The sequence below is a fragment of the Miniopterus natalensis genome, chromosome 4 (assembly GCF_054644295.1).
Source record: "Miniopterus natalensis isolate mMinNat1 chromosome 4, mMinNat1.hap1, whole genome shotgun sequence".
NCBI classification, from domain to species: Eukaryota; Metazoa; Chordata; class Mammalia; order Chiroptera; family Miniopteridae; genus Miniopterus; species Miniopterus natalensis.
Genome location: NC_142084.1, coordinates 56,387,428 through 56,459,006, shown reverse-complemented (window position 1 = coordinate 56,459,006; position 71,579 = coordinate 56,387,428). Strand labels below are relative to the sequence as shown.

The 71,579-nt window shown below is 43.8% G+C and overlaps 1 long non-coding RNA gene across 5 annotated transcripts; it reads left to right on the top strand.

Annotated features, from left to right (window-relative positions):
- The first annotated feature begins 19,840 nt into the window (after window positions 1-19,840).
- On the top strand, window positions 19,841-44,041 carry LOC107527512 (uncharacterized). 5 transcript variants are annotated; one of them, XR_015714403.1, is made up of 7 exons: window positions 19,841-22,329; window positions 27,530-29,102; window positions 29,979-30,092; window positions 36,086-36,164; window positions 37,996-38,099; window positions 43,604-43,744; window positions 43,865-44,041. It is a non-coding gene; the product is annotated as an uncharacterized LOC107527512 (long non-coding RNA). The 5 variants fall into 5 exon arrangements; XR_001602276.2 differs by having other exon boundaries at window positions 19,849-22,329; window positions 27,530-28,076; XR_015714402.1 differs by having other exon boundaries at window positions 19,843-22,329; window positions 27,530-30,092.
- Window positions 44,042-71,579: the final 27,538 nt, after the last annotated feature.

Genomic DNA, 71,579 nt, shown 5'->3' with positions numbered 1-71,579 from the left:
TATGGGGGCATGAGAGGAGCATTACCAGCTAATTAAATCCAATCCGATTTGTAATTCTCCCTCTGCTGCTGCCGACTTTAAAATGCGAAATTGCTTTTTAAACATGCCCACATATGAATTTTTAAAACACATGTGAAAACTAAAGGAGGAACAAGGGAACCAGGGGCGGGGGGAGAAAGAAGGAGGGAAGGAGAGAGACGCGGCCGCGGAGCCCGAGGCGGGGGCGTCGGGGTGAACCTCCCGCTGGGCCTCGGGCTCCAGGCGCGCGGGCCCCGCGCTCGGAGCTGGGCCGCCGATCAAGAAGCCACTTTCTCTCTTTCCGGAGGTTTCGGCTTCCCCTTTCCTCCCATCGGAATCGCTCTCAGCTCTGGGACGTCGTCCTAGGAAGAGTCCAGGGGCTACGGAAAAGGCCCAGGGCCACCCGTCCCGTGCGCTCCGCGTCCCTCGAAGGCGGAGGAGGGGGGTCCGGCGGGCTCGCGGGGGGCGCGGGGAGGAAGTGAGTTCAATGGGGAAGGCGGGCGAGGACGGCGGTGAGGCCCGGAGCCCGGGAGGAAGCGGGGCTGCGAGCGCGCGCTCCGGCTCGAGCTCTTCTCGCGTCCAGGCGGGAGGAGCGCCGGGAGCGCCTGGCGAGGCTCGGGCCTCGCGGCCAGAAGCTGGAGGCTCTCCAGGGTTTATTCAGGCGAAAGCACCCCCGCCTCCCTGGCCTTTCCCATCCCTTCCGCCGTGGTAGCCTTTGCTTCTGCCCCTCCTGCGCGCATACCCCCCCCACCACCACACACTCAGGCACCCCTCCCCCGCCCCCTTCCTCTTTAGTAAGCGCCAGTGGCAAAAGCAGGCCTTGGGGTTTTGATTTATGATTAGAACGTCGAGTTATTTGCATGAGAAAGCCAGAGAGACGGCGGCCACCCACCCTTAAATACTCCTGAGTACTTGTGAATTAGAATACAATCCTAGACGGCGGGCTGTTTCCAAACCGCTATCTGCAAACAGCTGCACCTCGCCCGGCTGCTCCGACCGAGTCTGGTGTAGGAAAATGTTCTAAAGAGCCAGGCCACTCTCTCGCCGCGCACGAGGCCCTGAAATCGGAGAAATGTGATGCGCGAGCGTTTCCAAACTGACAACGCGCCGCGCAAACGCGGTGGCTCCTATCCCAGGGCGAGGCGTTCGCGCCTCGGCCTCCTGGGTCGCGAGCGCGACTCCATCCCGACGCCCCGCGCGCGAAGTCAGCACTGGGCGGCCGCGAAGCTCCTGCGCATCTGGGGGGCTGGAGACCGTCCAGAACTCGGCTCCGCGCTGCGCGGGACGGGGCGGCAGAGTAGTCCTACCACGCACGAGGGGCGCCCGGCCCCAGGCCTTTCCTGGGGCCTCTCGGGAGGGCCCGGCCCCGGGCACGGGTCTCGCGCGGGGCGCCGCCTGGGGTCTGGCTCCCCCTGTCGTCAGCCCGTGGTTCGGCAACCGGGGATTGCGGAGAACCGGCGGCGGGCGAGTCCGAGTCCCGCGTGTCGGGCCTGTTGTTAGGCCGAGAGGAGGGCTCCTCGCCTCACAGCTCAACGTGGAAATGCCTGTCGGGCTTGCGCGCTCTCCCTCCAGCGTCGATGGAGACATTTCCGTCGCTGGGATAAACGTGTCCTCTCGCCTCCAGTTCTGTCTCCTGCGGAAAGCATCCGCGGACCCCGTCATCCTTACCCAGGGGACTGACAGTTCCACAAAATTGGTGAAATCTTGTTTTCAATCTAAATTACAATAGGATCACTACCTATTTTTGGACTCTAAGCCGTTCTCTTTTCCTTTTCGGGGTGGGCGGGTAGCCATGAAGTTCTACGAAGCCGGCCGGTGTCAACCTCGGCACAACCTCGGCCTCAGGAGGAGGGAGGCATCGGACGTCACCGAGGTTCCCCGTCGGCCGGCTGGGCTCCCCCCTCCGGACAGCTCTGCCGCGTCGCCCCCGCTCTCTGGCTCCTAACGACCCGCCCGCCGCCCCCGCGTGTTCGCTGAGGTTCCAGGCCGCGGGCAGCGCCCCCTGGCGCCGCAGGGAGGCCCGGGGGCCCTGGGCCTTCCCGGCCAGGCGGCGGAGGCCTCGCGGCCTGCTTTGGAAACTCTCCATTTTTCCCACAGTATTTCACATTCACATTACTTTTCACACCCTGTTAGGCAGTAATAGCACTGAACCTGCTAACTACTTCCATGCGCCAAGCCAGCCCTTTGCGACTGATCCAGATAGTCCGCCTTCTCCTGGTGATAGGGCCGGGCGGCTCCTCGCCGTGTGGGGGGTCGGCTTCCTTCCCTCCCCTCCTGGAACCCGCCTCGGGGCCCTGTAAGGCGGTGCTGGCCCTGGCTGCTGAGGGGGGCGCTCAGGTACGGAGGAGGTCTTACCCCTGGTCCTTCAAGAGGGTGGAGGGGTCCAGCCGGTGGGCTCAGCGGTTGAGTGTCCACCCATGGTCAAGGGACCTCGGTTCCATCCCGGTCAGGGCACATGCCTGGGTTGCCGGCTCCATCCCCACTCTCTGGCGTGCAGGAGGAGCCGATCAATGATCAATGACTCTCTGGTCATTGATGTTTCTCTCTCTCCCTCTCCCTCTCCCTTCCTCTCTCTGAAATCAATAGATACTTTGTGTGTGTGTGTGGAAGGGGCAGTTGTAGGGGAAAAAGGAACTTGGGGACAGTTTGACTTTTAGTAATTGTGAGGCTAGATTGGCAATTTTTAAATGAACAAGGCCTTGCTCCAGGCCTTGAGCAAGGAGTTAGGCATGACCTACACAATTAGCACCCCCTCCGGCCTTCTCTTCAGGAACACTAGACCCTCCAGGTAGCATTTGGGCACTAAGGGGTTCTGGGGCAGCAGGGCCGGATGCTCCCCACACCTCCTCTGACCCATATGCAGCAGCTCTGAGAGTCCCTGACTCTGTAAACCTGGAGGTGGTAGGAGTGAAAGCCATGCAACAAGGCAGGCATGATAGACCCTTCAGAGCAGAGAAAAAAGTGCCAAGGCTGGCCCAGGGAAGCCACCCTTCTCTGAACCAAACATCCTTTGTTCTTTGGCTGTGGAGTGGAGCCACTCACTCCCCAGCCTGTGGCAGGGAGGACCTAAGGCAGGGTGGGTTCTCAGAGTCCAGTCAGGGCTGGTGCACCAGGGTCCCTGCCCTAGCCTAGGCCTGTGCTGGTGCTCCTAGAGGGCGCTGCAGGGACGGAGAGTCCAGAGCTGCCTTGGCTGAACCGAGGCTGGTGGCCTGGGAACTTCAATCTGAGAAGCCAGGGGAAGTTAAGGGTGGTCCTTTGCAGCTCCCCCAGGACCCCACCTCAGTTCTTCATCAAGAAAAGAGGAGTAATAAAATCTGCCTGCCCCCTACCTCCAGGACATGGAGGAAGGAACTAACTTTTAATGAGAGCCTATTAAGTGTCAAGCATTTTACAGGCTGCATATTGTTTAATCTTCACAAACTGTAAGGAGGGTATTTCTAAGCCCCATGTGCCTGCAAGGAAACTGAGGTGCAGAGAGGAGGGCCCTGACAGGAGCATACAAACTCCAGGCCTCCTCACTGCCATCCTCTGCTTCTAGCAACCATCCTGGGAGGTGATGGCACACTGAGGGGTCCTTCAGCCTGGGCCAGGTCTCCTGGTGAACTTGAAGAGGGAGATGAGCTGCCTTCCTTGAGCTTCTAACATATACTCTTAGAGGGTGGTTTGGGTCATGGGAATTCGGATTCTAAAAACTTGTAGCTTTGGGTACCATATTAAGCTGTAAAGTCTTTATTCTTATTCCTCCAAAATATCCATGAGAGCCAAAGTTACCAGGATGCTCTTAACCAGAGGAGCCCAAAGTATAATACATGTGTCCCTCAGTGTCACTTTTCTTGCCCCAGCACACCAGGGTTGAGAAGATTTAAACTCAGATTCTATGGACTTGAGTTTCTGTTCATACCACTAACATATAAACTGAGCCCAAAGCTCCCCCTTAAGCCTGGGGCTTAGAAGCCTGAACACCTAGAAGGTGATTAACTTTATTCTAACTTCCAAGAGCCACCCGTCATGTCTCTGCTTGTCAGGCTAGAGTTCATCCCATTAATAAAACGCACCACCCACCCCTAAGCTGGGGAGCATGGAAATCCCCATGTCCACTTTTGGAATGAAACCCCAGGAACTCCACCTCCCAAACATTTTTACTTTCACATCCACCTCCCCCTGCCCTGCAGTAGTGGCTTCTTGGTGTCAGGGACTTTTCTCATCTGCAGAGAAACTGTCTGGTGACTGCTTGCTTATACTCTCGAGATTTTGGATTTGAGGCATTTGCAGAAGGTAGGAGAGGTGAGACAGAACAGGCAAAGCCAGAGATCAAGTAAAAAGAGTGTGCAGGCTGAGGAGGGATGCCATTGTAGTTTGGGAGTTGCTTGGGGAATTTTTTTTTCTATTTCCTCTCCTATAAATGCATACTCCCAGCCCAGAGCCTATCTATTGTCTATCTGCTCTCTCCTTTCCCCTTTTCTTCATTCTGACCCTAAGCCTGAGCAAGAAAAAGAATTAGGAAGAAAGACCCCACATGTTTCTCTTTGGGGGCAGTCAGCTGGCCAGGGCACCCACTCCAGGTGGGCATTAAGGACGGATTGTGTTAAAGAGTCCACAAGGCCATAGTCACCCCTGTTGAGCCCTCTCTTTCCCTTTGGTCATGGAGGGGATTTCTGGGGGTATCAGGTGCATTTCCTGAAGTTCTGGTTAATCAAAATCCTCTGGACCCTAATTGCCCCCAGAGCACTATTCCATACCTAGAGGTAGCTAAATGAGTGGTCATTTAATAGGATTTTAAACCTTACCAGGGTATATGAATTCATCTTACAGTCATTGCAGTGGGAGAGGAAGGGACTACGGTGATTTCCTAAAAGCCAACTAGCAAGTCCCTAAACCCCCACAAAGTATTTTCTTAGTTATTTATTATCTCAGTAGTGACAATGCTGACAGACAAGAAAGAACCAAGTTAAGAAAGCAGCACTGTATTTGTGTATTTCTCCTCTATTATGCTGTGCTATCGCTATCAGGTTTTGTTGTAATTGTTGTTTTTTGGTGGTTTTTTTTGCTGCTACTTGTAGCTGGTGGCACCACCAAGTGGAAGAGGCTGACCAGAGATGCCCAGGAGACCATGGCAGTGGGATTAGACTGTCCATTTCAATTGTACTTGGTCTTACTCTGGCCAGGATGGTGGTGACTTGGGAGTGAAACATCCTCTTTTATCAGGGACTCTGGCAGTCTGAAAACTCTAACAGTCAAGAAATTCAAAATGGAAATTAAAAAACACACACCAAGAAACTGTAGGAAGAGAAGGAAAGAAAAAGGGAAATGTGCACAAAATTAGAAGAGCACTTGGATTTCTGCCTGGGTTTTTCAAGAACTGAAGCTTAAAAAGCTAAAAGCATGTTTTTCTCCACTTCACTGGGTTTCTCCCCATGGTTTTTACAGCCCAGTTCCCTCCTTCAGTATCTCTGCGGTTCTTTGCTGGGGAAGGGCACATTCCCAGGGAACTAAGTGGGTCTGATCCCCTGAGGACTCTCCCCACTGGCGTGGGCAGGGAAAGCTGGAGACAGGCCCAGGTAGCAGGGATGGGAAAAGCCCTGGGAGTTTCGGGCAAGTCTAGTCCAGGCCTTTCCCCACCTGGCTACTGAAGGGGTGTGCCTTGCCCGCAGTCCCAGGGGAGCCTCTGGGCTCCTCGCCATCCGGGGCGACTTGGGCCAGAGTGAGCGTATTACAGTTATTAATGGCCAGAATGATTCCTTAAGCCAAGGCCAAAAGAAATGGATCCAAATGAGAAAACCAGTGCCGCTTGGGCTGCGTGATGGCTGCGATCAGGGAACTGCACCAGCTGACAATATCCCCAGCTGTTTCTCTGGCATCCACTCGGCAGGGCGAAGTGGGCTAGCAGGTGGAGTCAGCTCCAGAGCTGGGAGTTGTGTGGAGCTGGGAGGCAGTCTCATGAAACAATTAGACTATAGGGCCAGGGCTGAGGGTCGGGGTAAAATGGAAGATGCTCCTGGCTACTTAAGCAGACTTACAATCCCCTCCCCCACTTCCTCCCCAGCAGCAGGTTTAAGGTGAGTGCCTCTTCTGCTAAGGATGACACCACCTTCAAAAGCAGTCAGGATTTTGGACAGACCAGAGACTTGTAGAACTAGGTACCTCGAGGAGATCCCTCTTGAGCTGCTTGTCAGAGACTGAGTGACAAGCATTTACTGCCAACCCAACGTCCTGGCTTCTGGGCTTTGTGACCTCGAGCCAGCATCTCGGTTTCACTGAGTTTGCGATTGCAAAACAAGGATGTTTGCCCAAGGAGGGGTTTGAAAGTGCCGCTCCTCGCGCTGGCGATCCTCCTCTCTCTGTGCCTTCACTCCTCTTCGGGAAAACCACGTTCTTCCTAGAAATGCGGAAAGGGCGATGGGCCGGCCTCCTCCCTTTCGCACGCTGAGGTGTGGCCTCCCAGGCAGAGCGCCTCCCTGCCCCCAGGGGCCTCCGACTCCTCCGACTCCAAGACCTTCCCCCGGGTCTCGCCCGCGCGTCCTCCAGCCTGCCCGCGGCTACACTCTCCACTCCTGGCGCTCGAAGTCTGATCTTGGGTTTTTGCGTTTGCTCTTGAGCAGGTTCCGTTACCTTCCTGCTGCATGTCGTCGGAGAAGCCCAGGTTCAACCCCTCGGGAGGACGGCCACTCGAAGCCAGCGCGGGAACCATGCAAAAACCAGGGGCCCGCGACGCGAATGGCGCCCGGCCTCGTCCCGCGCATCTGCAGAGCGGGCCAGTCCGCACGGGCACCGCTAGGGGGCCGCGGCCGCGGGGACCGAGAGGCGGCGCCTGCACCGCTGCGGGACCCCTGGCCACGAGGAACCCGGGAATTTAAGCCTCGTAGGCCCGGGCTCCACCTCTTCTCCCCCAGTTGGATAAGGGTTCAAGTTTGTCCGATGCTGGGCCCCTTTTCAACGCACCTTGCTTCCCTGGGAGCCCCGCAGTACGAGCCAGGCTCCTTTTAATTTTTTCTCACAAAGAAAAGTAAACATCTTGCATGTATTTCCCTAGCGGTCAGACCCTAATGGTGGAAGATCCCGTTCCAGAATCGCTGCTCCAGCAGCCGGAAGGAGTCGGAGCGTGGAAGACGGCTGGAGATTTACATGGATACAAAAAAAAAAAAAAATTAGTTTGAACCTTTTGGGGAGGTCCAGAACGGACAGGTTGTTGGTTGGAAATGGAGGCCCCTGGATTCCCCATTCCGAAAACGGGGACCTCTCTGTCACCTTGTAGATGAGAGCTGGGGAGGCAGGGGGCCGCCCCTGTCCGACGGGAGCAGTCCCGGGCCCAGGGCCCCGAGGTGGCCAGCACCACCATTCAACTGGGACCCAGCACAATCTTAAACGTGCAGACTTGGAGAGAGAGAGGAAGGTAGCCAGGCAACGGAATTACCGAAACATCCTCTTGGTCACGTGAACTTTATTGCAGACCAGGAAGTCATCTAACAGCTGCCAAAAATCTTCCGACTCCAGTGTTCCCAAATGTGGGCCGTTTCTCACACCTCACCACCGGTACGGAGTCTGCTGCCTTGGGGCTGATAGGTTTCCTATCCCCTTTCAGCTGCGACCGACCCCCACCGGCCCGGCTGCATTTGGAGACGATTTCCTTTTTTCCACTCGTGAGACCATGTGGCTCCCATACTTACCTGGGCTGGCGGTTTTCCCCACCCACCCTCCCTAAGGGGAGCTCCAAATCTCCTGAGGGGGGAAAGCCGGGTTGAGGAAGGGTTAGGAAAAGGAAGCCGAGCCCCAAAGTCCAGGCGGACAATATTATATTCTTCTCTAGGTGCCTTTGATTCGTTCAAGGAAAAAATAAATAAAAGTTGTAGCACAATACCGGGCGCCCTCCCTTTCTTCCGCTAACGCGCTAATCTCCAGTCCGGAACCACGTTCCCTGGCAGGAACCTCGTTTTCTGGCCTCGGGTCCCCTAAAGGGCCTGCTAAAGTTCCGAGCACACAGGAGGCCTGAGACAATAGGTCCCGCCCCCGGAGCGGACGCTCCACAGCACAGGGGACTTGAGAGGCAGTTGTAAGGCAAGGCGCGCGGGCGTGTATCCATCGCGAGCCCACTCAGTTATTTCTGGCTCACATTCGAGATTCCTTCAGGGAAATCTGCTCCCTTTCGACCCAGTGCTGAGCCCTCGGGAAAGCCCGCTCCAGAGGACCCATTTATCACAGTCAGGGCGACACGGTGACCTCCCCCGACTGTGCTCCTTCCCTGGGCCTCGAGGGCCAGGGTGAGGGGAGTCCCCTCGACTGAGTCCAGTCTCGCTCCAGGCGGCCAAGAACAGGGCGCTGCAGGAGCCCAGAGGGCCGGAGGCCGTGCCTCGCGGGCCAGTGAATTTACTTTGGCGACCACCGGTGGGGCCGCAGGCTGGGGCTGCGCCCTGGGCCCCTGCTTCGCGGATCCCCGGGCATCCCGAGCTCCTGCAGGAACCCCCGTCTCTGAGGCGGCAGGGAGCAGGCCAGACGTGCCCTTCAGGGGCGCCGGTGTCGCCCACCCCGACGTCACTGTCCCCCGCGGTCGTTACTGTCCTCTTTCGGGACGCATCCTCCGGTTAGCTGTGCGTCCTTAGCAACGGGCCCGACCCCGCGGCGTGGCGGCGCGCACCCCGGAAGCTCTTGCCGAGAGACCCGGAAGCAGCGGGAGCTCGCACGCAGCTCCTCCCGGGGGCGCCGGCCCCGCCCACTTTTGAGGGGCCCCAGTCGGCGAAGCCTCGTGTCGCACGAGAGCGCGTCGCGCGTGCGCGCCCCCTTCCTGCGCGGCCGTGGGGATTTCCCGCCTTCGGGTGATTCTCTTGCCGCCAGCCAGGGTCTCGCTGTCCCCCCACCGCCACTCCCGGCGGGGACCCCGAGTGGATGGAGCTTCCCCGTTGAGGTCGCCGTGGGGTCGGCCGTGGGTAGAGGGAGCCAAAGAGGAGAAATTGACAGTCGGCGCAGGAGTGACTCTCGCGTAAACTCCCCGAGGAGTAGAGTGTGAATTGACCGGGGTCGTCAGTGGCGATTCACAGTCCCGCGCGCGCGCGATAGAAGCACCGCCCCACCCGGGAGCGCGCGCCGCCGGCGTCCGCCCCGCGAGCCGCCGTGGGCGCGACCCGGGGAGTGCGCGGGCCCGGGCGCACCCTGTGGCTCGCGGGGGGCCGGGCTCGCGGGCCCCGCGACCCGCCGTCGTAAGAACGCTTCAGATCAACCTGCGCTCGTTTCCGCGACGCAGGAAACATCTGGGGGGACTTTTTCGGCCGGCGTTTGGGAAAGTACTTCCGAACTTGGCGCTGAAGGCGCCCTGGGATCCGGACGAACCCCGGCCGGCGGAGGGGGATGGGCGGGAGGGGGCGGCAGCCCTGCCAGCGGCCGGGGTGCCCGCCGGGAGCCCACCGGTGGCGAGCACTTGGGCGAAGGCCGAATGAAACACTTATAAGCCAGGTCGGCGCGTTCCGGCCTCGTTTTAATGTCTGTAGCGCTTAGGCGCAGTTGCGAAAGAATAATGTCTTTAGTTTCAGAAAAAACATCAAAGCCCAGGGGCTGCTCAATATGGAGCACATATGGTAGTCTCCGAAGGCCTTGCCTGCCAAAACATGTTTCTCAGGATTTCTCTCTCTCTTCCCCCCCCATCCCTCCCCCCTCCTCCCCCCTTTTTTCCTTCCCCACAAATGGAGGGAGCCGCGGGCTCGGGTTACCTAGGGCGCCCCGCGTTGGGCGAGGCGGTTGGCGGCTGGGCGGGGGCGCCCCGCGGCCTTTCGGGGCTGCATGTGGCCCGCGAAGGGCCTTGAAGACGGGCTGGCTGCACCGCCGGCCCGAGGGGCAGGGGCTTGTCCAGAGCCCGAGGGGCAGCTGTGGCAGAGCGGAGGCGTTATCGCACTCAGGCACTTTGGGTTGCTTTTGACATTATACCTGCAAAAGCACATTTTTCTGTTGGTAAGTGCTTCAAGTGGTCAAGAGACACTGGCTGTGTCCCAGGCCTTAGCTTATTGCTCAGCATATAGGGGGCAATTCAATCTTTACTGAGTGAATGTTGAACGAACTAAGTGAGGGCAGCAGCCTGCGAAGCACCTTTTTACAACCGTCTAAGCAAGATTCCGTTGCAAAGTTCCTCTTCCACATTAACTGCTGTTATTTATTATTATTATTATCATCACCATCATTATTATCACTACTATTATTATCTAGATCACTGTCCCAGTTTTTTAAATTGCCCAGCAGAGAGACGGGACAGTTGGCTAAAAGTTCAGGCAGTTTGACTTAGGAACTTCTTAAGATGAAATCTCGGAATATTTGGAGTCATTAAAGTGGTCTAACTCAACTTCTGAACTCCTCTAAAGATGAACTAAGATCCAGAAAGGTAAAGTTACTTGCCCAGGGCACACAGCTCCGCTGAGCTGGGGACATGCCCTCCTTCCCATGCCTGCTGCCTGCTTGGCTCACTACCCCACATTGCCCTCCGTGGAAGGACAAGCTGGATAATTTCCTCTCTTCCAGCTTCTTCCGTTAAATGGATTCCTTTCATCACCTCTGAAAAATGATCTCAGGATGTTATCCTTCTGCAAATTTACATGTAGGATTAGTATTAAAGGCAGTGGTAAATTCTTGGGGCTCCCATTTAAAAGAAGATTCATGCTGTCTCCAGAACCCGCAGCTTTTTGTAATGCAGCATGGATGATGGTGGGGGAAGGAAGCACACCACACATGGAGCTGATTAAACACCAATCTTATCAAATCTCCCGGCATTCTGGTGACTTATATGATTTATACACAGAGACCAGTAGGCAAATTACCTGACAAGTAGTTAGAAAACCTGGACTTTAGACCTGGCTTTGCCATCAAACCCACTGCGTCTCTTACTAGTCAAGATCCATTTCTTTCTCTCTCTCTCCATATATATTTAATATCTAGATCACATCCCATATCTAGATCAATATATTAAATATATAATAATATATATGTAAATCTAGGTCATCTGTTGGTCCATAAATCCTATTTCTGTTCTCATATTTTCTGATGTTATCATATGTATCAACATACAATGAGCTTCTTACCAGATGGAGAAGCAGCAGAGCCAACACTAGAAGCTGCTTGTTCTTGTATTAAGTACCCAGAGAATGGTAACCTTGCAAAATGCTTTAGAGATGCTTTAGCCCCTTCATCCTACAGATGAGTACACTGGAGCCCAAAGAGCTGGTGTGCTGGTTCACACACTGGAGAGCCCAGGTGGGCTTCCTGCTCAGTGCCACACTCCTCCAAAAAAGTTCCTGCAGCCTAGCCCGTGGGTCTCATCCTTTGCACCAAGAGATCACCGGTTTGATTCCCTCAATTTCTATTCCCGGTCAGGGCACATGCCCAGATTCTGAGCTCAATCTAGGGGACATACAGGAGGCAGCTGATCAATATCTCTCTCTCTCCCTCTCCCTTCCTCTATAAAAAGAAAAAAACACATTTTAAAAAAGTGTTCCTGCAAAGATGGGACCCACTAGTCTCTGTGGCAGGGTTAGGTGAGCACGGATCAAGTTTTTAGGGTACCTTCTTCTGCCACCCCAACTATCCTACATTTATTTATTTATTTATTTATTTATTTATTTATTTATTTATTTATTTATTTAATGTATCTTTATTGATTTCAGAGAGAAGGAAGAGGGAGAGAGAGAGAGAAACATCAATGATGAGAGAGTCCTCATTGATCGGCTGCCCCCTGCACACCCTGGCTGGGGATCGAGCCCACAACCCGGACATATGCTGTGACTGGGAATCGAACCGTGATCTCCTGGATCCTAAGCTTGATGCTCAACCACTGAGTACGCCCAGCTGGGCTCCTTTCTCATGTATATCAAAAATATCTGGGCCAGGATATAGTGGTTTTGGAGGAGGTATTTAAAGTAAAACACAGTACCATTTCACTTGGGTGGTGGTGCTTTGGTAGACATACCAGCTCTATCGTGTGAGACCCTCAAGGATCATGGGGACAAGGTAATGGCTCTTCTGAGGGACACAACAGCACATCTCATTTGTTTTTGTCTTGAATTCAACGCAAGAGACAAACATCCCTGGTCGTGCTTAATAAAGAGGCAAAATAATATTTAATTAAAAAGGTAAAGCCGATGTTCAGAGTAATATTCACCTGACCTTTTCCCCTCACACTAAACACCACATGGAAACCTCTCCCTGGGCAATTCTTAATCATAATACTTCCTGAGGTTGTGAGGATTAAGTGAGACAACAAACTCACAAATTATCAATGTTGGGGGCAGGCGGAGGAGCTAACTAAGGAATTATCCACCATTCAGAATAAGATAGTGAAGTTGCTCTTGCTATCTGGGAGCACATTTTTGTGTGAGAAAGTGACTCGACACTGTCGCCATGTTGAGAGTTAAGTCTAGGGCACTTTCCGCCTCCTGCCTGCCTGGCCCTGTTGACCTTGACTCGCCTGATTGACGCTGTCTGGCTGGACTCCAAAGTGTTTCAGAACAATCGTGCTATCTTTCCCCTGGCTGTTTAGTGGGACAGGAAGTTCCTCTGCCCAGAGGCAGCCTTTTCCTCTGTCATCTTCAGGCTGGGGGACCTTGACTTGGGGGCTAAAAAAAACCCCACCTAGCACCAGTTCTGAGGGAATGTCCCTCAGCACGGACAGTAGGCATGTAGAAATGGGCTGTGCTGCCCAGAGAGCCCCTCTAGGATGTTTTCCTAGGCAGGAATGAGCAAGAATGGAGTTGAGAATTCAACCAACTGGAGTAGACATGTTGCCTTTTGTGTTTAAGGCTGGATGGGTGTGTAAATTGTTCTTTGCAACTATAGCCCTGCAACATAGTAGAAAGCTCTCCTGCCATTCCTCTTACCCTTCAGGGTCCTGTTTTGGACCTTTCCTCTTCTCACATGGAAACCTCTCCCTGGGCAATTCTTAATCATAATGCTTCTGAGGTTGTGAGGATTCAGTGAGATAATCTGCTAAAAGTGATTTGCACAGTCCCAGATGCATAGTAAGTACTCGATGCATGTTAGCAAATATTATTATTTATTGTTCTTTGTTTTCAGTTGATGTTGATGACATATTTCTTTATAATTCAGTGTTTCTTGGAACACTAGACCTGCATATCCAACTCCCTACTGGAGGGCATTTCTTTGTAGATGTACTTAGGTTTTTAAAACTCACCATGCTCAAAACCCAATGCTGAGCATATAATGATCTTTATCGTCTCCTTTCTTGCCACTCCCTGCACACATACAAAGCCCTGTCTCTGCTGAACTAAATTGAACACACTAGTTTCTGTTGCCTTCATGTCTTTGCATGTGTTTTCTTTTTGCCTGATACACACTTCTCTCCATCTCAATGAAACTTTATTCTATTTGTCCTGCAAGATTCAGCCTGGCTGTCTCCTCCTCCTGGAAGCCTTCACTAAGCCCCAGACTGATTGCGGAATTTATATCCTACAGGATTGTAATTTCTGTCTCTTTTCCACTAGGTGTGAGTTCTTGAAGGCAGCAGAATAGCCTTTAATATTTGTGGCCACATATTTCAATGCCCGGCATGCAGTAGGTGTCCCTCACATGCTTGCTGAAGATGAAAATGGTCCAGAATTAGAATAAATGGCTTTGGCTCTATAGCTTCTTATCATCAAGATTTTTAAAAAGTTATTTTTCTGAGCCTCAATTTTATTCATCTGTAAAATGGGGAGGAACATTGCCCCCTAATATTGTGAGGATTAAGTGAAAGTCAATGCAAAATTATTCTGTTAACTGTGCAGCACTCTACATGAGTCATTACTATAATCAGTGGGAGCCCACATTGCCCACGCGTGTACACATTTTCATACATGCACTTAATGTATTCGTATTCTATGCATCCATGTGTCTGCTTGTGGTGCACCTGCATGGTTACCTGGAAAAGCAGTTTTCAAACATACTTTTCTCTAGATCCCAGCCTTTAAAAGGCATGCTGAGATAGGTGGGTAAATAATTACTTTTGATAACTAGTCCAGGTTCTGGATAAAGCAGTTTGTAGCAGTGTCCTCCAATTAGCAGTCATTTTGTGAATTCATTACATCCATACACACAAACACAAACTTAGTGTAAATTTATAGAACGCTGAGCAGGTAATTATAGGCCATTACCATTTTTACTGCGACTGTTACTCTACTTTCCTAGTAGATTGGTAACGTTGAAAGCCATTTCCCACGAGGCTTTCATTTCATTTTCACATCGGTCACTTGGAGCAGTCCTTGAAGGCAGTGTTCTCCCTGTCGTGCGTGTGAACCAACTGAGGCGCAGGGGATTCCTTTTACAACCTGCCTCCTTTCCAATGCTGCAACCGAGTGGAGGCCAGAACCTTAGGATCCCCTTTCTGCTGTGTTCTGTCTTTTCCCACGGGTTGGTGTAGGAAGTTTGGGCAGACTAGGTGATGGATGTAAAGGACCTGGAGCTGATCAATGCGTAAGCTGACCGGTGCTTATTTATACTACTTGGAGTCGCCACGGTTATTTCTGCACTTTGGACCAGATTTAAATGGGGAATCCGCTATTTTAACATCAGTAGCGAGGGAAGTTCCTGGTGTTTTCAGTTCCTGGGAGGGTCCTGCCTCTTGTCCACCGGCAACGCGCTGTTGCCAGGGCCGGGCCGCCCGCTGTCCTGGGACTCTGAAGTGGAAGGCGCGCCCGGGGTTTCTTCCCTGCGCCGATGGCCGCGGCGGAAAAGGGAGAGCGCGGGCTCCCCTTCAGCACGATCGGCCTCCGGCCTCCGGTTCTTCTTTAGGAAGCCAGGTGGCGCCAACCCGCAGCCCCAGGCGGGGCGGGAGGCGCTCGGGGCGGCGCGAAGCCGAGCGGGCGGGAGGCCGGGCAGAGCCCCGGCGGGCGCTCCGCTCTGCGCCCCGCGCCCTCCGCCCTTGGAAACGCAGCTTGGCTTTTTTTTTTTCTTTTTTCTTCTGCACCCCTCGCAGGAAGACGGCCAGCCGAAAGGGAAACGAGGTGTCCTGTGTGCCACATGGAGCTTGGGGAGTTGAAATAATGAAAGCCATGAGGTTTCCTGGCTCCTCGCGGTGCTAGCGGTGGGTTTTGATTTGGGAAGGAGAGCGGGGAGAGGTGAGGGCCGTTCCCATCTGCCGGCATCCTGTGTCTGCCTGTGCGGCAGATGAAGTGCGGGGCCGGGAGGGCACGCGCGCGCCGGGATGTGCGCCAGGCGAGGGGCGAGGGCGCGGAGCAGGTCTCCGCGTGTCGTGCGCAGTGGCCTTCCTACTCCTAAGTGACAGAGTAGGTGCGTGGTTTGAAAGAGGCAGAAATCCTCCCCGCTCTGAACGGAGAGCTTTCCTCCTGTGACAGCTGAGGTCTGAATCTATTAGAGAGGCACACGTTTCAGTTTTGAAGCCTCATTTTTTATCCTTGAAATGTTAAGCCTTTGAACTGCTGTTATTTCACAGGGAGAAGGGAGAGACTCCATTATGCAATTCTATCGATCATATTGATTTACCTGATTTAAACCAACCTTCATTGAACAAAAATGTTTGTTGAAACTTAGAAAAGAACTGCTAATCTGGTGATGAAAATTGAGCCATCCACATGTGCTGCTGTTGCAAATCATCACCAAGCTTGAAGTCAAGAGGAATTCAATAACAGGAACGTTTTTCTAATTCACTGGAATACTAAGAGAATAAAGTTGGTATTATGGCCTATAGCAATTTGAAGATTTTAATTGAAATGACAGTAATACACTGGCAAACACGCAGAGCACTCGGCACCGTCAGTAATGACGAACGTGTGCCGTTATTGCCAGTGGTTCACTTATCACAGAGTGCACGTTAGAGCAGCGTTTTTCATGTTGTAGGTTATCAGCCATTAGTAGCTCATGAAATCAAGAATGAGGGATTTCACTAGCATTTTTAAAATGAAATAGAAAAGAAATGTCCGAAGGATTGTAAGGATATTGTTTCACAAATCTTTTTCCCCTTTATATAACACATATACATATATGCATGTGCTGGGTCACACTGTAAAATGTCTTTTTTATCATGGATTACATTGAAAATAAGCTTGAAAGCTGTGGTTTTAGAAACATCCATGTTTCTCTAACAAGGTTCCCATCAGGGTTATGCTCTTTGGGTTTGGGGTGCAAGGTGCCCCCTGATATCCTACACTGAGCTACATTGAGTGTTGCAGACTTGACATTGAAAACATCACTCAATGAAAATGAGATTGGGAGGTGGGTATTCAGGTGTTAAAATCTCAGCAAAGTCGGTTCTTTCCTGGTTATGAAAGTAATACTGGATAAGAGATCACGTCAGGTGTCAGGCCCCAGGGAGAGGGCTGGCAGTAAACAATGACATAAAGCCCCAGGCCTCAGAGAAGACTGGTAGCAGGCTTCAGGAAGATCAGAATGGGAATTCTCAAGCAAAGACCAAAACAGAAGCCTGCTTATTCAGGCTGGGAACAGGGGTGGGAGAAGATTGGCCGGAGTCAGAAATTTTGGAACGGAGGCTCACTATCTTAACAGGGGAAAGTCTTGAGCTATGGGAAGCAACTTAGGAGCTCAGTGATTGATGCTGGGGGAGAGGAATGCTTCTGTTTGGACGCTTCCTCTCTGTCTAAGAAGAGCAAATACTACTTTCATTGTTCAAGGTTCAGGACACTGATTAAACCATATTTACTAGAGGGAAGGTCATTTTGCATTAAAAGGCAATGGCTCTGTGGCTCTTTCTCCTATTTCCTTATAAGAACCTCACTCAGGAATGTCAATCTTTTTTCCCCCCACTCCAGATATCAGGATTGGTTAGCTGAGCCAAGACCCAGCTTGGGTATGACCTTCCTTCTCTTCACCTGACATGGCTTTGGGTTCCTGTACCATGTGGTCAGCTAGAGAGAAACAAGGTGTGGATTTGGACTTTGGGGGAGATGGACCTAGCTGCAGGCTCTATCCTAGCCTGACTAGAGCTCTGCACTCTTATTCTGTTTTCACCCCTCATAATCAAGTGGGCATTGCTAGGGGTGAAAACAGAATTTTCTGTTGTTCCAGAAATGTCTATTCCCTGCAGAAGTTGTTCTGGAATTTTAGGGTACAGCAGAATCACCTGGAGGGCTTGATAAAGCACAGATTGCTGGGCTCCACCCCCTCCTTTTGACTCACCAGGCCTGGGGTGGGGCCCAAGAATTTGCATTTCTAAGTGATGCAGCTGCTTATAAAATCTTGTGAAGGGTCTGGAGTGGGAAGGTGACTGGCAGGGCAAGATGAAAGACTCCTGAGTTCTGAGCCTTAATACCATCTCAATCCCATGAGCCTTGCTCCCCCCTAAGCCAATCCGCTGACACTGAGGCTTCCAGGGTATCAGATCTGGAGGAAGGTCAATTATACCACCATCTCTCAGTGGTTAGTTTTGGGACTCTGCATCTTGAGAGAATACAGGTTCTGGGGCACTTTATTCTTGGACAGACCACTAAAGAGAGTGATTCTTGGTCAAGTTCCTGCTGAAGAGCCGTGCTTGTCATTGTCTACAGCACTTAGCATGTGTAGGACTCCCCACCGCCTGGCACTGCAGCACCAAGAAGTGTATAAACTATCATTCCTGGTCACTTTTGCAGCGGGAGTTTAGAATGAAGTTTAGGTCCTTGTAATAAAGTGTAGGCACATGGGATTTGAAAGGCAGAAAAGAGGATGTTCTCCTTTTTCAGCTGTGGAGGTACACAAGAGGGCTCTGAAAGGCATGAGTATGGGCGGTGGCCACATTGGTGTCCACTGACTAGTCACCAGCCTCGTGGGTGTAGGGGGCTCTGATGGCTGCCCCTGACTCCACTCCTCCAGCGCTTCCACTTGAAAGCGTGTGCTAAATCCCTCTGAGCTTGAAAAGTCTAGAGTGTTTTGTGTTTGCTGTATGGAACCCAGGCTGGCACAGGGAATGAGTGTGAGTGCTTCATGCCTGAGGTCTGGATTAGTGTAGGTACAGAGTCGTGCAAACCCTACAGGTGGTGAGATGACTGTCCTCGGCTGAGAGAGATTTGGGGTTGGTGAGCTCAATCCAGGAGAGCTTGCCTACTACGCACAAACCATAGGCTGAAGGATGAACATGCTGGATCACACCTCCTTCTACCTCTCACCACAAAGCCTCACTTTCACCCACTTCCCTTTTGGATTTTCGCAGCAAAGCAAGACAAAAGCAAGGTTTTGGAGAGTTCAAGCAAAAATTTTTGCTAAGGTTCCATGTTTGTTTGCTCATTTTGATACTCAATTGTATATTGTCCTGTATTGTGCTCTAATTTCTGGACATTCACTCCTCAGTGAGGCTACAACCTACTTAAGGGAATATATTGAATTTTCATTGTTCAGCCCAAGAGTAAACAAGTTACTTGGGTAAGTCTGCTTTGCTCAGTGCAAACCCAGAGCTGGATGGACAGTGCAGATCTATGCTATAGCTGCAGAAAATAGGGCTGCCTCTTCTGCCTGCCTAACCCCCCCGCATCCCTTTAATGCCCTAAACCTGCAAATATTATTCAGGAGCCCATCTTTTGGCTCATCAATTCTTCCTGAACAGAGACAAGACTGAATATATGTCACTGGACTAATTTTTGTCCAGAAGGAATTGATGGCTCTAGTAACTATGTCCTTGTTCACAAACAAATGGTACCCCCCTCTGCAGGAGGAGCAGACATCCCACTCTGGGGCACTGCCCGGCCAATGGAGGGTGAGTGGAAATGACTGCCCTTGCTCTTCAGCCCTAACCACATGCTGCAGTGATGCCGGTGGAAGCTGCTCTCCAGCCTGGGCCCAGAGCAAAGGATGTGGAGCTCGTTCCAGGAATCTAGGATGGACATGTGGCTAAAACTTTTTAAAAAATATTAATTTTGTATTAGTTAATTTACTTCTGTGAAGTGGTTGAGATTCTAGAGGCCTAATAAATGACATTTCTCATCCTGGTAGCAGTTTGGTCCGAAAGGCACACTGGACAGGCTCAGTTTCTCCATCCAAACGCACCATTCAAATCGCTGCTCCTCCCTGGGCAAGGAGGGAAGGGGTGCAGATTACTCCAAAGGGGGTCCTGCCTCTGGAAAACTTTGGGCAAGGGAAAAACAGGGTTCTGAAGGGATTTTGTTACTGTTGAATCACTCTGTAGCTAAGAGAATTTGCCAGAAATAAAAACATTAGGAGAAGCCATAAAAACATTAATTTCTGTCTCATTTTTATTCTTGCATATTTAAAAGCCTAGGGGACACAATCAGGTATCACTTCACACCTGTCAGAATGGCTCCATCAACAAATCAACAAACGACTTGTGCTGGCGAGGGTGTGGATGAAGGGAACCCTAGTGTACTGCTGGTGGGAATGCAGACTGGGGCAGCCACTATGGAAAACAGTATGGAGTTTCCTCAAAAAGTTAAAAATGGAGCTGCCTTTTGACCCTGTGATTCCACTTCTAGGAATATGCCCTAAGAATCCTGAAACACTAATCAGAAAGAATATATGCACCCTGATGTTCATAGCAGCGCAGTTTACAATAGCTAAGATCTGGAAATAGCCCAAGTGCTCAACAGTAGATGAGTGGATAAAAAAGCTGTGGGACGTTTACACCATCGAATACTACGCAGCTGTAAAGAAGAAGGATCTCATACCCTTTGGGACAGCGTGGATGGACCTGGAGAATATTACGCTAAGAGAAATAAGCCAGGCAGCAAAAGACAAACATCACATGATCTCACTTATACGTGGAATCTAAAGACCTTAATAAACTGATGAACAGAATAGATTCAATGACATGGAAGCATACATCAGACTGACGAATCTCAGAGAGACGGAGGAGGGCGGGTGGGTGGAGGGGGAGAGAGTAACCAAAGAATTCATATGCATATATGCACAACCCAAGGACATGGACAACGGCATGGAGAGGGACTGGGGAGGGCGGTGGGAAGGGGTGGAATGGGTCGTTGGGGAGAAAAAGAGACATCTGTAATATTTTAAACAAAAATAAACACACACACACACGCAAAGCCTAGGGGAAACATTCAAGTAACAGATCAAGGCACTGAAATAAAAGTTTAAGCAATGGTAATCCTAATTATTATCATTAAGTAAAAGCAATTTTTTACCACATTGTTGTAAGAGGGTGGTGACTCCATAGTAAATGAGAACTGAGGCCTGAATATTAATAGGACTGACTTTCTGCCAACATGGCCCTTGCTCTGAGGGCCTGGCTTCTTGTTAAGTGATGGCCTGTGGCTCCCAGTGCAGGCTGGGCTCTGGCCTCTGGGCCTGAGGGAAATGGGGTTGCTTTGAAACCCAGTGTTCTTAATGAAGCAGTTCCTGACCCTGAAATGTGCGAGAGAATAACCTAGAAGTGCGATGAAAAACTGGTCTATTGAAAAGTTAGTGACACTTCCAGGGTTGATTTTAAAATAATAGATTTGTTTTATTTTGGTAAATGATTTAATAAAACATAACGTCAAAGAAATTATCCAGTGTGTTTCATGTCCTGCAGCCTGGAATATCTAAACTGTATGCTTATAAATGAACATCATTATTAGTGAAATTTATTGCAAAATTTGGCCTGGAATATTTTGGGGGTGTCAGACTTTTAGGCGCTATCACAGAAATTGGCAAGATTCAAGGGATTGTTACTGATTTAATAACATTTTTCTTTATTGTCCCCATAATCACCTGCTTTATAAACTGTGGCTACAGCTGATGTTGCAACCGGTAATTTTCTTAGAACCCAAATGCATTTACATTTTTCCATCTTTTGATTTCCATCATTTCTGGAAGTTGTTAGTAGATGGAATAAAAAGAAAATACATTATAAACAATTCAAAACACCAAAAACAAAATTCCTTGGACCTTTTCCAGATACCACACATGCAAATAAATGTGGCTTTGCATTCCAAAGGCATTCAAGTGGGGATTGCATTTTCCTCATTAACCTCTTTTTTTTAATCCAAACAGTGTTGTTTTTCAAGCCGTTTTATCAAAATCCAGTTTGACCTTTGAAATCCATTCACACCGACTCTAAGTGAAGAGCTACAATGTCGTCTTTTGCTCCCCAATCACTTGTGCAATCCTGGTTGAACTGTGCCAAAGTGGGAACACCTGCCTACCAGTTTAGGATGAAATCAGGAGACTGGTTGTATTGCACACAAAACCGAAACATTAGAGGTACCAAGTATGGTTTTTCCTGCACTACGAAAGAAAGGTGGAAAAAGCCATCCATGCAGTCCACCTGAGATCTGAACATGCTTGCTATCCTGTGGAAAACCATTTACAAAATGAATGTACTTATTTCTAATAGAAGGGACACCCAATCCATTCTCAATCAGCCATAACCAATGATTCTTCCCCTAATATGTGGACCTGAATTTGAAGCAGTGGGACTCTTCTCTTTCCCTCAGGAGAATCAACAGAATTATTTAGAAAGACGGAATGATTTTGGTAGAAGCAGAAATGTAACTTGCATTTTTTGGTAACTTCTGTAAACACTTTCGCATGGACCTGCCATTTTTGCCCTGATACAGAACAAAAGTGTATGTTGTTTTCAGTGCTGATATTTGGCAGTGGATGGTGAAACATTTGTGTGTATTTAAGTATGTCCGTCTGAGTAAAATGAAAGAGACATTAAAATCACTCTCAGTCTGGAGTGAGAGTTAAGTCAACCAATTTTAGGAAACTCTGGATCGGCTGTCTTCACTGCGCTGTGAGCTTAGTTTTGTCAGTTTTCTTTTTCATCCCACCATCTTCTCGTGCATTGTTTTCAGGCTCCTGCAATCCCAGCTCAAGATGGCCTGAGTTAGAGTTGGAGAGAGAACCAGCACTAGTTTTCATAGTATCCACAGTTTCAAGACACACCCTATAATGTTATTTGACACCATTTTCTACATGTGCTTTCTTTAGAAAGTGGAAAAATACGTTATTGAGAGTTTGTCAGCTGAAACCATATTGCAAAACATTTGCAAAACTGAATTATTGACAAAAATGCATGTGATTCCAAAAGGGCTTGAGTGATTGAAAGCAGTTGCAGTATTTCAACATGAGAATATTGCTTGTCCTTTCTGTTGTCTGTTTTCAGATTCCTACGGAGCATACCTCTGGACTCCTACTGTCCCCAGATAGCAGTTTCTACGCAGCTAACTCAGACCAGATTAGAGCTAGAGTTTTAGAGCACTGTTATGACTTTGATTCCTTGAGAAAGCATTCAGGAACACGCATCCTCCGGTTCCCCCAGTCATCCCTAACTCATAGGAGGCTGAATTCCCCTGCGTGCCTGCAGCGTCTAACAGTGCCTACTAATTGCATAATCCCATCGTCTGTTCCCAGCATATGCTCCGATGCCAAGGTGCAGCGAGGCCCTCGGTAGGTCCTTTGAAGAGAGACGTGTCCAGTCCAAGTCACGTGGTCTCACTCTTTTTTTTTTCTTCTCAATTGTTTACTGGTTTGAGGAAGAGAGAAGAAACATCCATGTAAAAGCGTAATATCAATCAGCCTGCTTGGGAATGGAGCCCGCAACCCAGGCTTGTGCCCTGGCTAGGAATTGAACCAGGAGGCCTTCCGTGCATGGGACGGCGCCCAACCAACTCAGCCACACTAGCCAGGGCTGCCCCTCACTCTTAAATGTCCTGGTTTTGGCTGACAATTAGCTTACCTCTGAGAATGGCACCGAAATCAGTTCTGCCGCTAATGAGAAACAAAACCATTTCTATTGTGAAGAGAAAACAATAGCTTCATGGAAAATTGTATTTGCATACTTGGTGATAATGATTACCACTTAGAATTTAAAATTTTCAAAAACCTACATGTGTGGTGTGTGCAATGTGTGGTGAGAGAGAGTTTTCAAAAAAATCTAATGCATTTGTCATCTCAATTGCCTTTTGAGTAACAGATTTCGTATCCTGAAAACTGGCCAAAGAAGGGGAAAAAAGTGTTTTTATTTTTTCATTTTAAATACACTTCCTTTGTCAAACAACTCTCTTTACTAATAAGAAAAACTATCAAGAACAATGTAATTCATCTTTATTTAGAATTTCAGAAAAGCAAATGCCCCAAACTGTCTTCTGAACTTTTCAGTGGACTTTTGGCTGTGCAGCTTCACCTTGTTTAGAGATGTTAGAGCTGTGCTGAGATTAATATAAACAATCAGAAAGTAATAGCATGGATCTGACTGTCATTATCCTGTTCAGACGTGCTAGAACTAGGCCGCCTGTGTAAAAACTTAATGGACTAGTGAAGCATTCAGAATCTTCATGAAGGGAACTTTATCCAGACACCTGCCAGATGTCTCATTTCTAACCTCAGAACATTGAGAAAGGCGTGATTTGCCTCAATTAGAGTTCTCAGCTCTGGCTGTACGTTAGAATAATCCCAGAATTAAAAAAAAAAATTTTGACAGGCAGGCTCCACTCATTCTAATTAAAGTAAAATCTCTCAGAGAGGGCCCCAGACATTTGTAAATGCCCCCAAGTGATTTGAATGTGCAGCCAGGTTGGGAATCACTGACGTGATAATCTCATCTCAGAGGGGAGAGGGCGTGGGGAAGGGGATTAACACTCCGCTTCTAATTCTGGCCGACTCTGATCAGAAGTGACGGGAACCCTGGGAGAGGGCCACCTGGCCGTCAGAAAATTCCAGGGGGATGCGGTCACTGCCAGACACACGCTTGCTTAGTTTGAGTTTTCAAATATCTCAGGAAATTATAAAAGCCTGACGACCTCCCAGCCTGAGAATGCACAAAGAACAGGGGAGGCTTCTCAAAGTAAAATTCCGATGCTGCTGTTGCACATGGTCCGAGGCAGGGGTGTTGGGGGGGGGGAAATAAAAGAGAAAAGGGGAGCCCAAAAGATTTAGTGCCTTCACTCAGGAAGCTGTCTGCTGAGACCAGATTTAGTTTTCAATGGTGTATGCAAAATGTGAAAGATGATCTCTAAAAACTAGCATAGATACAAGGAAAAAACCTGTCAATAATACGCGAGGAAAGAGTCAGAAGGACTAAATGCAGAAGGATTTAGACGGAGAGGACTGTTTGAAACAAAAGCAAGTAGAAAAATGCACGCGGGGCTGTGCTGGCATTTTGTCAATGTTAGGTCGACGGGGAAGTGAGGTGGTCATACCCTAGGGCTCTATTTTACTCTTTAGATTGGAAAGCGTGGGGCAGAATTTGTTAAGGAGGAACTGAAGAGAAAGATCTCTTAGGAGCAAATGTTAGCTGTCTTAAGGAAGTCTAAACAACTTATAACAAACCAGAATATTAATAGAAGTTTCAGATGAAATTGCTTTAATCTTTAAAAAATATGGAGAAGGAAGGAAGTGCCTGAACACTGTTCACTTTTTTTTTTTTCCAGAAAGTGGAAAAAGTCTTTGAACTACAGACTCAAAGGCCTGTTGATTCTTCTGTTTAAAAATTCTAGAATTTACTTTAAATGCAGTTTGAAGGGAAGATTTGCCAAGTTATATTATACCTATGACATAGCTTATGAAGAGAGTAGAGACAAGCCCTGGCCAGGTGGCTCAGTTGGTTGGAGCGTCATCCCATACGCTGTGAGCTTGTGGGTTCGATTCTGGGTCAGGGCACATACCTAGGCTGAGGGTTTGACCCCCAGTCGGGACGAGTTTGGGAGGCAACCAATGGATGTTTCTCTCTCACATAGATGTTTCTCTCTCTCTGTCTCTCCCTCTCTCCCTCCCTTCCTCTTCCTCTAAAGTCAATAAGCAAGGAAACAAAACTTTTAATAATCTAATTCAAATTCAGTAATTCATTATTTTTGAGAATTAGGTAAAAGCTAAATACCCTCTTAAAATATTTAGATATTACAGTATAACAAACCATCCCAACACTTAGTGGCTGAAAACAGCTACCATTAACTTGTTCACAATTCTTCAATTTGTGCTCGGCCCAGTTGCGTGGTTCTTCTGCTGGTTTCATCTGGGATCACGCAGGCAGCTTTAGTCATCTAATAGCTTAACTGAGGCTAGCTGGTCCAAGATAGCCTCAGTCGCATGTTTGGTGGTTGTTGCTGGCTGTCAGCTGAGCCACTTCTCTGCAGCAAGAGAGCCAGGGATAATTTACATGGTGGGAGCAGCATTGCAAGAGAATGAGAGCAGAGACTTCAAGGTCAACCTTTGGAAGTCATATAACATTGCTTCTCCTACATTCTACTGGTCAGAGCAAGTCACAAAACCAGTCCAGATCAAGGGGTAGGTAAATAGTTAATACCTTTAGAAGGGAGTTGCTACAACTTCCATATTTAATTTACACACTAGAAAAATGCTTCTTTACTAACACACATGAGATACAGTCATGCACCAGATAATGACGTTTCAGTCAAGGATGGACCACATACGCAATGGCGCTCATATTATGGCGGAGCAGAAAAATTCCTATTGTCTAGTAACATCATAGCCATAGAGGTATCCCTGGGTTTCATGTCCACAGACTCAATCAACCACCAATCAAAACAGTCTTTCCCTGGGTTTTTGGAATCTGCGGTTCTAAGGCCTGCTTCTACGCATTTTTCCATGCTGTGTTAAATAAGGAGCCTAGCCATCTGTGGATTTTGGTATCTGGGAGGGGTCCTAGAACCAGTCCCCTGCAGATATCACAGGACGACTAGAAAGTCAAAAGTTGTACATGGATTTTCAACTGCCCAGGGACTGAAGCCTCACATGGTTCAAGGACCAACTGTATTATGTCTTCAATCTCTTTTAATCTATAATAGCACTTACACACACACATGCGGGCACACACATACACCCTTTTCTAGCTATTGACTTTCCAAAGAGGCCAGCCAGTTGCCTTATAGAATGCCTAAATTCTCCACTTTGGATCCTTTTTCTTTTTTTGTGGTGCTTTAACTTCTTCCTCCATCTTCTGTATATCTTTTGGACCTAAAGCCTTGACGAGATTAAATTTACACATTTTGAAGAATACTCCATAAGTGAGAGTATCTCCTTCACAGTGAGTGACATCAGCAGCCCAGTAGACCTGGTTGCCCACTATTGGTGACGCCGAGCTGGATCCCTGCATTAAGGTTATGGCAAGCTCAACTCTCTTCACTAATAAGATGCATCTTCCCTTTTTCAATTAGCAAGTCATCTGTGAGGCAATAATTTGGTGCCATGAAAATATCCAGTTCTCTAAAGTTAGTTTTAAAAAAACAACTCATTGTGCTTTCGATTTTCATAAAAAACTGTACACATTTTTTCGAAGTTTTCATCAAGCTGTGTATATTCAGCCCAAAATTATGAAAACAAACCAACATCTGCATTAAGCCATTAGATAATCATTCATTCTCTGCTCATATCTTTGTCATTTGGGGTATACCACTCTGGTTTACAGTAGTCATGTATACCTGGGCTAGCAAATTGGGCATTGGTGGGTTCCCAGAGCTGTGTGTTATGGTTCACATATTCACTCATCTCATTTCATGATTATTACATGCAAGTTCAGAAATGGAGCAATGTAGAGTGCTGTGGAAGTGCATGTCATATTGTCATGAGTAATGAGATCCAGGCAGCATGCAGTGTACAAGAAGACAGGTATTACTGTAGGTGTAAGCTACTAGACTCTTACCATGAACTAATTATACCCCACATTGCAACTGAAATGTGGGTGCCTTGAAGTGACTTTTTTGTTACCCTTTTCAAGAAGGTCAAAAGACATGAGTGAAAACACACCAGTAACCAAACGTGGTATCAAGCCTAATTAGGAAGAGAAAATCATTTCTAAAATTGGTGTCTGTTCATTTTCTTTACTTCATTTGTTTTCGTTTCGCTCTCATCTGCGATTCATTTGCCTTTCATCATCTTCCACAATGGCTTCTGCGAGAATATCAGTCTTCAAATGTACAACATGGCTCGTACCCACTTCAAACATTGTTTAAAGTCTCATTTGTTATTTTGGACTGTGGTCTCACTTAAAAGCCAGTGTTACTGAGACTGTGGAGCACATACCTTTAATTCCCAGCGTGAGAGGGGAAAGGGAGCACAAGAGCCAGCAAGAAGGGAGAGCAAAAACTGTCAGATGCTCCCCAACAGACATGTGGGGGAAACAGGAACATTCAGAAGTCCTACAGGCAGCTGAAGTCTCTAGACACAGGAACACTGGAACCTGCCCAAACCTGGGCTCAGTAGAGTATAGAAATGTGATGAAGACCAGGACTGGTTATTTTTTTCCAACAAGAGGTTAGTTACTTAAGGACCACATTCCCAGGATTACAAGGATTTGCCTGCAGAGCCCAGGGAACACTTATCTGCAGTAGAATTAGTGACATGAAGGGATGGGATTCTATGTGAGCCTATTACATGAAACTGTACTGGGAACTTGAAATTAACACTGGGAAAAATTATCTTAAGTTGATATCAGCAGATAAAAGCTTTATTAAGTATGAATTGTGTTTTTCTAATTAGCTTAAAATCTTAAGCTTTTGGAGGAGCCGAAAACAGTCACTAGGGATTAGAATCATTCCTTTAAAGAAAAACAAAAACAAGGCCATGTGCAGAACATCTCAGGCCAGGAGCTTACTCATATTCATTCAACTCACCTTCCTTTTTTCATGCCCAGACAGAAAATGGTCACCTGCCATTGAAAGCTGCCTCTGTGTGGGCCCTGCTGCTTCGGGAGGGGAGAATATCCCAGCTCCCCACCGGCAGACGTTCAACTGATGCACCTCCACCCCGATACCTTGTGGAAACAGTTTGTGAATGAAGAAGAAAAGCATTTACCTAAGAGGGAAGAGAAGATGGGAAGAAAACGTTGCTGTGGATATTTTTTCCCTTTTACTAAAAAGGCTATAAGCCGCATCTTTATAAAGAACTCCACTTTTGGGTCACACATTTCAGGCAATGATTTTACTCAGCAGCTCATTGCAGCAGGGTCTCCTCCCTCTGGAAGCTGCAAGTATGGGACATAAGATAAGAGAGTAACTGGCATTGAACTACAATTTTCATTCGTCTTGCTGAAGAGAGTCTGGCTGGAGGAGCCATAGGAGGCTGTGTCCCAAGCCTTTTATCTGCTTGTTCATTTGAACAAACTTACTTACATGCACTGCGGTCATTTTCAACTTCAAATTCTCAGAGATTGGACAACCAATTTCTTCCTTCTGTTCCAGGTAAAATAAAGAATCAATAGATAGGGCATCAGCCAGTGATGCTAGTTGAAGGCAATAATGATGGAAATTCTCACACAGGTGGAAAATTAGCATGGGAGATTATCGTGAAGGCCTCAAGTGACTGGATAGCCTTCAGAGCAGGGGTGGGGAATGTCTGGCCCACGGGCCATATATGCCCGGGAAAACCATTTGGTCTGGCCCTGCCAAGGGAACCGCTGGTAGGACTCAAAATTCAATAAATCTAGGAGGTTTTTTTCATAGCTAATTTTTAAGTTGATAATTTTGTATGGCCCGTGAAAGATATTATAAATATCCAAATGGCTCTTGGCAGAAAAAGGTTCCCCACCCCTGCTTTAGAGAGTTGGAAGGCATGTAAGTATGGCTTTTGATATCAGGCTGGAGATTCAGGATGCAAGAAATGTAACTTTATGATGCAATCACAACTATTTCAAGTCTTCATTCAGTCAATTCAGGAACTTTGTCCCTGGTGTCACCTCACCCAATTCACTGGACAGGCTTAGCTGGTTCTCCATGTTGTCTGTCCACTCAGGGGACACTGAGTTGTCCATCAACCTGGGTTGTCCTTAGTTATAAATTCAATCCTTGTGAGGTCCCTTTAGATCCATCTGCCTGCCCTTCAGTTCCCTTGACTCTTCCTGCCACTTCCCCACCACTCTTAGGGACACAGCAATTACCATGCTGCTCTTAGCCCCACTGGGGCCTGGGGATTTTGTGAGGTTAAGACCTAGATGGCTGAGACATAGCAAGTAACCATAGCTTTTCCTCTCCCAAATTCTTGCCATTCTCTGGCATTACCTGGGAAGTGAGGTCCAGGTTGCCCCTGTCTTAGATCTATGAAGGGTTTCACCCATTCTACAAGAACAGGATTCATGACCCTTTCTCAGGAACCCATCATTGCCTGCTGCATTCTTAGCTCGCTGTTTCTTCTCCCAGCCTGAGGAATCCTTTTTTGGTACTAAGGACAGAAAAGACTTGCTTTCAACATCAGGCTACCTTCACCACTGAGTGAGTTTTGGTTTTTTAATTGCCAGAAAATACACATCACATAAAATTTACCATTTTAACCATTTTTAAATATCATTTTCATTGGAATTAAATATATTCTCGCTGTTGTCTGACCATCACCACCATCTACCTCCAGAACTTTTTTTATCTTCTAGAACTGAGATTCTGTACTCATTAAACACTAACCCTTCATTCCTCCCTTCCCCCAGCCCCTGGCAACCAACACTCTACTTTCTGTCTCTATGGGTTTGACTACTCTAGGTACCTCATATAAGGGGAACTGTACAACATTTGTCCTTTTGTGACTGGTTTCTTTCACTTTGCATAATGTTTTCAAGGTTCATCCATGTTGTAGCATATGTCAGAATTTTCTTCCTCTTTAAGACTTTATTTCATTCTAACTTGTATGCTTTGATCTTTGGGGGGGAAATGTGTTTAAAGTTTATTGCTCACAGAGGATTTTTTTAAATGTCTTTACTAGAAACCATTGATATTCCATGAGATTCACTCATTTTAGTCACCTTTTGATACTAAACTATGAACATATTTAACTTTTAAAAACTATTAAATAAAACTTGCATTCCATTGCTATTAGTTTGGATGATTGTATTTCTAAAAATTCCCACAATGCTGAAATATAACAAATCAAGGCATTGAATTCTGATATTTCATTGAACTGTAGTAAAAAGAAATAAAGAAAAGGGTCATATGGCTTCTTTAATGTCATATAGAACAAAAACTCACCTTAATAAGCAAATGTTCATATGAAGTATATATAACACAGAAAATGGTAAATAACCCAATTTGGGTCTTCATTATTTAATCTGCTTTGGTGGGAGACTGATTTTTGTGTTGCTGTTGTTTGTTTTTTCACAGTGTTTATGACCACTTGCTCAGCAACCAAAGACTATTTGACAAATCAGTGTGACTGAAACACCCAGTTGCCTGTGAGCTGATCTCATTTAGACTGCAAACTCCAGGAGGGAGGAAGTAGGACTCACTCATCTTGTATCTCCCTTATGACTTGCATGGTCGATTGCACAGAAGAAATGCCCAGTATATTTTCCCAATGAAAAGTCTTATTACCATCAGTTCTTATAATAACTTATGCCAACTGGTAAACATATATGGAGCTGCTTACTAATGATAAGGGAAAAACAGAGGGAAAAAAAATAAAAAGGAGGCAGACACTACTATGTTCCCAGCTCTGAGTTCTCTACCTGGGCTGGGTCAGATGCTCAGACCCCCAACAGAAAATAAGACCCCCTGGGAAAGCTATCATTTATTTACTGGAAAGATGTGTGCACGTGCTCAAGTGTGTGTGTTGCGTTCACACACACACACACACAGAGCCTCGGTATGTGACAGTATGCGCCCTTAACAGTGGTCTCTGTCTTCGTGTAGACAATAAAGCCAGCAGCAATAAGCCTCTCTGAAGGAGCTTGAGAAGAATTCTTCCCCTCGGTGTATCTGACTCCTCTGAAAGGGAGAATCCGTGAATGGCAGGATGGTTTCTTTTTCCTTCCTGTGGGTTGTTTTGTTGGTGTCTTATACTAACAGAAGAATTTAACAGATAAAAATGTATTATTTTCTCTTATTTATGCAACATTTCCCTTCCCTTTATAAGAAAACTGATGCTCACATACAAAAATATCTAATTCCAGTAGGGAGTTTATAGAATTTGCTTCTCACCAAAGCAAGATCCTAACTACATGAAACCTGAGTACTTGCCAATTTAATGGGCTCCTAATAATTTTTAAATAGGATGTATTATTTTAATGCTTTACACAGTTGGAAGGTTATGAAGGGATAAATTGGCAGGGTCTCTATTTTCTTTTGAAAAAACAAATTCATAAAAATGAAGTACTTGACATTTATTTTATATTATTATTTTGGCAACTTTATTTTTATGACAAAGTTCTGAGTCGATTATATTATCTCAATTCTAAAAGGATTCAATTGATTACAGAAAAACATATTTAAAAATTTGCTTCGCCATTTTTTCCCTCTGGATAATTCTGGAGGTTTTTTTATACTTACTATTTAAAGGGCCTAATTTATTTTTTATGGCCCATCACCAATATCCAAGATAGTATCTAATTTCTTCATTCTGAACTTTGCCTTGAGTGACTTCCAAACTAAATGAAATAAAAATACTCCGAGCAGACTTTGTTTATACACGGTGGCAAAATTAACTTTAAGTTATATGGGTCAACTGCACTGGGGAGGCTTCTGAGTCTCTACTATGTTCGTCCCCATGCAGAAAGCTTCTTCTCCTTTCATTTTAGATAAAACAAGATTTTTTTGAACACCTACTCAGCAACACATGGTGCGGAAAGGCACATCAGACTCAGTCCCCAATTTGATGGCCCTTGTTGGAATAAGTTCTTGAACTGTGAAATCACTGTGTCTTTAGAGGCAAAAAGTTTGTTTGTAGATATGCTTTTATTGATTTTAGAGAGAGAGGGATGGAGAGAGAGAGAAAAATTGATTGGCTGCCTCCTGCATGCCCCCTACTGGGGATGGAGCCAGAAACCCAGGCATGTGCCCTGCCTCGACCTTCTGAGCATGGGATGACCTTCAACCAATTGAGCCACACTGGCCAGGGCCAAAAAGTTTGTCTTTATCAGTGGGTTTCAAAATAGGGATGAGTTGACTTACAAGCCATACGTTGTGTCACCAGTCTGTGTGACTATCCATTGTGAAGATTTCTTTTTGAAACCTGTCAATGCAAACAGGGATGATCAATGAAATACTTCCAAGGCCATTCTGAACCACAGTTTCCTCCTTTTGGATTGTGAAAAAATGTCAGTGGTAGAGAGACTAGGTGGCAACAGGCAGTTGTCCGTGTCTGGTTGTGGCCATCTCTGACAACAGCCCTCTGAACAGGGCCACAGGGTACTTCTTCTTTATGTCCCTTACACATCAAGTGCTGTCTAATATCCAGACATGTGCTTGGCACATAGGAAACATGTAGCAAGGGTTTTCATCAGTAAATGGATAAGTGGATGGATTTTGTGGGCCTATTTAAGCTAACATATGTAGGGAGCCACTGTTTGACTTAACATTTAGACATCATTCTACCAGTATTTCTTAATAATTCCGTTTTTGCAAAGCCTCATTTCCATGTGGGTCTAATTACTTGGGGAGAAATGTCCTCACTCTCCACCCTCTTGTAATTAAAAAGCGTACTCTTTTTAGATTATTTCAAAATGCCCTTCTCCACCAACTCCCAAAGCTTTCTGGCTTGACTGACTCAGCGTGACTCAGCATTGTTGGAATATTAGAACACATGTAGCCTTTAGGATTCAGGTGCAATGGAATCGGGAGCAGATTCAGTCAGCTTAGAGAAAGGAAACCTCAGAGGACCAGTTTAACAGGAGTGTGTTAATGCTAATAGTGAGCTCCAGCTGGGAGGGGTTATAAGAACTAGAGGCGAATGTCCAAGTTATATTTCCTAAATTGCTGGCACAGTTCTCCCAAAACAATCTAAAGCAAAGAATCTGGTCTTGGGTGACTAGCAATTTTTGTCAACAGATTTAGTCTTTTCTGTTCTCCTCCCATTCACATGGACCCAAAAGGCCACAGTTAGCGTGTCAAGGAGCAAGTGTTCTGTGCCTGTGCTTGCTTGGCTCCTGGGTGGGTTTATTCTCTTCGAATCTGGTGCATCGAGTAGCCACTTAGGCTCAATTCTAGTGGTTCTATTTGCACAACATAAGAGATGTCCAGATTCTAGGCCGATGCCGAAAAACTGGGCCATGTGTTTCTTTAGTACAATAGGAAAATACATTTTGTCAGTAGACTATTCACATCCAAACAAGGAAGAATAGAGGAAATTAACTTGATAAATTATAATTAAGAAAAATACATTTTCTTTAAAAAATATTGCTTCAATTTATTGTATATTCCATGAGAAATTTTTTGTTAATGCAGATGATCCAGAAAATTCCCAGCTTCCTAATTTTCATGCATAGATACATATGCCCCCCTCTTGCGCTAGTATTAGGCCCACATTTGGAAGAGATGAGAGAAGAATTCATAGCTGATAATATTCAGAAACTAGAGAAATAGTTTATAGCCAAGTTCATTTTTCCCTTGTGGATATTCATGGGTAAGATGGTTACATCAAGTTTGTGGAGTCAAATAGAATACTGGCATGTTTTAGTTCAAAAGAAGTAAATGAACATAATAACATTTCAGAATTATAAACTTTTACATTTGAAATGTATTGTCTTCAAGTTGATATTTTACAATTAACTACATTTTTGCAGTTTGGGGTATTAATTACATTATTTTGTCAAATATTACATGGCTGAATGCTGAAATTATATCATTAGACCATCCATTTATTTCACGTACTTGGGAAATGGACTAAGTTAAATCTTAAGTTTAAGATTTTGTCAACTATTTATCAGGTCTGGCTTGTTATTTTTTCCATTCTCCCTACATGAATATCTTGTACCAAACCCAGCACTGCTTTCTGATTGAAATCTTGGTCTCCCTTAGCACCAACACAGTGTTGCTTCCAAAACTCTAGGTAAGGTTCCAATCCTTACTTTCCCATTTGACTATATCTCCCCAATTGGAAGATCATGGAAAAATGCTGTAAACAGTAAATGAAAGGACTTGGAGGATTTCACTCTGTAAAGGGAACAATTGTTTTTCGGGAATTGTTCACTTGGATTCCCTTACTAGCATGGAATGTAACATATTCCAGCTGACGCTACCCAAGGCAAGGAAATATATCATGATTAACTTGACAAATGACTTCAAACCCAGCACGGCTGCCTGAGAATTTTCCCTTTGAGTGCATTACTTAGGACAAGTTTATATACCAAATAAAAGAGAAACTTGTTCCATTTAATTGCAAGTATTAGAGCTCTGAAGTTTCATAAGATTTTTCTCCTCTTTTCCCCTCCTCCCCCTTCCTCTTCTTTTTTAACCTGTCTCTACTTCCCCACCTTTTTTTTTAAACTTAATACTGGGCATTTCACCCATAAATGTTCTTTAAACCAAGGGGAAGTGGGGCCTGCCTCTAAGCTAGAGGCAAGTCTCCCCTACTGCTGATTTTCCTCTCTGTTCAAAGGAAGATGGACCACTTGCCCCATGAGCAAGAAAAGTAAGGTCAGGACATTCTGCGAAATGTCTGTGCACATATACACCCCCTCCCCCTCCCACACACACACATATGAATTGTGGTAAAATATATATTACATAACATTCACTATTTTCACTGTTTTTAATGTACAGTCCAGTAGCATTAAATACATTTGGCAGCCGTCAGCACTATTCTTTTCCAGATCTTTTCACCTACCCAAACTCAGAGTCTGTCCCCACTGAGTAATAACTCCCCGCTACCCTCTCCAGCCCCTGGTAACCACGATTCTGCTTTCTGTCTTTATGAATTTGACTAGTCTAAGTACTTTGTATAAATGAAATCATGTAATATTATCTCTTGTGTCTGGCATATTTCACTTAGCATAATGTTTCCAAGGTTCATCCATGTTGTGGCATGTACATGAACTACATTCTTCTCAAAGGCTGAATAATATTCCATTGTATATATATTGCACATTTTGCTAAGCCATTCATCCGTTGATGGACACTTGGGTTGTTTCCATCTTTTGGCTATTGTAACTACTGCTGCTCGAACTTTGGTCTACAAGTATCTGCTTGGATCCCTGCTTTCAATTCTTTTATACCTAAGAGTGGAATTGCTGGATTACATGCTAATTCTATGTTTAACTTTTTGAGAAACCACCAAATCATTTTTCATAGCAGCTGCACCATTTTATTTTCCTACGAGCGATGCATGAGATTTCCAATTTCTCCATATCCTCAACAACATTTAATATTTTTCTTTTTTCTTTTTTTTAAAATAAGAGTCATCCTAAGGGATGTGTATCCACTGACTTATTTTTAAGATTTTTAAAACGATACTTTGACAAAAGAAAAGTACTATTCTGGTAGTGCTTTTTACAACCACAATTTCTGGTTAATTTGGTGGTTATTTTGTTCATTGAGAGACTGTTCTGGGCATGCAAGTTTATGGTAACTCTCAGGATCAGGAAGGATCCTCAACCCCATCTCTCTACCTTAGGACTAATACTTGTGTCTTCCCCAGTGCAGAGTATAGAATCTGTCAAGGCAAAGGGCAAGTTCAGCCTTGCCAAGAATTCAGACAGCCTGAAAAATGCTTATTAAATATTGTTTTATTTTCTTCAAATCACTTCTTATAAGCAGCAATTATTATATGGTCTTTTTAAAAGAAAAAAAAAAAAAACCTGACATATTGCCTATGTCAGACACTAGGATATAAACTCCTGGAGAGCAGGGACCTTGTTCATAAAGGTCAGGGATGCCATATCCCAAGTGTCCTTCTTGTGCCCTGCTAGGTGCTCTAGACTCCTGGGCAACCCACAGCCCACCCTGGATTTAGACACATAGACAGACCTTACACAGATGAAATGTTTTCACTTAGGGAATAAGGATTCCTTCAGGGAGACAGGGAGAAGATTTGGGGGGTGCAGTGGAGTGGGGGAGTGGAGCAAGAGGGAAAATAGGGCACAAACACAGGATGCGCAGGACCTATGAATCAAACTCTTCCGGTGTAGCGCATGTATAACTTCACAGACTCTTTATCTCCTACCAAATTATGATTACTGTTTTAGGATGCCCAAAATACTACAAATGGCAAGGTCTCGTAGATAAAGCCTGAATTAAAGTGGACTAACAAAGGACTATCGAGGCACAGGTTTCCAGGAGATCTCAGTCCTGAGTGCAAGCCCTGCTAGCCCAGATCTGGAAGGACAGACACCTCGATGGGAAGTGGGTGGGGACACTGTCTGCAGGCTGGCCCCAAGGATCCATTATCCTTTTAATGACTAAGGATGATTACCCAATGTTTTGACTCTCTGTGCAAAACAAAGACAAACTCAAGTCAAAAGCAGAAGATACATTTGTGTGTTTTTTCTCATAACAAGAAAGAAGCACAAGGAATTGGCTCCACTCCGAGTCTCCTGAAATGTGGGGAAACTCTTTTCTTTGCTGTGCCGTCAGAAGGTAAGAATTATCAATATCAGAACGAGGCACCGTTTATGTGACTCTGCCTTCGGAATTTGCCGCATGTTTCCACGCGTTCTCTTTTTCCTTCCCCTGTGGTTGCACAGGCCATGGCCTGGGCTTAGTGCCGAGCCCTCCCTGGCCGGCTCCCCCTTCCTCTGCACGAGGCTTCTTTAAGCAACAGGGGCAGTGGCAGAGCTCAGGCTCTCCTGGCCTTTGGCACATTCAGATGCTAGTTTGGGTGAGAAGGGCACAAATGCATTGGCTCCTAATTCTCCTTTATGCTTCCCTGGCCTCTGACATAGAGATGGAGAAAAGAGCCTCCCTGAGCCCCTTTCATGGCCCCTCTGACATTCAGGGTCAATTGTGGACTGTAAAGCAACAAGACCAACCCCAAGCTGAGAGTCCCTGGAGGCAGGGACCCTGACACCAGCTGGGTCCCCCACCTCTGCCCTGATGAAACACTTCTCTTAAGTTATCTGTCAGGACACCAAACAAAAATCTTTCACTTCTCCTTGTAGCTGTACAACCTTTCCTACTCATGCTACTTTATCTTACACCCTTACAGTATTTTCCCTGAGTCCAACCTAATTTTGTACATATTCTTAGCTGCTCAACACACGCCTATTATCTTGTCAGTGCTGGGAATACAGCGTTTCCACCTGCAACCTGTGTAACTTTCAGTAAGAGAAGTTTATAAATGAGTGGACATTCTATAACACAAAAGTTGGTTTTTTAATACAATAAAGTGACTCAAAGTGTTAATTATAGCAATATTTGTGTGTGTGTGTGCACACATGTGCATGTTCTAGGTGACAGCAGACAATCAAATGAAATGCTGCTATTGGAATAGGGAGTTCCCAGGAGGAAGCTCGGAGCGTGGGATGATTTTGTTTTTTTTTGAGACCCAGTCAGAACTTCAGATTCACTAAGACCAAATCAGCTCCCACAATGATCTACAACTGAACGTAAAATGATATTTTGGGATGTTTCTTCTTCACGACTGTGAATTTCATTACTCTACAGATTTTAATTCAGTATTTACTGTAAGTCAAGTTATAAGGGTTCACGAGGATACTCTATTTCAGATTCAAGTTCCCTGTACATAGACTCACAGAACCCTGGGGATGAAAATGACTTGAAGTCACTTCATTCTATGACCAGAGGCTGGACTCCTTCTGCAATGCTCTTGAATATGGTTGCATAGTCGGGGCTTCAGTGTCTCGAACAGCGGAGGACTGAGTTCCTCCCAAGCTGCCCAGTCCATTTTTGAAGAGCTCTATTTTCAAAAGTGCTCCCTGCTCACCCCACCTTTCAGCTTAAATCTGTTTTCTTGATCTCCACCCTTTATCAATGGTTTCCGCCTCCCTTGCCCTTGGAGAACCTTCCTTTTGACAACTGTCAGAGTATTTGAGGACAGGTATTTGTTCCTCCCAAGCATCCTGTTTCTTGGTCTGTTCCCAGCATGGCATGGTTTGTGTCCCTATTCCAATCTGGTTGAATGTATCTCCTTTGAATGCATCATATTTTTTTGGTTTATATTCATTCAGAAGTGTGGTGTCTAAAATCAGTCTATTGGGTATGTAATTTTCCATCAATAATTTGGCACTTGGATGTTTGTTTGTTTTTTCCCCTTTGACAGATTGCTTTTCTCAACATGAGCCCTCAACATTCACTCCAGCTCTCCTTGACAGCTTACACTGGCCACTGGCTGTGAAAACTTCCAGGCTCACTTTCAGGGAACAGTTTAATGATGAGTCTGAGTAAGGCCTAGGGGTATTGTTCTTTGGACAAGTGCAGTGGTTCCCAATCAGTGGTTTTATTCACACAGGTGGCCAATGGTCAGGGGACTTCCCATTAAAAGACTGCAAACTGTGACTCTCCCTCAATGCTGGAAACATGACTTCTGCAAAACAATATCTGCCCTCTCATTAGGTGAGTATTATTTATTCCCTTCTGGAAGGCTTACTGCAGGTATATTTTCCATGACAAGTGTAATGTGTTTATGAGCATGTACGTAATAAATTATTGGAAATAGTTGTGTTTTTAATACTCTCTTAATATAGAAAGTTTGACTCCTGTCGGCCAATATTTAGGAGTTCGCTTACACGGTGGTCTGCCAAAGACTTCCGTGATGATCTAGTAGTCTCACTATGGACCTAGGGTTGTGGGAGGCCCCTGGAGGGTGATGGGAGCCTGGGAACATGTAAGGTGGCACTTCATCCATTTGTGGAGAGGCAGGTGTGAGACTTGCTCATGTTTCTTACAATAAGGTCAAGAAGCCAAGACTATAAACCACAATAGGACATTTCAATCTATAATCTTAGGGTTAAAGACACGGATGTTTAGCACTTACTTTATCAAAGGGCTCCCTCTGTTCAAGCCATTTACTTGTTAATACCCTGGGTTATTTTTGGGGGGGAGGCATGAACTTTACACTAGTTTTCTCATATTGAAGGTTAAAACTGTAACTGGTAGCCCATGTACAACAGGTGTCACTTCTTTCAGTCTACTCCCACACCAAAGCCCTCCCTTATCCTGGCCAGGAAAGCTCCCCTGAGGTTTTTTACAACCGATTCCTTACAGCTCCAGAGAATGGCCTGATCCCAAAATGCATGAGACAATCCAACACTACACACACTTGGATGACACCCTGTTGAATGAATAAGTCTATGAAAGAGCCACTTAAGGTAATAGATTTATTAATGATGCTACAAATCAATCCTTACACAGACAAAGCTACCTAGAAAGTTTGCCTTGGTTCTCTACAGTAGAGAAAACTAAATTGAAAAAATATAGGTATGTTTTCCTGCCATGTGGAAAAAATTCAAGTATTCAATATTTCATGCCCAGATCATTGCAATAACCTCCTGGTAGTCTCTTTGCCTTGCCTCTAATCCCTGTCCTGTCCTTCCTCATTACTGTAGGAAAGTTTCTTAGGCATTCCAGGCCCTCTAGAGACCAGTCCCAACCCCCCTACAGCTTTTCTAAATAAGCGTTCCCTTCAACCAAATTTGTCTGTTGTAGGTTTGCAAATGCGTGCTCACATTCCTGTCTCCATGCCTGCCCGCATAAGTAGAAGCTCTTTCCTCTTTCTTGGTCTACGTTGTCTTTTCCCTTCAAAGTCCAGCTGCTTTCCCAGACTGCTCAACCTCCAGTGCTCACTTCTCATTTATAAGGGGAATGGTAATATTTAGTGTTTCTGGTACTGGTGCAGCACTTGGCATGCACTGCCACGTATCAGTTGGGAGACAACTCTCCATGGGTCTCTCATGTTTCTGCACATCTTGCAAGCAGAGATACTGACTGCATTTTCTAAATGTTTATATAGTGAATAACCCTGAAATACAGTTGACCCTTGAACAACACAAGGGTTAGTGGCGCTGATACCCCGCACAGTTGGAAATCTACCCATAACTTTTGACTTCCCAAACACTTAACTACTAAAAGCCTACTGTTGACTGGAAACCTTACCGATAACATAAACAGTCTATTAACACATATTTTATATGTTATATGTATTATATACTATATTCTTACAATAAAGTAAGCTAGAGAAAAAATGTTATTAAGAAAAGTCATAAGAAAGAGAAAACATATTTACAGTACTATCTGTATATATTGATGCCATAAGTTTGCTCCATCTGTTTATAAGATGAATCATCTGTCAGTACCTACATCAGTATTGTCTTATATGATACAAAACAGCGTAGATGTTATACATATTATTAACACGAGACATCAAAAAAGAAAAGGTAATAATGACTCGTGTTGATAATGAAGAAACAGCAATATGATTGCTTTCTGATAGCCTAATGTACTTGACACATATACTTCACAGCAGTAAGAAAATCTCCAAAAAATTTTCCAATATATTTATTGGAAAAAATCCATGCATACGTGGACCCCTGCACAGTTCCAACCTGTGTTGTTTAAGGGTCAACTGTTCCGAGACAGAATTAGAAGTGCTATTCAGGGAGCCGTCTGAACTGAGCTAATTTGTGGACCTGCTCACCCTAGCAGACGAGTAACAGTTTAGATTCCAGTTTCAAGACTTACCTCTTACACAGTCCTGGTCCAATCACTGAACTTCAGTTTTCTCATCCAGAAAATGGGAATAACAGAACATCCTTCATACTAACTGCTTGCCTACTCTCAACCCCGTTCCTCTTGGCTCTTCTAAAAAAGTAGGATGACTGGAAGACCAGAGACTGTGCTACAGGACTGGGGTCTTGGGGCATCTGTGCCTTACTTCTAGCATTTTTGGAGGACTAAGAAGAGCTTAAAGCTGATTTAGAGACATTTCTTGGAGAAATAACTTGAAAAATTGTGTCGTATTCGACAATCTTGTTGATCTCAAGTCAAATAGCAAAATTGTGAAGTAGGCAAAGAGTGTTTTTAGTTCCTTCCCCATCCTAATTTCAGGCCCCTTCTCTCTCCTGATCGGATGTCCTTTCTTGGACACCCAATATCCCCTTGCTCCTCATGGATGCTCTGGGTGAAGCTTTTCCCGTCTGGAAAATCCCTGTGCCTGGGGCTGAGTCTGAGCTCTCATCCCTTTTATCTCTCCACTATCTCATCAAAACTTGCCCTGCATGAAGCTGCTCTCAGCTCAGACTTTTCTTGAAGACCTGATGATTCGCTCAGACGTTAAATAGCTAGTGATATTTCTGGGTTTCCCTATGCAAGACAATTTGTGCTTCCTCACAGGGGAGATTTTAAGGCTAAGGCACCATCAAAGAGCCCTTTTACTATCCTTCCCAACCCCCCTCCTGAAAGCACACATAAAAAGATTTTTTATTTGCCAAAGAGGCAAAGTAATGAGCAGGCAGGCAGTGCTTGTCAGCAGCGTGAGCTCACCAGTGCTGCAGTCTGACCTGATCTAATTGCTGCCCAAAGGAGAGGCCTGAGCAGCCGGCACAGGAAGATATTTACAACGGCTTGTGAACACCCATATTAGGCTTCAGCAATGACACTTTGGTAATTTCTAGCCTTAATTTTTTTTTTTTTAGTATAGGCTGGTGTGCAAACATTTCTTAAAAGTTACAAACTATGTAAGTGTCCACCTAGTCCACCTATAGGAAAGACATACCTTTACCAAATGCATTTCATCTGTTGTTTCCTGTCTTAGAACAGGAAACACCAAGGAAGAGGGAAAAATTCTTTCAGTCCCTAAGATCTTTCCAGTTGAAAACATTCAGTTTTCAAGTGGCAAAATAAAATCGTCAATAAACAAAGCTCCTGAGGAACAGAGCCCACCTCAGAGTGCTTTGCTCACAAGCTGCTGTATAGAAAAGGCCTGGCACTACCTGCCTGGCTAGCTTTGGCCTGGGCGACAGGAAGCAGATCGAGAAGGAGGTGTAATTGTCACAGGACCCCAGAGGAAGGACAGTCAAGCAGTGGAGACACATGTGGGACGCTGGAGCCAAGATGCTGTGACCAGAGCAGCTGGGTCTGCGGCAGACAGAGACACGGACTTTCTGACAAGGCCAGCTATGTGCCGGGAAGCCAGCAGACAGACCAAAGAAAGGTTCTCCGAGTCCCACTCTGCAGGAAGGCCTTATCGCCTGTCACACTCGGGTATTTTCAGCCACACTTGCTTACAGGGATAACCATAGTGTCAACAGTATCATCTTTGACTACAAAGGACAACAGTGACAAATCTCAGGTCCTCTGACTGGGAAGATAGCGTTGTTAGTGCTGTGAATGCCAGATTTTCTATCGTCAACAGAGCCTCTCGAGTTATTTATGCTGCAACGACTCGTATTAGATCAGCCCGCTCTTCCAGCCGCTTCCCTGCGGCGTGTCATAGCGCCCGTGCGACTCTTGTCAGCAGGAACTTGTCCTACACGCCCAGAGCGACCCCGCGCTGGAGTCCCAAGCGCAGGCCCGAGACCCCTCGCTCTGCTAACCTCCCCCCTTTAGCCGTCCCTCTGAGTCCCCGGGAACTTATCGGGGGCGCGAAATGACATCTCATTCTTCAATATGGAAACTTTGAAAAGCTTCCAAAAGAATAAATCACTCTGTGACAGAGATTTTCAACCCGTGTGCCACAAGAATTTTTAAAACATGCCATACCTGACTATTTAGGCAGGGGCACTGACCTCTTTTCCCTTAGGTTCTCAAAAAAAAAAAAAAAAAAAGACAACAGCCAGCACAACAGTAGCCATCCAGTGAGAATGTCAAAATTATACCCTTTTTTCCCTCAGATCGGCAAAAATATATTTTTTGGTGTGCCACAGAATTTTAGTAATTACTTTATGTGTGCCGTGAGATGAAAAAGGTTGAAAATCGATGCTCTATGAGACTCTTTAAATACCTAGTCCAAACCAGGCCTGCAAGGATTTTTGAAGAACCTGCACAAGGAGGCTATTGTATGCGTATACAAATAAATGACACAATTCAATGGTTTAATACTATCTGCCAAGTTAAACTACTGCAGAGCAGCTGTGTACAACTGGAGATCCATAAATCAGCAACAGCATACTTTCATCCAATTAAGAGAGTTGAATAAGAAAAAAATCCTCAAATTAAGATGTGTCCAGGACATGGATGACATCGTCATTCCTCTCTGAATGCAAAAATAAATAAAAATAAAAATAAGTCTTCATTTTGTTGGTGTAAAGGCTGGGGGTTCTTTTCTAGGGGCACAAGTTTTGCAGCGGGTCAAAGCCTGGCATAAAACTTTGTTCTTAGGAGGGTCATTTTAGGTTTGTTAGTTTGTCTTCTATAAATAGCAGGCTTGTTGATTTGTCTTCTATAAATAGTAAGGCACAAGAGAAGAGAGGACTCAACCTGAAAGCAGTTGTTCTTTAAAAGGAGTTGATGGGTAAGCTAGGGTCCCAGGGTTTTCCTGGGAAAATTATAACCATGTTATAAGTTTGGGGCCCTGTCTCTGTGCAGTTACATTTCCTTTGTCCTCTGTCTTGTTCATCTGCAGGACAAAGGTTTACAGCAGGAGGCCTGATGGCCAGGCCCAAAAATGTCTTCATCCAGCTTTTTAGGCCTTAGGCTTATGGGCTTGGCTACAGAAGCCAGGTCAAACTATAAGAAAGAGGAGCCGCATTATTATAAAGCTGAGTCACTGCTGCAGAGAGTGACCAACCAGTTTGCCTGGGTCTGAGAGGGTCCCTGGGATGCATGAGCTTTAGTGTTAAAACCAGAAAAGTCCTGGGCAAATTGGGACAAGTTGGTGGCCCAGCAGAAGACCAGGTTTTAGGCTGTTTAGGAAACACGAATTAACCTAAAGAAGCTGAACATCTTTAGCTTTTCTTTAGGCGAATGGTAAGTCAATATTAACAATCCAGGCCCCAACCAGCACTAGGTACAATGTCATAGATGCCTACTTAGTCTTTATTAATTTGCTTTGTGTTATGTACAGAGTGGTGATGAAAAGGAAAGTGAAATGAATTCCTCACTTTCTTTTAATTCACCTTTAGAGAGAACAGCCAAGCAAAGCTCTGCTAGCTACTAGAGGATCTTGCGACCCACAAATAGACTTGCTTCTGTTTGTAGCTGGGGTGCTTTTGTGTGTTCCGCCTCTGCAAAGGGCCCCACGGCCCTCCTGAACAACTCGCAGGGTGAGCATCCACGATCACAAGACCTGTTAGCTTAAGCTGGCGGAGGAGGGAGGGAGAGAGAATGCTCTATCTTTATAAAGACACAAGATTAATTTCTTCTCTGGCTGGTTCTCTCCGCAGCAGCTCCTCACTGAGCATCCCCAGACCGTCATCTGAATAAGTATATTCAAAGGAATACGAGGAAGAAATGCGCTCACTTGATTTTGGAATGTTTGGATTTCTGTTTCAAAACTTGATTTTCTTACAGTCAGACATATTACATTCTTTATATGGCTAATAAAAAGAAAATACAATGTTCTTTTGAAGGCTGCTACTGTTATAAGGCAAATGTATGACGTGTGGTTGGAATTGAAATTTTATTCTTCCTGATGATAAAAGCAAGACATTTTTAATAAACATAAATATTTTTATTTTTAATTTAAAAATATTTTTATTATAGAGAACTTAAGGAATCTATACAAATAAAATGAAAGTTGAATTAGCTAAGTTATTATTGTTATTTTGTAGTGTTTCAAGCTATTCCTTTTCTGTGCACATATATTTTTTATGTAATTGGAATCACTGTATATTCATTTTAGTTTTCTGCTTCTTACCCCTTCACGTTGTATTTCCAGTATTTTTATGGGCCATTAAGTATTCTTCTAAATCAGTGTTTGTTTCTGCACCCTGTTAAGTCTTAAAAATTATTGAGTACACCAAGGAGGTTTTGTTCATGTCATTCCTGTTGATATTAACCAAATTAGAAATTAAAATGGAGAAACTTAAAATGTATATTTACTATTCATTATATATTAACAATATTCTTTATAAATTTTGTTGTTTATATTTTTAAATATACTTGAAATATATATTTCAATATGTTTTCTTTTTTCTTCTTAATTTTTAGTTTGCTCCAAAGGAAGGAGCATAGTGTACATGCAACTTTGTATATTTACTAAATATAAGATGGCTGAATATTTAACTTTTATTTTATTTTATTGATTTTAGAAAGAGAGGAAGGGAGAGAAAGAGAGAAACCTCCTTTGTTGTTCCACTTATTTATGCATTCATTGGCTGATCCTTTGTATGTGCCCTCACTGGGGATTGAACCCACAACGTTGGTGTATCTGGATGACACTCTAACCAACTGAGCTACTCAACCTGGGCTTAAATTGTTTTGAAAAAAAAAAATAAGGGAGAAGAGGCATTGTTTTAACACTTTTGCAAGTTTTCTTAGTCTGAACTAACAAAAAAAGCTATATTCTCCTATCTTCTTCTGCAAGTAATCTGTTATAATATGTTGTTTTGGTTGAAATATATGAAAAAAAAAAATCCATCCTCAAATAGATACTTAGTTGGAAAAAGGAGGAGTATTTTAATAGCCTTTTCAGATAATTGTAGCTATTCTTCTTTGACATTGCACCACAAATGGACAAGTGGTAATTTCTTTAAAGTTACTTACAGTGTGGTGTCTGAAACCATATCAATGCACTTTGTGGTCCTGTTTCACTAAAATCCATTGGTCCAGCTTGTGCTTTGAATGGATCTTTTACCCATGCATGATTTTATAACATTAAGTAATAACACCACTGACCTCATCAGAAATGTCACTAAGCATTGAGAAGCTATTAGTCTCACAGTGGCAGAAACAAATTTTCCAAAATTCAAATTTTCACCCGAAAGCTCAGATTTTATCATTGGCAACATTCCTTGAAGTGACTGACTTACGTGTTTCATTTTAGAGAAAAGACCTGCCGAAATTCAATCACCACAGTTTGTCGTTAGTTGGAGGCCATGGCCTTGTTTCATGCTAGGATACCAGCAGTTCTCCTCATCATTGCTTTAGCACCATCAGTGCAAACAGCAACCCAGTGAAAAAGGCAAATAATGTCGTTATTATTATGAAAATGGTTTTGACCTCATAGACCACCTGAAATCTAATGTCTATATTGGCCACAGAGAGAATAAATACTAGTATCCTCAGGGGCACTAGGGGGAACCATTACTGTTTTATTTCTGTATTATCAGAATTTTAAGAAATGATCCTGCATGACTTTTGGAATTAATAAAATAAAATAAAAATTTGGCCTAGAAGTGTCTCTGTTAAAAAGGTGGAGGGAGCTTGAATAATGTCTTAAGAATTTATCATGTGGGCCCAAATCTCCTTGAAACTCGCTTCAAAGTCTTATGAAATGTCCCTTAAAAATCCTAATGGATTCTGTGACTTGCATGAGTGGTTTCTATACTTTCTGCAATAAACACAACGTAGGAATGATGAAGATGTAAGATGAGAACTTCATATAATACATGTTTTCAAAGTATTTTATATTTTCGAAGTACATGAATTCTTTCCTAAAATTTCTCATAAGACACCGAGACAGAATGCTGGTCTGAGGGGACCACTGTTGGATTCTTCCTCCTCGTGTTTTGGGGTTCCCTCTTGAAAGGCAGGTGAGCAGCGTGTGAAGGTCTGGTCTAGCACTTTCCACTCATGGGCACTAGTATTCCAGTGTAAATACGAGTAAAGGAGATCCCCCACGTAAATACAGTAAAAGCGCACTCTACAGGAGATCCCCCAAGGCTTCCTCATGTCTTCCTTAGCCTTGATCACATAATGCCAGGGTTGATGCTAAATACTACGGTGGCATTTTATCATTGCTGTTCAACTTTGTTGGTACAAGTCCTGTATCATTTTCCTCCTATTCTGCAGTACTTCTCTCTCTCTTTTATAATTTAGTTAATTAGTTTATTTATTTATTTATTGGGGTGCCATTGGTTCACAAAATCACACAGGGTTCAAGTGTACAACTCAACACAACATCATCTGCACACAGCCTCTTGTGCTCATCACCCCAAGCAAAGTTTCTTTCTGTGTCCATTTATCCCCCCTTTGCCCATCTCCACCTACCCCCACCCCCTCTTCCCTCTATCACCACACTGTTGTTTGTGTCTGTGTGTTTTTATTCAATCCCTGCACTCTCTTGTTCTCACCTGTTAGAATGCCTTAGAAGGGTCTGCAGCATGCATGTGGAGAGGTAAAGCTAGAAGCCTCACTCCAGTGAAGAGGGTTTACGTGGGAAGGAGTCACAAAATCCTCACGCTGACCTAGAAAGAAATCTGTGACTACTTCTCATTTTCCTCAAAACCAGCGCTTTTAGGTACTTTCCTAACCTGAGACTTCCAATGTGCACTATTATACACTGAGCAATGTGCTAAAAGATCGATATTAAAAGCATATAAGAACATGAAGAAATACCCTTCAAATTCCTAGCCCATCTGTCCCACAGGACTCCTCAGTTTGAAGTTGAGGTGATGACTTCCAATTTGTCATGAGTTTCATGAAGTGAAAACTAGATGGGAAGCAGTCATAGCAGTTTGAAAAAGAGTTGTCACGATGTATGTGCCCCAGCAGTGACTCGCAACCCTTAGCAGGAAGCCCGGGGAGACGCAACTGAGAAACGGTTCCCTCTAGGAAGTTGCACAAAACAGGGTGAGAGTCACAGTGGAAATAAGGCAAAGCGGCAGGGATCCCAGCAGGGTCAAGTAGTGAATTTCAAAGCTGACAGGACTCAAAGGCCTGAGGAATTCAGTACAGTTTTTTTTGTTGTTGTTTTAAAATATATCTTTATTGATTTCAGAGAGAGGAAGGAAGAGGGAGAGGGAGAGAGAAACATCAATGAAGAGAGTTGTCATTGACTGGCTTCTCCTGCACGTCCCCGACTGGGGATCGAGCCCACAACCCAGACGTGCCCTGACCTGGAATCGAACCGAGAGGCTCACCCACTGAGCCATGCCCAGCCAGGTTTCAGTATGTTTTAAAGATTCAGGCAGGCCAGAGCCCAGATTCCAACTCTCAGGAGTTTAACATTGGAAATAATTCCTCAGCCCCATAATGTTTCAAAACTTCTTATTCAACTCAGCAAGTATTTTTTGAATAATTATTGTGTGCCAAAAATTGCATATATTACTTAGGTTTTCTTTTCTTTTTTTAAAAAAAAATATGTTTTTATTGATTTCAGAGAGAATAAGGGAGAGGGAAAGAGAGATAGAAACATCAATGATAAGAGAGAGTCATTGATCTGCTGCCTCTTGCACGCCCCCTACTGGGGATGGAGCCCGCAACCTGGGCATGTGCCCTGACTGGGAATCTAACCATGACCTCCTGGTTCATAGGTCAATGCTCAACCACTGAGCCATACCAGCTGGGCTACTTAGGTTTTCTTTCTCTTACTAGACAATTGACTTTCTGAGGACAGGACATATGTTGTATTTATCTTTTTAATCTTCTCCACACCTGGCACAGTGGTTTGCACACAGTTAATATACAAAAAAAGTTTATGAAATGATAACTGAATGTGTGACTAAATGAATGAAGTTAGTTCTGTTTCTGATGTAGTCATCTTTTATACTTCCTTAAGAATGAGAATAGTCTTACACCCAAAATCAGCAGTGTGAGGCTTACAAGTGTTCCCTCTTCACAGTTAGAATGAAGCCAAAGGGGCTGCGATTACAGAGAGATTCTTGCACCAGGAAGTGTTAATGTGATAAATATTTAGCACATAGCCTCCAAACATTTCACAGCTGAGAATAAAGTAGGATTGCCTGGATTAGAGCAGTGAAGGAGGTATGCTAAGGGGAAAGGCAAAGTAAATGTTTAACACTGAACCTCATCTTAATTAAAATAGTAACACAATAAAAGATTCTCCTTGAGAAAGTATTTTTTAATTGGCTTTATATGGTGTCACACATGTTTAGGTGATAAACCATCTTATTGCTGTTTCAGCTTCCATTCACCCCCCAAGAAGCAGCTCAGCTATCATCTCCTTTTGGAAACATTCTTCGATCATCTTCCTGACTTGTCCTTATCGGGGTTAGAAACCTATGCTGGGATGAACAGTGTTCCCTCAACCTTCTTGTCCACCTGGAACCTGTGAAGGTGACCTTATTTGGAAATAAGGTCTTTCAGACACAGTCAAGTTAAGATGAGATCATACTGGATTAGGGTGGGTCTTCACTCCAATATGATTGGTGACCTTACAAGGAGAAAAAGTTTGGACCTGGACCAAGGGAGAAGGCCATGGGAAGATGGAGGTAGAGTTTGGGGTGATGCACCTATAAGCCAAAGGATGCCAAGTATTGTCAGAAAACACAGGAAGCTAGAGAAAGCAACAAAGGATTCTACCCTAGAAACTTCAGAGGGAATATGGCCCTGCCCGCACCTTGATTTTGGACTTCTGATACCCAGAACTGCAAGAGAATATATTTCGGTTGTTTTAAGCTACACGGTTTGTGGTAATTTGTTACAGCAGCCCTTGGAACCTAATACGGGGCCCTTTCCCTTTTATATCTACTTACTACAACTCTACCACACGATTTTGGATGTCTTTTCATGTATATGTCTCCCCTTCCAGATTATGATTTCTTGGAGACAAAAGCATGTCTTACTCATTTCTGTGTCCTTAGTACCTCACACAATATCTGGCTAAATAAATGTTATTGAAAGAAACTGATTAGGACATGACTGACAATTCTCAGTGTCCAACAATATCCAAATTTTCCATGCCTGTCAAAATTCCAAAGTCCCACCATCTCGTGTCAAAGCCATATCCATCCCCTTAGAAATAGTCCCACCCCACTCTGCCACTTACTCCAGAGTGAGAAGTAAGAGAGAAGTTACAAAATCTGGAAAAGTAAATTTATTACCATTTAGCCCGGCCAGGCGTGGCTCAGCGGTTAGGCATCGACCTAGGACCCAGGTGATCAGGGTTCGATTCCCGGTCAGGGCACATGCCTGGGTTGCAGGCTAGCTGATCAATGACTCTCTCATCATTGATGTTTCTATCTCTCTCCCTCCCTCTCCCTTCCTCTCTCTGAAATCAATAAAGATATATTTAAAAAAAAATTATTACCATTTAATAAGAGCTTTCAGTACATCTTAAAATCTTCCAATCTACACAGATTCAGTAGTGGGAAAAAGCTAGAAAAGGAATTCTCTATACTAAACATTCTGAAAATCATTAGCCCACACCATATAGTGTTAACAAAAACCAAACCAAAACCAAAACCTGTAGGATCTACCAGTTGTCAGTCAGCAAAAATAGGGAGAAAGTAAGAAGTTTGCTTAGGCACATGTTAAAACCTCAATCTCCTGATTTTGACAGATATGTCACAATATTTTTGAAGAATTACTGCTAACATCTCGGAAACGCCTTTCTGAAACTTCCCCTAGAGATGTTCACATGTTAATTAGTTGGATTAAGAGCCATAAAAGAAATGAAGTATCCATATTAGAACCTAAGAGGAAAATCAGTTCTCTGGAGACAGTGTCACATATCTTTCTTCAAAACAAAGAAACAAGAATAAATAAGCTTGTCACTTCCTATCAAAGACTCTGACAGGAGCATCTGATTGGTTGGGTGAGAGCCACATGCCCATGCTCTTCCCACCAGGGAGAGAATTATCCTTTAGCTATAGTGGCAGGAGGTAAAAATCTGTCTCCACATATTTGCCTCAGATAAGAAGGCTGTTATATGCTGGAGTATGTTCTGATACATACATACATACATATACATATACATATACATATACATATACATATATATATATATATATATATACACACATATCTATATACTTATCTTATATATATATAAGATTTTTTGGATATATATCTTTAACACAAAAAAGTTTATTCCTTGACCACATAAATGGCCATTTCTGATCAGTGGGAAGTATTCTTTCAAGTAGCAATTTTGGGGACCCAGGTTCCTTCTATTTTATGACTCTGCCATTTTTCAGAATATGGTTTCTAAAGGCCCTGCACTTCCTTGCATTTAATCTGGCAGAAGAGGAGAGGAAGAGCCTGGAGAAGCAATCATGGGAGGTTCTTACGGGAACAGGCCCAGAAGCATTCGTATCACTCTGCACACATCCCATTGGCTCAGGACTCAGTTCCTTGCTCACATCTAATCACAGTGGGGGCCTTGGAAACCACATGTACGCCCAGAAGTAAGAGGAGTCTGGTTTGGTGAACAACCAACTGTCTTCGTCTCACTATTTGGTATTATTGTCCACTGCAACATCTCAAAAATTTTAAGAAGTCTTAAATCAACAAAAGCAAAATGTCATGATCAAGACTTGCAAAAGTTAGGTAAATCTATTAAGTCCCAAATGCAATCATTGAAAGGAAAATAGTGGATTAAAAAATAAAAGATTCATTGATAAAACAGGGTCTGACATAAATGAAGTCTGTGTATATTTAGAATCTGTCAATCAAACATCCAGATAATGCTTATTTAACTTTTCTTCCAGATTTTTTTATTAAAAAGCCTGTAATTAATATGTTAGCCATTGATTGGTCAGTACATTTCTCAGATTCCATTATTTTTTAAAATATTTCCTTATCACCTCCAAAGTTTAGAACTTAAAATAATGTAAAGGTAACGCATGACAGCTATTTCAATGTGGAATTTAGTTGTACACTTCAGATTCCCTTACAAAAAGCTTAATTGTCAACCTCTGGTTACCTATTTTTGCCCTGAGAACAGCTAGGTCTACACAACCACAATGTTGATCAAACCAATTAAAATTTCTCTACCAAATGCCCACGAAGTCTTGGTGTTTCTTGGAACAATGCGGCGTGGCAGGCTTTACGGGTCAACTGAAGGAAGGTAGGCTGAGCACAATATTTGGAACTGCTCTTTCCTTACGTGTGCGGCCACAGCCTGTTTTGCTGTTTCATCACCTGTGTTTCACATTGTCTTTTCCTGCAACTAAGATTACGATAGCCAGGCAGGAACTATATCGAAGTAATTTACCTCTTTTTAAAAAAATATACTTTTATTGATTTCAGAGAGAGGAAGGGAAAGGGAGAGAGAGATAGAAACATCAGTGATGAGAGTCATCGATCGGCTGCCCCCTACTGGGGATCGAGCCCACAATGTGGGCATGTGCCCTGACTGGGATTCTAGTGGTGACTTCCTGGCTCACGGGTCCAAGCTCAACCACTGAACCACACCGGCCAGGCTAAGTCATTTATCTTTAATATGTAAAAGGACAGATTGTCATCAACTTACTTAAAAGATACCAGATCCTAACTCAAACAAGATAAGCCTTTGGTAATTCCTAGCTTCTGCCATAACTTTTCTTTTTCCCCTTTTCTTTTCAGCTTATGTATGATCCAACAAATTCCCACTCTAATGGGGTATTATTCAGTCAATTCAAAAATAGAGTTAATAAGGAAGGCAAATGAGTTACTAAAGCCCTTTTGTTTTTCTTAACATGTTTATCAAAATCTAGATTTTAAATTATAGGCCATTATTACAAATTTTATTTTTCCTTCTTTGATGACATCTGTGGCTAAATGTTTAGATATTTTGGGGGGTTTAAGTTATTGTATTAAATACTGCCAGACAAAATAAGTTGGTACATGCCTTATTAAATGTACTAGTGAGCAAATGAGGTTTGAAAATAAGGAAAGGATGCCCGAACTTTGTTTAGGCATACTGTGTGTGTGTATGTGTGTGTGTGTGTGTGTGTTGTTGTTGTTTTGTTCTGGGTGTCTTTTATAATAAATTGTTTTAAAGTTACTCAATAACAGAATTACATGCTCTGGGACGCTGGGGTAGTGTTTCTTCTTTTTTAAAGTAAGTCGGCAGAGAGCGTACAGTAGAAAGGAGATGATGAAAGCAGGAGTTGATGGTAACATAAAGACAGCCTGCCTTTTATGTCCTCCTGGACTCCGTAGAGAGGAATCCCCACCTCATTACTGAGCAATGACCATTTCTGGTTAATTTGGTGGTGGGGGGGGGGCAAAAAAAAGGTGAGAGGGGAAAGCCAACAGCAGGCTCAGGCTGCTAACTAATCGATTGTCGTCTTTGGAGATGCTTAAATGAGCGAAGCAATTAAAATCAACATGCCTGGGAAGCTGGGAAGAAAACTGGAGAAGTGTAATGAATGAAAATCGAAGCATATAAGTAGCTGTAGAATCTCTATAAAGCCTACAAAGGCAGTGCTCCAGCCAAGCATTAAGCCCTAGCATAGTAGCCAGATGCTCATATAAGCTAAAAAACACACAAACAGGCCTGCACACAATTTGTGTACAGATGCGCTCACAGCCTCAAGTTTACCCATCACACATACACAAATAATTAATGCACTTTTATGGGCAGTGTATGTGTTAATACAAAAAAAGAATGCATGGAGAATGATTGTTTTGCTTCAGTGTGGAGGTGAACTTTGATGGAACTTAGTAAAATACCGAGCATTTATTACCATGATGAATGGCCCTCTGGGGAGCCGTTTCCCTGCCCACCCCCAGCTGGAGTATAGGGCTGCGGTGACAGCGCTGGGCCAGAAAGGGACAGAACAATAGGTTCTGTGAGTATGAGAAGCTGAGGTTGCCCTCCCTGACTGGGTGGTACAGCATCAGTCCTAAACAGCACATAATTCAGACGAGTGATGGATTCTTGCGGAATGTGGAAATAACAAAGGGGGGAAAATGAGAGCAAATTATGAAAGTGCACTTGAATCACCCAATGTGCTGAGGATATTTTGTGTCAACAGATTCCACTCTGGAAAAGCCACATGCCCGGTGAATTTCCTGATCAAATCCAGGACCCACTATTCCTCACGGAGTAACCCAATGACATTACCCAAACTGGAAACCACGGGGTGATTGACAATTGGGTCAACTAGAAAACAAGTAGCTTTTACACCCCTTAAAATTTTTTCAAATTTATATGTTTGTTTGGTTGAATTTTGAAAATTTTAATCCATTTAAACTAGTGTGTCTGATTCGTTTCAGCTCCTTTACTGCCAAACCCAGGAGCAGGGACTTCCTCCGTTTCTCTGCTGTCCCTTTGCCAGCCATGGGGTAAAAGCATCTGCTGCACCAAACTTTAAACTTCACATTTCCCATGTTTTCCTGGATCCTTTCTCCTGGCTGTGAGCAGAAAGTTCTTGATTTTCTCATTAAAAAAATCAAATATATCTTTATTGATTTCAGAGAGTGGGAGGGAGAGGGAGAGAGATAGAAACATCCACGATGAGAGTCATTGATCGGCTGCCTCCTGCACGTCCCCTAGGGGGGAACGAGCCACAACCTGGGCATGTGCCCTGACCGGGAATCGAACCGCAGTCTCCTGGTTCATAGGTCCACGCTCAACCACTGAGCCACGCCAGCCGGGCATTGATTTCCTCAATTTTGCAGATGTGAGGTGAGGAGCGCACAGGGAGAGGGCTTGTACAGACTGAGAGTTGCCCTTTTCATCCAAGATTTTTAAAAATAAGAGGCTCTCCTCTGCTCCATATTTCATTTCAAAGGCACAAAGCAAGAAAACAGACCCTGGCTAAAGCTAAACGAGACTCTTCCTTGCTCCTGATTTTTACTATATTCTTTCATGTATTCCTTTCATTTTCTTGATAAGCTCCTGGCAGTAGGTGTCAACATATAGGGCTGTTTCTTAAGAAGTCAGATGCCTGCCCTGGCCAGTGTGCTCAGTGGCTAGAGCATCGGGCCCGCAGACCCAAGGGGAGCAGGTTCGATTCCCAGTCAAGGGCACGTACCCGGGTTGCAGGTTCTATCCCTTCCCCGGGGCGCGTGTGGCAGGCAACCAATGGATGTGTCTCCCTCACACCGATGCTTCTTTCTCCCCCTTCCCCCCCCTTTCCACTCTCTCTGAAAAATCAATGGGAAAAAATCTTCAGGTAAGGATTACCAACAGCAACAAGAAGAAGTCAGATGCCGGCCCCTCTGCCTGAGAATCCCACAGAGGCAGCCGCCTGGAAGGAGCCACACTGATGGGGAAAGGCCCCGTGCAGGACGCCCCAGCATCCTGAGAGCAGGTGCCCGGAGCCCCGCACCCAGGCGGAGATGGTGTCAAGGTGCAAAGAGACCACCGGTGCGGCCTGCTCTGGGGACCGCCGGTTGGCTCTGGCACCGGGTGGAGAGGGTCCAAGCCCTTCAGATGCCAGCCTCCCAGGAGAGCTCCCGGTCCTGTTTCTCTTCCTGCCCGTGTTCCCCCTGCCAGGATAGACTGGCAGCACTGTGCTGCTCCCAGCTCAGACCTTCCATGGAAGAAAACCAAGACACTGAATTCTGGATCTAAGTTCTAAAAAATAAAAAAATAAAATTGAAAAAAGTTTTTATGCTATATAATAATGGACCCTAAACCTGTTATTCATCAGAGTCTCTTGATCACATGAGGTTTTGTAAAAGTACCAGTTCCAGGGTCCCAACCAGGCAAGTCTGACTCCCGGGTCCTGGGGTCACACTCAGCAATTCATCATTTTAATGCTCCCCCAGATGATTCTAATGATCAGCCATATTTTGAGAACAAGAGACTTACTTTAGTTACTTTTTAAAACCAAATCGTTTTAAATGCATCTTTGGAGATTCCGTTTGGAACATATTGTTTGCATTTTAGCCCCATTTCAATACTCTACCAAGTCACACTACGTCCTTCCACTGCCTCCGAACGGCACTGTGTGGCTTATAGATGTGGCCACTACAGCCCTGCAGGATACAGTTCCTTCCTTTTTACTAAAGTTGCCGAGTAATGTAAGTCAGTGGATGAGAAAGGATTTCATAATTCTATTTTTATAACTCCCCACAATGTCTCCTATTATCTCAAGCGATGCTCTAAAATTTTCAAGTTGAAATTCCTTTGAGCTTGCTTCAATTGCTAGTTGGAAACACACTGCTTTAGGCTCAAGGAAAGAATCCAAAGCCTTCCCCCACCCCTGCCTCCTCTACCCACTCACCCATCCTGCCTCCATCACCAAAGCCTGTGGTGACGAGCTCCCATAGGCATTCTCTTTTCATCGAAGCCTAGTTAGGAAAACAGGCACCATGCTAGGTATTTTCACGGAGTGAATTTGATATGGAAAGTTGTTACAGAGGTTGGAGGGTGAAAACAGAGAGATGGAGCCCTAAGATCACAAGCAATAGGTAGGAGGCAGCGTCCACGCTTAGGGAAGAGGTTGGAGTTACCAGAACTGGGAGTTGGGTCAGGGCCACACAGAGCTGGGAGCCGGGTCTCAGGGTGGGGTAGTGCCCAGCCCTGCTGGTGCCTCAGGCGCCTGGAGGAGAGGCCTCTTGGATCTGGAGCCCTGACCCACAAAGGGGCACTGCCTGGGCCACTGCCACCTCAGGGAGGTTGCAGTGAGGGTCTGAGAGCATGGGGAGAGCTGAAGACAGCGACGGACTGCTGCTGCCCAGGGAAAGGCCGCTGGTAGGGCGACGCCTAGAAACAGCAGACAGAAAGGAAGAAGGAAAATTCCTCCCCCTTCCTCCTGCTGTCCAGTCCCCCTCATGGAACCCCCAAAGTAAAATCTGGTTTCCCGAGTCTTGGCGCCTGCATCACAAGCAGAGTGGAGAGGGGAACGTGTGGAGCTGCGAGGTGGTATCTAAATCAAGCACAGCATCAGACAGTCTTCTGGGTCAAGAAACTTGTGTAGGCAGGAACAAAGCCACAAGCTTTCATTTCCACACCTATGCTTTTTACTTTTTATTTTTATTTATTGATTTTAGAGAGAGAGAAACATCAGTTTGTTGTTCCACTTATTTATGCATTCAGTGGTTTATTCTTGTATGTGCCCTGACCAGGTATGGAACCCACAACCTTGGTGTATTGAGATGACACTAACCAGCTGAGCTACCCAGCGGGGGCATTCAACTATGCTTTCTTTGATGGTCAAATAAATTTTGAAAAACTGTAATCATAATGTCATTAGCATATTAAAGGATCTGAAAAGCCCAGCAGTAAAGGAACCTGCTTTATTTGTTTTAATGAACTATTTCTAAAATATATTTAGTATGAGTTCCTTATTTTTGTCATGTATAATATTCCTCAGAACATGCAAACTGTGCTGTAAATGCTGTTCCCCAAAAAAGTACTATTTAAGTCTAAATGTAAGCTCTTTTTAACCTGTCCGCTTCTAAAGCTAGGGGGAAAAAAACAAGTCAAATAGAAAGAAAAATAGAATTTTATCGGCAATGTATTAAATCTAAATATTTCTCTTTCATGTTCTCTCCTATCTGTAAAAGAGACATCGTCCTCTGCCCCCAGAAGAATTCCTCACTCACCCCCTAGAAGAAACACCAACCAGGACCTCTCACAACCATCACCAGCTTCAACAAAATCCGAGAGAAACAGGGGAGGCGTTACATGGACCAGCAAGCACCATCCTGCGAGTCCTGGGACGCCCAGCTGCCCTGAAACACAGAGGGGAGCTGGAAATTATCTCTTGGGGCAAAGGGTGGCTCTATTTCTATTTAAGGAGATAAAAAGAAACTCCACTCCCTATCCTTCTAGAACTTTCAGGACTATGATGATTTCTATCCCCCTCCGTGCCTGCCTCAGGCTGGAAGAGGCTTCAGACTGTGACACCTGGTACAGACTCAGACTCAGGGCTGCAAAGGGAGACTCCGGGAGTGGGGCTGAGGCCATCACGTGGCGGCTTCAGACGCGTGGGTGACAAACGATGTCTGCAAAGGCAGATGCTGAGGGAGAAGGGAACAACTGGGACAGAGAGAGAGTAAGGAAAGGGGGAAGGGGGAAGGGGGAAGGGGGAAGGGGGAAGGAAGGGAGGAAGGAAATAAACCTGCCGGATGATTTCCCAGCTCGGTTGGGGACTGGATCTATTTTATTCCTAGTTAACGTCTCATTTGATAAAGCCACAGCATCCAATCATAAAGTGTTCCCATCGTGTTATGCTAACCTGGCTTCTACCTTTGAGTTGGTTTTCATTCACAAAAACAAGCTGATTCCTATTTAGAAACTGGGAAATTTCTTAAGCAAAAACAGTTTGAATTGATTTTCCTTATTTGTCTGTTCCGTTCCTAATCATAAAAACAGGTACCAAAAAGTCCCAGACAATTGATCATAGATGAAAGTAACCATCACATGATTTCAGCACAAGTCCTTCCATCATGACGTAGCTGCAGACCTGACAGAACCCTAAATTTATATTAAAACACAAAGGCCCAATCTAGTTCCGAGAACATTTTCTGTCCCATTTATTCAGGAGCTGATGAATATAGGCAGAGACTCTGGTGATTGCGTCTCCAACACCCACATAGCAAAGGACAGAAGTTCCTGGGACAAAGGCAGGAGAAACCAAGTGCAGTCCAATATGTACTATACAGGGATTAAAATCTTCTGTTAACATCCTAGCAGACACAGTCTCCTTCTGAAATTAGATTTCTTTCACTGGATCTGGCTTCACTTCACAGTCAAAACACTTCTGAATATTGCCCAAGCCAGCTGCCAACCACAGCCTCCTTTGAAGGCGACCTATAAGGGCTGCTTCCATTTGCATTCTTTTGCCTTAAGGAACACCACATCCTCTGCCTTCTAAATTCACTGGCTTTGTCTTGCTTCTTTCATTTGGTTCTCCCTCTTTCCACCCTTTTGGAATTAATCAGTCTGCTTTCTGAGCTTGACTTCAGCTAGAATACAGAGACAAACGTCCCTTCGCTTGTGTCCCACAATTGAAGGCCAGCCGTTCTGCTCACTGAACCCATCTTTGGGAGGCTTGTCTGAAAATAACATGGAGTGCGCTCTTGCCCATAAGCAGAACTGTGGCCCTGAGTTGTTTCAGAGGTAAAAGGGCCTATGGGAGAGCACACAAATTAACCCCTTCACAGACCTGAAAAATTACTCTTAGAAAATATTTCAGCAATATTTGCTTTTTCTCTTTAACAATTTAAAATAAATTTACTTTATAGCCTATTTCTGAAATTCTTCGGGTCTAATTATACTGGTTGTTTTTGTTGATGATTCTGGATCATTTCTTCAGGTATTTTGTAATTTAGAATTGTGAGTTCATGTTTGGTGGGACTTTATATATAGGAATCCTGGGCAGGGCTAAAAAATATGTCTTTCTAGAGAAGGCTTTTTAATTACTTTTATTGAGGGCACTAGTATTGTTATCTGACTCAGACTATTTTTAGGCTGTTTTGTTGGATAATTTAGGCCATCCAAACAGTGTGAATTCAAGCTCTAAACTTGAGTGAGGGCAGCTTGAGGTTCTCAGGTTTTTTTCAGATTCTTGGGTTTTTTTTCTTCCCTTCCCCCTTCCCGCTTCTCCAGTAGATTAGGCTAACCAAAAGTTTTCTTTAAGCCTCCCTTTGGGATGGTATAAGCATTTCAGCTCCCCCCTTTCACAGATGTATTTAAGTGTTCTTTATTTGAGGGTCTTAGATCCAAATTTCTGCCCTTCATGGACCCCAAAATTTGTCACCTATATTTTCATACCATTAAAACCCAAACCCATATTTAACCCAACTAGCAAAAAATAAACCCAGAGCAGTCAAAAGATCAGGTTCTGAAGTACTTCCTTTACTTCTTATTAGCACTTAAAAGCATACTTGTTATCTTTTTATCCAGTATACCTAAGTGATTTTTAGTAGGTGAGTTTTCAGATTATCTGGTCAATAATATTGCTAGAAACGAAAGTCCTATGTTGTTATTTTTTATGTATTTATACTTCTAACACACTTGTTCTTGTTATCTGCCAAGATTTCTTTGTGTGTGAAATCACTTCTGAAAATAGACTTGCTTGATAACCACTTTGATTCCTTATAGACTTACTTTGAAAATACCTTCTCAGGCAAAGTGAAAAGAAGATTTGTGCAGTTATCTGCTGGCCTCAATCAACAGAAACAATCAATATGGAGAGTGCAGCACCTCCTGCTGTTCATCTTTCACAACCATAGTTCAGAAGTTTTCTGGCACTCTCCAAAACAAAACATGCTTCCTTACGGGAAGGCTGTTTGGAATCAGCTGGAAGGAAGGAGGGAAGGAGGGAAGGAGGGAAGGAGGGAAGGAAGGAAGGAAGGAAGGAAGGAAGGAAGGAAGGAAGGAAGGAAGGAAGGAAGGGGAAAAGGAAAGAAAAGGAAAGGCAAAAAAGAAAAGTAGAGAAAAGAAAAGAAAAAAAATAAAACATTCTTAAAGAAATCTAGGCTTTTCCTGGGAAAATCAAGATTTAGGCCTTACATCTAATATTTAAAATCCTTTTCATATTCAATTTTTCTTTGGCTTGACTTTAACGGAAATCTTTGGGGAAATTATAAGGCCATGCATTTATAACATCAAAATTCATTTTCGACTTGATCAATTTACTCAAACTGAACCATCCAGTTTTAAAAATATATATTTTACTGAATTGAATAATAGTAATAAGAGGGATTAATAGAAAAGAGAGTGATATTGGAAAATTGGATAGAGTAATGCAAATCATACACTGGATAAAATATTCATAAGGCCTTATGATTTTTGAAAGCTATATATAAGCAATGCAATTTCTATCATAATTTTACAGATATTCCTAGGTATTACTTCACCTCTCTTGAGCCTCTATTTTACTGATTATCAATACAGAGAGTATTTGGATCTAGCCTAAATTCTTCCTTCTGCAAATCAAACATATTTCCTCTTGTTGTGCTCCTAATGGAGACCAGATTCTTACACAATAACCTTTCATCTTCCTGAGGACCCACCCGCTCAGCCGCGCATTCCGCTGCATTGTCTTAGTTACCCAGCGCCCTGGCGGATGTCCTGACGGGAAAAGTTCAAGATCAAACGAGACGTCTCTCCCTTCATAAACTAACAAATATAACTTCCTCCTTTCTAGTTTTATTACCAATGAGGATTTCTCTTCAAATAGCACACTGAAGCCAAAGGTGCCACAGGAAATGCATCACTTTTAACTCCCAGAAAGGCCTGAAGACGTTACTGCAGTAAACATTTTCCAAGTAATCCTGTTTGTGCAACAATTAGAGTCTGAGTTTTTCTGTCATCGGAATCAAGTGACCGATTCTCTAATCTAAAGCACCTAATAGAAGTCCTGTGTAATAAGAAGAATTTTTTGCTCTGAAAAACATGATGATTTTAACTTTCTGGCACAAATTATATTGTCCATGGGTAGACTTTGATTCCATCTTTATCTCTCTTTGACTGTTTTCAAAGTGAAGTAACGTGGAGTGTTAATGAATTCAAAAGCAGCCAATCTGCGTAATTAAATTCCATCACCTCTATTCGCCATTCATCCTGCTCTTCCCCTCCCCTCCACCCCAAGCACACACATAAACAGAAGGGTTTTTTATTCTCAGTAACTGATTCTCATGTCTGACTTTTCTGGATATTTACACATTTCCTCACATAGACCCTCTCTCTGTATATGTGTCTGTTAACCCCAGAGAGTTACCATGTATTTATGAGATCATTACAGAAGATGAAATTAATAACTATAACAGCTATTCTTTATTAAGCACTTCTCATTACACAGGATTTCTATTAGGTGCTTTACATACATTAATAGATTTAATTCTTGTAGCAATCTGTTATGAGCTTCTCCCAAAAAGAAATGTTGGAGTCCTACCTCTCAGTACCTCAAAGCGTGACCTTATTTGGAGAGAAGGTTTTTACAGGGGTATTTAGGCTAAATTGTGGGCCCTACTCTAAAAGGACTGGTGTCCTTATGAAAAGTGGAAATTCAAGTACAAAGACACACATACAGGGAGAGGCCTCACAGGCCTTAGAAGGAACCAACAGCCCGCAGAAGGAACCAACTATGTCGACACCTTGATTTCACACTTCCACCCTGTGAGGTAATAAATTTTTGTGTTCAAGCCACCCAGTTTGTGGTATTTGTTAGGAAGCCCTAGCAAATCAATGCACAACTCTACAATTTAAGTCTCATTCTCTTTTTATAAACAAGGAAACTGAGGCATTGAAAACCTTAACCAGAGTCATAGGGGTAGTAAGTGGTAGGACCATCATTTAACACAGGTCCGTTTTGTTCTAAAGCCTGTGTGCTTCCCACTATATCATGGTGCCTCCAAACTTAAGCTGTTACTTTTATCTATATGTCTAAGAAAACATACATTGCACATGGGCTTACACAGTATACCTGGAATTGTACAATCAAGGTATTTTTACATGGTTTACTCTGAGGAAAACTTTTTGAAGACCACTTCTCTGTTTTGGGAATGAGTTAGCACAGAAAGTTCAAGAGTTTTAGGTAGAGCCATTGGAAAGATAAAGTTATTTATTCACTGGTGCCAAAGGCAAGAGTTGCCTTGCCCTGGACATCAGTGGAGCATTGGAGAGGTGAAACCAGACATGGGGGGGAGCGGCTTAGGAAGACTGCATTTGCCTGCCTGATTGAGGTTGGACATGGGAAATAGAAGGAAATCTCTGAGTGATTTTTCTGGGAGAGTGTCCCAGCTTAAGTTGGGAGGAAGGCACTGAGATACCCACAGCACAGGTAATGACAACCAAGCAAACAAACAAACAGACGGACAAATACCTAGGAGGAAAGAAAGATTTACCAACTTTTAACCAAACTCTAGTCCCAGGGCCAGCTATGCCAAGAAAGGAGCCATCACCTCCAGAGGTGTGGACTGTTCGTTCCCTCACTCCCTGGAGGCCCTCGGCCACAGCGGCCACTGGGGGCTGAAGTTCAGCCTGCATCGCCCCGCCAAGCTGTGTGCCGGGGAGCTCTCTGTACCCGGCCAGCAAAGGTGCACCTTTTTCTAATTCACACAAAGGTATCTCATAGGCTACCGGTGGCCCTGACCAAGAAATCATTACCTCAAGATTGGGGCATTTATGTGGCACCCTCAGATCAGCCCTCTGTTCTGTGGAATACAACAGAGTTTGTTATTGTAGGATCAGAAAGTAGTACTTTATAAACATGATGGTTTTATGCTTTTGAGATTTTTTTTTTCTCTTAAAAAGTTTTTCTTTAATTTTGTTGCTATTGTCTGGAAGTCCTTTTTATTGAACTAACAAAGTAAAGAAATGCAATTTGCGTTTTTACTTGTTTCACGTTGGGACCAAAGTTTCAAGAGAAGAAACACACCAGGAGGGCTATATGAGCTGCTAGACAGCAGACAGGCAGAAATAGGCAGTAATGAAGTGCTGGGGCTCCCCTGTTAGTGAGATCTACATATGAGGTCCAGCTCTGCTGTGCCAATCAGGCAAATTAACTTCCTCAGTCTCGTTTGCCTCACTGTAAAATAAGAGCTTGTTCATTCATTCAACAAATATTTACTAGGTGGCTACTATGTGCCTGGTATTATTTCCAGGGCAAGGGCCGTGTTCTCATGGAGATTAAATTCTAGATTAGGGTGAGAGGAAAGGGAAAAGACAGACAATAAGCTAAAAAATATATATGTATAATTTAATGAATGAAATCTCTCACCCCACAAATATATCAATAGGTGTTTCTCTTTTGCATTTCTTGGTATCCTTCTTAGCCAGAGCCATCTATCTGCCAAGGAATGGGGAAGGGATACAGTAATGCAATAGGAATGCAAAATGATTTAAAGATTTAATATTTAGTTGTTGACATCCAAATAGGATTTCCAAGTCAACAGTAAGATAGTAATCCTTGAAATCTAAGTTTTTTTGAGCAAACCCTATGAAGAGGACTGACTGAATAGATCACAGGTTTTTTTCTTTATAATTAGTTTTTATTGTGTTTACATTTATATCTGATATTTGAAATATGAATATATGTCAAAATAGTTAATTTATAAAGATATAAGTATAGATAATTCTTGTAACAAGTGCAATTTGTAAGAAAATAAGTGTGAATTAACCAATGTGGAATTTTAGTTTCTATACTTCCATTATGAAGCTGGAAAAACATACATTCAATTTTGTCTTCATATTTGACAAAATGTTTATGTGACTGGTCTATGCTAACTATTCTTAATTACTCATAGTTCTACTAGTGTGAGAAACTGCAGTGGTTTCATTCATGGCAGCAACTTAAATGAGTAAAACTAAAGATCATAGAGTTTCAAGCATACCTGGAACAGAAAGTAGGATATGAAGTGGAAGAAGGTAAAAACCAAGAAGTGGGGGAAGGAAGGAGAAGAGGGAGTCAGACACTAGTCTTTTTGTTCTCTGCCCCATTTCTTAGGGCCCAACCTCCAACACCCGGATGGGCGAGCAGGACATCAGGGTTGGGGTTCACATCCTTGTGCAACACAGCGAGGCTCCCAGAGAGGGCTGTCAGATAAACTACAGAAAGCCCGATTAAGCTTGTATTTCGGATAAACAACAAAGAATTTTTGACATATAGGTAACCTCCCGTGCAATATTTGGGACATACTTATACTATTTTTTCTATTGTTTATCTGTCATTCAAATTTAACTGGGCTTCCTGTAGTTTTATTTCCTAAATCGGGCAACTCTGGCCTAGGGGAACCTTTACCTTGGGGCCCCAGCCCCCAATGGCATGGGAACGATGGAGTAGAAGTGTCAGCAGGAGTGTCGATAGCTGGGCCTAAGGAAGGAACCTTGTTCTTAGATGTGACCAATATCAATTTACCTATTACTGTATTATCATTATAGCGATCGTGTAACACCCTCTTAGGTCCCTGGAGAAGATGCAGGGTCGGGGAATGCAGCAGGGGAGAAGAGAGAAAATGGGGCTAGCACTATTATTCCGGGGTGCATGGCACTGGAAAGGTTTATGTGAGGTAACAGCTAGGGAGGCGTGCTGCCTTAAGGAATGAACGTTCTGAATCCAGGCCTCTTGGGAGCCTCAGTGGGCCTTGAGCCAATGGATACAGAACACAGAGCTCTAACAGCACCAACCACTGTACAGGCTGGGAAATTCAATAGCCCAGCATGCTTCCCTTAGGGGAAACAAGCAGAGGTCCAGGAGATGGGAGAGAGACACAGAAACGGATGTCTTACATTATGTGGAGTGAGACAGGATTACTGTATTGGAAAACTGCTGGAAAGCCAGCTACCGATGGAAACAACCAGAAAATTCCTTGCTGTTGAATGAAACTCAAGAAAAGCAATCTTTCTGAACAGTTTTGCAGTCTGTGTTTATGGCTAAACCCTCCTAATTAGTAATCAGAACTCTTTTGGAAAATGAAAAAAAAAAAAAAGTCTTAAGACCAAAAAAAAGTAAGCCAAAAGGATGGTCATGAAATTGGAAACTTACTGATAACTCTGCTTTTTTTTTTCCCTTCCTTTAAAATATACTTTCACTTCTGGGTTTATTCAGCCTCAAAATTTTCAAATGATGTTACAGAACCATGAAAGTATTTTCACAGCAGTAAATTCTTGTCAGCTGAGAAGTCGTAACGTGTCTATATAATTTTCTTTCTCATGATTGGCACAGGAAGGTGGAAAATTGGCAAAAATAGATGATGAACTGACAATTTCTACATAGCATCTTGTCTGCTTTGGTTTGTAAAATCACTCAATGTGATGAGCTCCACACATTTCATAGGCTCAGCGTGTATAGAAAGTGGCCTTGCGTATCGATGAGCCAGAAGATTAATCCTACCTCAGTTACTTTTCAGAGCAATGTTTTATGCCGATCAGATGCATCCTGACCTGACATATCCAAAGTTTACATTCTTTGCTTTAGTGACACTACTGTAGGTTAGTAGAAGCAGCAGCTAATATTTTTTTTGTGACATGTTGACACAAAATGGAGATATTTCTTTGTAGTAGACTGAATTGTTACAGTTTTGACTTTTTAAAAAAAATGTATCTTTACTGATTTCAGAGAGAGGAAGGGAGAGGGAGAGAGAGAGACAGAAACATCAATGAAGAGAGAGTCGTTGATCGGCTGCCTCCTGCTGGGGCCCGTAACCCAGGCCTGTGCCCTGACCGGGAACCGAACCTCAGTCTCCTGGATCCTAGGTCGATGCTCAACCGCTGAGCCACACAAGCCGGGCTGTTTTGACTTTTAAAGAAAAAGATACAAATTTGATTTTTGCTAAGAAATGAGACATAAAGCCAAATAGTTAACACTAACAGTATGGAACCCCATAAGCACAGCTAAGGAAGCCATTCCCGCTGTGCTCAGAGGGCTCACGGTTTCGTGGTCCCTCAGAGCCTCCCTCAGGATAGACTGACTGTGTGCCAGGTTTTCATCAGAGAGATTACAGTCACAGCGAAATACTATAAGCAAAGTGCTGCCAGAAGAGAAATAAATTACACGACGTGAAAATATTTATTCACATTCAAGGGGAATACAAACATAAGGTTTTCTTGTGAATAATTTGAACGGTTTCTCAAATTTAGAATAATTTCCCCAGACTGCCTAAAATTTAACTTTTTTAGCAAAGAATTTTTTCATCAACTATATAAGTTAATGTGCTACACTGATTAGGGAAGACTGGTTAAAGTACTGGAAAGATTAACCAACTCGTCTTGGGAACATTGTTTTATTACAATTAAAAAGACCTGACGAGCCTGGGTAGGTTATTGCCCTCTAGGAGAGTGATGCTGACTTGGGCTTCGAGACCCTGTAGGAGCTTAGATTTGCAAGTCTTGGATCAAGTCTTATCTTTGCATTAAAATATCAGCAAAGTACTTTTACTAGGCAACAATGTTGGTGATTAAACCAACTTGGTAACTATCAAGTGTGTTGTTAAAAATATTTGAAATTAATAAAATCACTTTTTAAAAATAAAGTTACAATTAGTACTTCAATAATTTAGATTTTTTTCCAACTCGTCTAATGTCATGAGGTTCATGGCAGTAAACCATGATCACTCAGATCTTCTTGCAGGTGGCACTGAAGGAGAAACAGGGTCCTCTGAGCCTGTTCTGCATAAAACAGTGAATTCTGGCCCTATGCAGACATTCCAGTCTTCAGATCATCTCTGACAGGCCATTTTAAATTGATTGTACAGAGTTGTAATTATGGTGAGTGGACTTTTAAAATATAAAATAAAAAGCGAAGATATTCATAAATAATTATCTGTGCCATGTATGGTCATATTTATGATGAAACTATCAATTCAAATCACTAGATAAAGCAAAATGTCATCCTGTTACTTTTCTAATGTTTTTTGGAATCAGGTGGTTGGAACGTATACAGAATTTTACTCTGTAGAGGCCAGTTATTTGACAATTTAGAATCACTGTTTTTCTTCATTATCTCTATGGCAATTCTTCTCCCTTTTGACCTTCTCATTTCTAAAGATGTGTCCTCTAATGATGATCCATGGAAAGAGGTGAAATTCGAGTGAACACTTGTACTCATGACAATCCTGGCAAAAGCGAGGATGGGGAGGGGTGTGAAGCCATTGGCCACAATGAGCACCAAGTGTATGACTCTGAACATAGCAGCCTCTCAATAACTTCTTAATTAATTAGGGACTTGATCAATTTTTACCTTCTGGCCATTATCACATCTAATGGGAAGTTGATTGTAACCATAAAGCCATCTGAAACTACCAGTGATCATAAGTTATATTTAAAAAAATTAATGGGAGAAGTAATGCCGACTCTAAATGCACATGTGCTTTATTATTCAGCCTCACAAAGCATTTGAAAACCACAGCTGTTGATAATGCTTTTGATTTGCCAGATCCTGTAACAGTCCACTTACTTTGCCTTGAACATGGCATTTGTACCACATTAAGGTTTGGCAAGCTTAATCTTCGCTAACCACTGGCAAATGTGAACATGCTATAAAATATAAAAATATATTTCAGCCAAAGCCATTATCAGGTATATATTTGTTTGGATTTGACTAAGAACCTCTAATTTGTTCATGCACACTTGGCATCTTTACGTCCTGTGTGGTGACTTTGCTTGCAGTGAATATATTACATGCCTAGCAGTGCAGGAGAGGAAAGAGGGGGGAGAAAGAAGTCCTGCTTTCCTCCTGCTGGAGTGAAAATGAACCTCCGTAAACTCACAGAGGACACTCTCCCAATGTCTGCTCCTCCCCATCCCCCTACCCAACACGCTCCACACTGAAAATATTTTTGAGTAGTTTGCACAGTCGCTTTCATATCATCACGTGAGAGAATCTACCCTTGCAGTTCTCTCGCTACAGGCCTCATAACAGAACAAAACTGTGTCATCTGACTGTTGACCAACGCAAAGCTCAGGAAAATCATCATCACTAATATTCCAACACATGGGAGCTCTTCAGTCTGGAAATCCACACCACCATGGAGGCAGAGCGGGTGTCAGGAGTATATGATATTTAGACTATTGTCCAGTTTCGTTCCTCCACTCATTTAGACAAAGAGCCAGAGCAACAAGTGTAACAGGATGGAATTTGTGACTCAGTCACACTTCCTCTCCAAGAGGCATCATGGAAAAAATTTTATTAACCTTCCAACTATTGCCCAACTTTCCTATGTAGTCACTCTAAAACTTTCCAGACATGGCATCCCATGTTTATCTCGCGACGTGTTGTAAAGAAGAAAAGGTAAGACTTATGTAATTATTATTTTCACTGAAGGAAAGGTCAGTTTCATAGCAGGACCAGAATTAACATCTGCTCATCCTGGCTCTCTCTCCAGCCATGCCTACTACCTTCCAGTGCCTGGTGATGGGACCCATATTCTATGTATACTTTCCAGTGACCAGTAAATGGACACATGAAGTAAATAAAGAACATCGAATATCTATGTACCCACATTCCAGGTTTAAATTGAAGTTAGTTCTATCAAGGAAATAAAATCAACCCTCTCAAACAAACCAAACCAAAACAAAAAAACAGATCCTTTTCCTAACAGATATTTTCTCACTCACTCATTCATTCATTATTCAGTGATTATTGAGCTTCTACTAAGTTCCAGGTTTCAACCTTGATATTGTTCACTGCAGGGAGTGAGTGAGATAACATGTAAAATTACTTACCACAGTGCCTGATGCTGTGGGAGGCAATCGATAAAATTAAATTTTGTATCTTCTCAAAATTTTTATGCTTGAACTAATCAATCAAAACCAATATTCAATCTAAAGACAATTATTTGCTTCCAACCCGGTGTCAGCATTCCTTTATACCCTCCCTCTATGCCGCTATATACTACGACACTTAGCTATGAGCTGTGGAGCCAGGGTGTAGAATCCGCACTCAGGCAGAATCACGGTTTGTGATTCTTGACTTGCCATTTTTTGTTGTAAAAGAGGAGAGGAAAAGGTCAGTAAAGAGTCCTAATAGTAATAGACTGTATCTGTACACACACACACGCACACACTTTTGGGAGGTTGTGTTGTTAATCCAGGCAAATAGTTTTGCAATTAAAAATAAGCATTTACTATCTTTTCTGATCGTTTGACTTAATTTAACTTTTATTTATAAGCAACTTATAAATTTATAGAAGTAGATACAACATTAAAGCCAATAATTTCTGCCCCATTTCTCATCCTATTTTTTTTTTTTTTTTTGGCTTAGCTCCTAAGACTAGGTCACATATGGAGGAGAAACCAATCTGAGCCATGCAGGTCCAAGACATTTAAAGAACTCATCTATGACCTCTACTGGTCATCTTATTAAAATACAACAGTTTCCACTCAGAAGTGCTTTCTTATTTTCATTCATTCATTCAGCAAAAACTTTTTAGCACCTGCTATGTGCCAGACACTGTTTAAATGACAATAAACAAAATAGACTGCCCCAAAATGTTCCTTTTTAAAATTCAGCCGGGGAGACATTTAAACTATATGCATCATAAATAAGTTAATTGTAGAGTATATTGGGAGGTAATAAGTGCTTTTAAAAAGAGAAAAAAATAAACCAAGGTAAAAGAAATCAAAAGTTACCGAGCAGGCAGAGCCGGAGAAGCAGGCGGCATAATTAAAATGGGTGCTCAAGACAAGTATCCACGAGAGAGTAGAATTAAGCAAAGACTTGAAGTAGGTAAGAACGTCAGCCACTTAAGGCCCAACACATAGGCTCTGAAATGAAATTAGACACCATCCTGGGAGCAAGGCTCTTTTCACAGCGAGGTCCCAGAGAGATTTTGGAGTCAGACTTTCGTTCAAACCTTGTACTGGCCAGCTCTTGCTAGAACAACAAACCACCCCCAATTCTCAGCGGCTCAAAAAACTACTTACTATTTGCTCACATTTCGTCAAGGCTGCAGGTTAGGTGCGGGCCAGGTGTGGCTCTGATGGGCGCAGCTCAGCCGCTTCCGCTCAGATCCACGCATCCTCTCATTCCAGGGGCCAGGGCTGAAGGAACAAGCACTGTCCAAGGCGTGCTGTTCTCAGGGGGAGGGGAGGAGGAAGGAGCCTAATCAAACCACAAAATTTAAAGCTTCCCTCACGTGTGGCACACATCAGGTCCATTCACATTTCACCGAGCAAAGAAAGTTAACTTGGCCAAGCCCAGAGTCACTGCGGGTGGGCATATATCTGGCCCATACACAGAAGTGTGGCAAGGGCAGGGAGGGAATAAATCACTGTGAACAGATAATACATTACAACTTTAAGGAGTTACCTAATGTGTCTGAATCTTACTTGTCAATTTGTGAAACAGAAATAAGAACAAAGTACCCGCGAAGAATAAAGGAAATGTTTGTCAGTGTATTTAGCACAACAGCTGGCTCATAATAAGGAATCAGTAGCCCGGCCGGGTGTGGCTCAGCGGTTGAGCATCGACCTAGGATCCAGGCGATCGGGGTTCGATTCCCGGTCAGGGCACATGCCCAGGTTGCGGGCTAAATCAATGACTCTCTCATCATTGATGTTTCCATCTCTCTTTCTCTCTCTGAAATCAATAAAGATATATTTTAAAAAAAAAGGAATCAGTAAATGTTAGATTCCCTTTGTTGTCTCCTTCCAAAGGGGTATCATCACTCTGGCCCGATTCTTTTGAAGGCTTACTTAAGAGCCTATGGGTATGTGTTGGAAAACCGAGGAGCCTAGGATTCAAGAAATCCAGATGCCATTCGTCCTGTAAATACTGGATAAATTACTATTCCACAAAATGAGGGAGCTGTATAAATGATCCCTAAGGTTCCTTTCCAGTGCTAAAGAGCCTCAGTTTAGGGATAAAACATTTACAGTATGTTCTTGCTACTTCTCTAAAGGCTCTGCTTAGTTTTAACACCAGGTGGCGCAAGAAAACAACTTAAAGGAAAATAATTTTTTTTTTTTTTCTTCTCCGTTGTGCAAAGGGGAGAGTTCTAGGCTAATATTTTCTTCTTATAGATCATCATAAAACAGAATTCTTGCATAGGATAGTTACTCAGAAAGCACTACTTTGCTGAAATGGCATCCAAAAACATAAATGAATTCAGCAAAGTAGCAGGATACAAAGTCAACACACAAAAATGAGTGGCAATCTGAAAAGGAAATCACAAAACAATCCCATTTATAATAGCACGAAAGGAATAAAATACTTTGGGATAAACTTAATCAGGAAGGTGAAGGACTTATACAATGAAAACTATAAAACACTGATGAAGGAAATTAAAGAAGACATAAAAAATGGAATGCATCCCATGTTTGTGGATTGGAAGACCTAATATTTTCAAAATGTCAATACTACCCAAAGCAATCTACAGGTTAAATGCAATCCATATCAAAATCTCAATGACATTTTTTTTGCAGAAAAAAAGTCTCAAAATATATACAGAATCTCAAGGGACCTTGAATAACAAAACAATCTTTAAAAAAAAAAAAAAAAGGAACAAAACTGAAGGACTCACACTTCCTGATTTCAAAGCTAACTACGAAGCTACACTAATCAAAAACAGTGCGGTGCTGGCACAAAAACAGACATATATACCCATGAAATAGAATAGAGAGTTCAGAAATAAACCCTTGCATATGTGGTCAACTAATTTTTTGACAAGGATGCCAAGACCATTCATTGGGGGAAAGGAGTCTTTTCAACAAGTGGTGCTGGGAAAACTGGGTATCCACATGAAAAGAATGAAGTCGGACCCTTATGTAACACCATATATAAAAATTAACTCAAAATAAATCAAAGACCTAAATGTGAAACCTAAAATAATAAAACTCTTTGAAGAAAACATAAGTCAAAGCTTTATAGCATTGGATTTGGCAAATAATTCTTTGGATGTGACACCATATTAAACATGATGAAAACT